Raw genomic sequence first — 72,089 nt, forward strand, 5'->3', positions numbered from 1 at the left:
ACCTGCACATCCTTGTCTATTGCTGCTACCTTTCTTGAGTAATCGTTACCTATCTTAACTTCCAAGATTCCCAAGAAAGTCATCAGATATTCCTACCACTTGAGCATATGTCTGACTTACTAAATATCCGACTGCTTACATATCCGACTTACTACATTCCGACTTCTTACATATCCGACTTACTACAAAATATCCGACTGAGCAACATTCTGACTTAAGGGAACTATGCATTCAACAGTCTTCTTGAGTTGGGGGCTCTCTTTCAAGCTCAGATTGGCAATTCTTAAATTCTTCAAGAAATAGATCAAGATAATTTAGTAAAAAGGTAGAAATCCCCAGACCTTTTTGTATATGTATATATATGTAGATGTATATGTATCTATGTATATGTATATTAGTGTATGTATGTAGGTATATATTTATGTATGCATATGTATATGTACATATATGTTTACATATGTATTTGTATATGTATATATCTATATGTGTATGTATCTAATATGTATATGTATCTAATATGTATATGCATATGGATAGTTTATATATATTTATATGTATGTATAGGTATGTATTTGTATAGGTAGGAAGGTTTACATATACATTTACATGCATATAATTCAGTAGAAAGCAAAAAAGTACCTTTTTCTAGGAGCTCCTCACTTGGAGGCACATGATTTAGAGGATAGTCCAACCACCAAGGACATCTCTTATATTCCCAATCAGAAACCCCTCTCTCAACCCATTCCTTCGGGTACATTATTTCCGAGGAATTTGGATCTACCCATTCTTTGATTGCTTCTGTCTCTTCGTCCATTAGACCTTGGCCAATGAGTAGCTGCACCCACCTACATATCCAAAATAAAACAAACAGCGTTAAAATATTTTTTTTAATGCGTATATGTATTTTCTGCAAAAATAGAATGGCATTAGAAGATATATACCTGTAGACAACCCTCTTTGCGGCATTCTCCACCTCAGGTTGCTTTTGGCCTTCCTTCCCTTTTCCAATCTTTGCCCACACCTCATGGAAGGCCCATGGTATGTGTTTCGATCACTCCTCTTGCACCCATTGCATAAATGGTGGGACATAGATAACATCATCATATACCAATAAACCCTCCAAAATAAAGTCCGCCTTCCCTATTAGCTCTTCCCAATACAACTCTTTCTTCATATGCAGCAACGTCTTTTTGTTATCCCCAAACATCTCCAAAATTACCTTGTCCTTTGCCCTCCCAGTCATAAGCATTTGAAGCAATTCAGTCTTCCTATTTCAGCATCATACCAAAGCCATAAGAGATTAGATGTTAAGGTTAGTTTATGTTAAGGGAGGTTTATTGACATGTGACATACCTTTGAGTTGAAATCCGAGATATGGCGACTGTGTAGAGCTTTTCTTTGGTCAGAACAACCAATCCCTTCTTAGACCAATCATAGTTATATACGAGTTGAAAGAATGCATCACCATTGTGGATGGGTTTGCAATTATGAGCATCTTGTACGCTCTATCTCGAAATGTTTGCTCTACACCACGTCTGGCTTTCTCACATTTTGTCTTGTATTCTTGCAACCCCATGGCATGTCTATCAATGCATGATATAGCTTGCTTCACTGCATTTTCAAATGATGTCTACGTATAACGAAAAGGACTCATTATCACTCACACGATTAAAAAACATTGATAATCCATTTATTAATAAAAGATGGGAAATGCAAACACTACCTTCCACACAAGTTGTGCCAAGATTGTAGCTGGAGCATTGTACCATTGCTCTCCACTTCGTCGCTCCAAACTAAGCTCCATTAAAGCCCACCTCCTTACATCTTCACCAAGGTAGTCCAATATAGATGATTTGTCCACCTCCATTCCAAATCGTTGAAACATGAAGATCTTATATGACAATGTGGGTGTAACACTAGTGCGCACCAATCTGTGTAAAGAGTCACAATGAGCCAAGAACTTAACAACGACTTCACAATGTCTGTAATTAAGTAGAGAGAGATCACTTACTCATTTTGAGATCGCAAAGCCAATAGCAATTCTCCTTCTTGCTTCTTGTCCACAACCAGAAATTGACATTTGACCCGGACATGGCGTGAGGGGCTATGAGACCAAGCTAGAGAAAACAAAATAAAGATATTACAATATATTACTTTTAATGTTGCATAAAATCACTCTATGACATTCAAAAGAACATACCTTCGCGCACTCGAGACATCCATGCCTTCACATGATGATTGCCATCCCAAACAAGAAACTTCTTACCACTGAGATTCTCCCACTCAATTCCTCTGATTTCATCCTCAAATCTGTCATGTTGTACCACCCAGTTTGGAGATGCTTCGACATAACCATGGCAGTCAAAAGAATCACGAAACACCTCAAGTTGACTAGAAACTGTACGGATGGCTTCATTTGGAATCAGCCTACATAAAGGGACCAATGGGGTAGAGGAATTCGTTGCACAAAAAACTTAGTGAATACATCACCAAGCAATCCCAATTCAATAGATTTTCCAAGAAGCCTTCTATGGGTCTCCCCTTGACCAGTACTAGATTTATGAATCTCCGTGTGAGTTGGAGGAGGTGAGCTCATTTTGTTCTCCAACACAAGCGCTTCTTCCTCACATGAACAAGAGAATTATGCGCTTCTGTTTCCTCTCGAACAGGAGATATATGTGAGGACACAGGTGTCCGTGATTGTTGAACTACAGATAGAATACCTAATAGTTACCTAATAGTTGCTTAGTCGGATATATGTATCTTTGCTCAGTCGGATTATTGCTTAGTCGGACTATTGCTCAGTCGGATTGTTGATCAGTCGGAGTTTGTTATGATCTGGATAGTCGGATATTATCTGTTAATGTCTTGTGACATTCTAGTTACAACTGTTTAAAACTGTCTGAAGGTCGCCTATTTATAGGGGCTTTGTAGTCGTCTTTTTCAAGTAGTGAGTAGTAAGTACTAAGAGAAGAAGGAGAAGGCAATGTATGACTTATCTTGATCAGTCAGATATGGTATTTCAGTTTCATTCTGTTATTCTCTATCTTGTTTAGCAAATTCCTACTCAATTTGTGTTCTCTATGTTCAGTCTATGTTTAGTCTGATAAGGTAATTGAAGCTAGTGTTACCTAATGGAGGTGTTTTGCTGTGTCAATAGTATTTAGTCTTGTTGTGTTTATGGACCCTAAACAGTGATTCAGCTTCCTCGCTACTAAGAGTCAAACAAACATGCCCAGATCTAAGTGAGTATCCCCTGTTGTTTGTAAGACACACACACTAAGCCCAAGTAAGCATATCTAAAACATTAAAACACAATCTCAGTAGAATCTTGGCTATTCACATCATATACCTTTCTTAGTCTTTGCCTGTTGTTTTCCTGCTTTTCTTGGAGCCATCTCCCTCTCTTTTGCCATGAATATGAGCCGTTCTGCCCCCGTTGCTCTCCAGCCTCTCCAGGCCCCCGCCGGTGTGGCAGAGCTGGGGGATGGTCTAGCGCGCAGACCATCCCCCGACTCTGCCGGGGGCCTAGAGAGGCTGGAGCAACGGGGGCAAGGCATGCTCTACATGGGGCCATCTTTAGTGCAAACCACTGATTGCAAGGCCATCTTCTCCACCAAAGCCACCTCCTCGACCTCCTGCTCTATGGATATAAACTTGTGTATGCCAGGGATCAGGGGTGCAGCATGTCGTTTTTTCGATTGGGGTGACTGGCAGTGATGGATACGTGGATAAGTTGGTGGGAAGTACGAATAGCACATTGGGGCAACCTCATGTCAAGGGTGAGAAATTTTATGGAGAAATGATATGTTGTATGGATGTATTTGCATTGGAGTCAATTTTGTGAATTCATGTATGAAACCTCTTGTGTGCAGGTGGTCTTAAGCTTGGTGGATTTAGCACAAACCCCTCGAACAAACTTATCTGAAAGTGTACATGGGAGTCGGCTTGCTGGTGAAGGATACAAGGAAAAGGTTAGCTTGTATGATTCCTACATTTCAGATATGGCAAACGCTTTACTACAAAGTGCAAAGCAATATGCATATCAGATGAGGAAGCACAAAGGTGAGGGACCAAGCTTGAGCAAGTTGCTGGACAGGGTGGCAGCAAGGTCAAGACAGACACCACCACAAGTGGCTCGCATGGTCCATGAAACAGTAGCTAATACTCCTATGTATGAGGAATCAAGGCCTCTACATGGAGATGAGGAGACTATTCAACGGAAGAGGGTGAGGACAACGGAAGTAGACCAATGCTCACATCATCCAGGTTGTCAAGACATCATCAAAACCGGGGAATAGCAAGAAGAGTAAGTTTTGGAGATAGATCTAGAACAAACAGTGCAACAAGTCACGCTTCAAGGGGAGGACCAAAAAGTCCAATGACTGGAAGAAACAAAGATGTTGGACATGAAGAGCCTAAACAACATTATGGCACAATGAGCGGAGGACAAATGCATGTAAAGGAAGAGGCCGTTGGACGCACAATGTGGGCCATTAGACGAACCCCATTGAACTCAAAAGTCAAATGTTTGGGAGGTATTGATGGAAGACTTAAGTGCAACTCATACATATAGGGAAGCTCTATTGGAGTTGTTGCCCCTAGCTTCTACTCAGAGCGACGACATCCTGGTCGAGGAATCCTAGTCGAGGAGGGCCAAAGGCTCAAATGATGTGGTTTTGTCCTTCAGATGTTTCACACACATGGCATGTAGATCCAAACATAATATATAAGCCATCATACCCAGATATGTGGAAAGTGGATGTTGGGACCAACATAACCAGCCAAGAGGTAGAGAAATTAGTAAAGGCAGGGTTCAAGTTAGATGTTACTCATGAAGAACCTTTTGTGTCAGGGGTGGGAGAAACGTCTACACAAGCAGCGGGCAACAAAGAAAGTGACAAGAGGCCACATGATGCTACACAGAATACAAAGAGATCAACCAAGTGGAGGCATTGTATTTCCAAAGAAGCAGAAAAGAGGATTGGTAGTGCTAAGGCCATGACAGTGATAGTCCTTAATGAGAGTGCAATGCAGCAGTCCCCTTACTCTATTTTTCATTTGGCATGTGAGAGTAGAGAGGACTATTTTATACGCATCAAGCTACAACCTTGGTGTACATGTCCTGATTTCATGCAAAGAGAATCTAGAGGAAAGTCTTACATTGCATGTAAGCATATCTATTTTGTCTTCTTGCAAGTTTTGGGATTACATAAGAATGAGGATATGGTAATGCATCAACCGACACTATCACCAGAGGAAGTGGACAATATACTATCACGTCCTTGAAGCAAGGATATTTGTTCCTATACTTAAGCTTTAATCAAGCCTCTCATGTTTGTGCCTACTTAAGCTTTAATCAAGCCTCTCATGTTTGTGCCTACTTAAGCTTGTAAGGAAATATGAAGTCAATCTTTTTGTAAGAAAATTTGAACCAATATTATTTGTATGTTAGTATCAACATATGGCATGAATCAGCAGGGTGCAAAGAGGGTTGACCCGTGAAGTGCAGACCCGTGAAATGGTTGGGCCGTGAAATGCTTAGGTCGTGAAACAGTTGCATTGTGAAATGGTTGGGCTGTGAAAATGCAAACCCGTGAAATGGTTTGGGTCGTGAAATGGTTGGGCCATGAAAATGTAGACTCATGAAATGGGTAGGTTGTGAAATGATGGGCTGTGAAATGGTTAGGTTGTGAAGTGGTGGGCTGTGAAATGGTTGGGCCGTGAAAACGTAGACCCGTGAAATGGGTAGGGTCATGAAATGGTTGGGCCGTGAAAATGCAGACCCGTGAAATGGTTGGGCATGAAATGGTTGGGTTGTGAAACGGTTTTGGGCCGTGAAAATATAGACCCGTGAAATGGGTTAGGCCGTGAAATGGTTGGGCCGTGAAAACGCAAAATCGTGAAATGGGTAGGCCTTGAAATGGTAGGCGGTGAAAACACAGACCCGTGAAATGGTAGGCGGTGAAAACACAAACCCATGAAATGGTTTAAGTCGTGATAGCGCAGACCCATGAAATGGTTTAAGTCGTGATAGCGCAGACCCGTAAAAAGGGTTCATAACTATTGTGTAACTAAGATTCCGTGTTTGTGAATCTACATATAACATTTTTATACTTGTATGATTTTTTTTGGTACATATGTGATGCGTTCGTAAATGACTGAGAAAGGATTAATGATGATTTTTGCAATATAATTGATGCCTATGATTCCTTATACCAAACAGCAACAAAAACAACAAAAAGAAAAGAAAAAAAAATAAAAGTCAAGCTCCCACCTTGAAGGGAATGGTCGAGAATATCATAAAGGAGGATGGAAGCTCAGAGATTAGCACGCAATCGAATGCAAAAGATTGATAATCACAAACGATGAAATGACAAAAGAAGAAAGAGAATTCGATTTTATAACACAGCCATCGAACAGGGCAGCTACCTTAATGAAAGGAAGCCACGTGGCATTGTGTGAGTGGCTACATGAAAATTATTGTTTCATGACATGAATTGTTTTAGACTTTTTCACGACGTGAAACCATTTTCTGTAGTTTCACAAGTAGACCTTTTTCACGGTGTGAAACCATTTTTCTGCAGTTTCATGTCGAAGTGCATAAGATCGAATTTTTCTCATTTTTTCGTTGTGCTCAAGCAATCAATCATGCACATGATGAGTGAATGATATAGAGCTTACCCCTTATACCCATTTGTGCAAACATTGGATACCTGTTTGTTTATTGCCATGAGAACCAAGGGTTCACCTAGGCTCTGTGTTGGGCATTCGTTTGATGCAGTCTTTTTAGTTCCATGTGGGAGTTTTTTATTGTTCCTTCCACCCAACTGAACAATGTTGTCATTGTTTTTGGTTGTGGAGGGCTTCTGTCTGCATCTCCCTATTGAACTTCTGGGCTTCTATCTGCATCTCCCTCTGCTGAACTTCCTTGCCTTTATCTTTGGATTCCTTGTTCGGCTTTGTAGAGCTAGGGTGGTACTTCTGTTGCTTTGGCCCTCATCATCCCAATTGGCTGATTTTTCTTCTTCCTCCACACAAGAGTTGGCATGGTGCTAGCTTGGGCTGGGAGTTGATGTTGCACACCCTTACCATCCTCTCGTTGATGATTTGAATTATTTATGGTATTGACCACTGGATTGGGTTTAAGTACCCATATTGCTGCATTGCCTCGATAGTAGCCTTGTGCTTGCAATAAGTCCTTCAGGACCCATTGCTTACGGAATCCTTGGATTTTCTTCGCGTGCTTGGAGTCCTTCCACTTGGTTTGTGTCAGCAAGGTGAGACTTTTGAATTGTGTGCAAGTTCTTCTTTGGGTTTTTATACTATTTATGGTGTCCTTCTTGACTGGCTGACCCCTAAGTAGGTTCTTAGGCACCCACTTCTACATACCCTTAGATGTTGGGTATTGTGTGGGTGAGCTTCTTAGAACGGGTGCTGGTGTTGTTTTCTGAGGTATTGCCTCTTTACTCACTATTTGTTTATCAGTAGGACGTGCTTCCCTTTGTTTGTCAAGTTCCATAAGGGTATGAACATGACCTTCTCGCCTGTGCTTAGTAATGTTGTTATCTCTTCCCATTGGATATTGCATTTACTGGCACAGATCCAAGATCGTCCTAGAATCATCTCTTCTTCCATGGAACCTGCAGGCAGCAGCAGAGGCATGACAAACACCTTTCAACCAAGGAATTATTTTTGATGGAAATATTAACACTAAAACACCCTTCGGCCTTTGTGGTTGTTAAATGAACACTACGAACTTGTGCATCAGTGGGTTCAAGATTTGGTTTATCTAATGCTACCCAAGTCTCATAGGCGATCAAGTTATGACTTGACCGTGTATCGATTATTGCAATACTTATTGCATGGCTCTTAGCTACAATGAATCCCACCTTGAGTTACACTGGTTCAATATTTAGTTCCCCTTCATCCAAAAGGGTCACAGATGCCATGCTGACATGTATCAGTCTTTTGTGCGTTAATTGTTTGGCCTTGGCCTCCCTAGCCTTAGCCTCTTATTGCGCTTGTTGCTGGATTTTTTCTTTTGCAAGCTATTTCTGTTGTTTTAAGAGATGTTCTTGCAAGGGCATCTCTTGGGTCAGTGGTCCAAAATATTTTTTTAGCTTACTTCCATTGACAAAGCCCTCCATTTGGATGTCGTTAATTGTTTCAATTCGAACAGATCCCTGAAGTGTGATTTTTAACACTCGGAATGGTCCCAGACCTTGGTATTTAAGTTTATTTTTCCTGGTACTACTAATACCATACATGAGAACAAGATCCCCCTTTTCTAGTTCTTTTTACTTAAGGTTTTTGTCAAACCAATGTTTCCTGCGTAGTTTTTCAACCATGTGATGAGTCCATGTGATGCCATCAACCTGGTCGCATCCGACTTTTCCAAGTCAATTAGTCTTTCGGCTAATGCATTCTCCGCCGTTAGACGCTCTTGTACACAGAAATCCTTAAGCTTGGGACTAGGTATTCCATGTTCATAACTACTTCAACCCCATAAGCTAGACGAAAGGGAGTATATCCCATCGCTACCTTATATGATGTGCGATAGACCCAGAGGGCTGCTATCAGTTTATGCTCCCAGTCTGTTTGATTTGCTTCCAATGTCTTTGTTAAGATAGTACACAAAATCTTGTTTGTACTCTCTGCTTGACCATTGGCCTGTGGGGTAATAAGATGATGATTTTTGATGGATTACTAGGAACCCTGCAAGTAAATGATCAATCACCTCATTGATAAAATTTGAGCCGCGATCACTGACTAATTCTAACGGACATCCGAACCTCAAGATGATTTGCTCATATATAAATCTTGATGTTGTTCGTGCATCAGCTCTCTTTAAGCCTCTAGCTTCTGCCCACTTTGTGAAATAGTTAGTGACTACAATTACATATCGGGCTTGGGATGGATGTGCCGTTGGACTAATAGGTCCCACAAAATCTATCCCCCATTTCTCAAATGGTTGTCTTACAAAATGATGGGGGTTAGTGGCATCTTGTCCCTTTGTTGTGGGATAGCGAAACGTTGACATTCTTCGCATCTTTTGACAAATTCTGTGGCGTCTCCGAATAACATAGACCACCATAGTCCTTCTTGAAGAACTTTTCAAGCTGTGATTTCTCCAGCAAAATGCTCGCTAGCTATCCTTGAATGAGCTTCCTCCAATATGGTGATGAACTCATCCTCTCTAATGCATCTTCTGAGTATGTTATCTTTTCCTAGCTTATATAGCTCACCTCCTGTAATTAGTTGATAAGATATAGCAAGCTTGATAAGCCGCGGATGCATTTTGTCTTTGTTCAAAGGTATTCATGTGGAAACCCATAAGCTAGATACTCTGAGATTTCTTCACTCCATTCGAGTACCATGTCTAACTTAAATAAACAGGCATTAGGAAGATCATCATCAACACCGGTTGGTGGTTCCCCATTTGGAATTCTTGACATGTGATCGGCTAACACATGTTGTGTTCCCTTTCTCACCGTGACTATAAAGTCGAGTTCCAACAACAATAGCAACCATCGTGTGTTTCTCCCCGTGGTGCAAGGTTTATTTACTAGGTATAGTAAGGCTTGATGGTCCACAAAAAATATAAAGTTGTTGGCCAAGAGGTAATGTCAGTATTTCTTGATGGCGTAAACCATGGCCAATCCTTCTCTCTCTGTGGTGGTGGTGTAATTCACCTCTGCATCGTTTAACTGACGACTAGCGAAGAGAACTGGATAGTCCAATTTAAACTCACCAAGCTAGGCTAATACTCAACCAATTACCAAATTTGATGCATCTATATGCGCATGAAATACGAGATCCCAATTGGGGGGTCGTAGAATTGTTGCGCTAGCCAATGCTTGCTTTAGATGATCATCATCAAATTTCATGCTTCTGGGCTTGAATCATAACTAGCCATACTACTATACTGCTATACTACATCCAAATCAATAATTAATTTTCACTAATCAAAGATTAATCAGTCCTAATACCAACCATTCGGCATAATTGATGGTTAAATCTTGCCATTAGGGACCTGCCCACACAACTCCCTATCGCTTCATATTGTAAAAGCCCCTTATTTATTTATCATTATGCTTAATCCACCATGTTAATCCTCTTTTGGGATCCACCTTAAATCCTTCAATCACACACACATGTACACCTCTCTCTCTCTCTCTCTCTCTCTCTCTCTCTCTCTCTCTCTCTCTCTCTCTCTCTCTCTCTCTCTCTCTCTCTCTCACACACACACACACACAACATCCCTCTATTTATAGGTGAGGGATGCCACTAACCAAGTCTAACTAGGTTCTAGAATTTTGCAGGTTCAGCTTGACTCAATTTGGACAAGATTTAGACTAGTTTGGCTTCCTTTTTTATTTGGTTTGATCCAGGAGAGAGGAGAGATAAAAATATCATAATTTTTTTGAATTAAAAACCCTTCCACACATGTGAAAAAGGTACCTGCCTCAAGAGTCCCCCTCTCCTTACCAAGGTGTCAAAAATACATCATATTCTAAAATATCTCATTTTTTTAGTAATATCTCATAATTTTTTACTAATAAACCTTGTACTGAGTCAACTCTTCATCTTATGTGAGCATTTACTCATTTTTGGATATTTTCTTTTATTCTTTTGGATTTATCTCATCCCAACACTTGGATTAATCCAATTGGCCCATTGGAACCTTCATTGGACCATAATCCAAAAATTTTTGAAGATTTAGACCCTTAGGCTAAGGTCCCTTATACACATTTTCAATTAATTCCTAATGCTCCTTGAAAAGTTCATTTTGAACTTCTATTTCAAGGGAATCTATTTTAGACACTAGGAGGATTTTTATATCCAAAGATATCTCAATTTTGGATTATCTCTCTCTAGACATTTTCTCTCTCTAAGCCAAAATAGGGTAAAACAAGATCTTTCGGAGAGGGGAATAATTACAAGAACAGAAGGAGAGGTTCTTATACCTTTACTCCTGAAAAGCTAGAGAGATGAATCTAACATGCTATGCACAATGTTCACTAAGTATAGCAACCAATCAACTTAAACACTCATACGTACATGTGCTTGATCACCAATGATGTCCACAAATTCCATAATTTTTATGGCGATAGAATCCAGGACTCAAAAGCACTAATTTCATAAGCTAAAAATCACATTTCCATACACGAATTCTAAGAAACACATCCAAAATATTCCTTCACTTTTCGGAATACTCCAATGTACTCACACACAGGCTCAATGTTGATGCTTTACATCCATTTATTCACATACATCCACTATCTGGTGCTGCAAACAGTCCAATATAGCTTACAATGCCACATAATACTGAGCTTTTTAATGTACCAAATCACCAGGAAATAATCCAATCAAGTGTATACCATGTGCCTTTACATCCATACATACTCCATGTTGCATATAATCATCATCCAAGGTCACCAAGTGTCAAATACATGCTAACAATAGCTCTCTATTTTGGTCAAGAACCTATATAATACTGGCACTAATGAGCTTCCAATTCATTCAAATCGCATCCAATCTGAGGCACAAGCATTCATTGGCTTTGTATCAAGTTGCTCTAGCTATGTATAGGCTCAATTGCACTAATTTGACCAAATGAGTGAGTAATTAGTGTTGGAATTAGGGTTGCAGAAAAGCACACAAAGCTTGGAGAAGAAGAAGCAAGAATGCACACAACACAAAGTGTATTAGATTGTGTCAATGTACAAAAGATAAGTTAGCCCTAGAAGAATGGGCATATATACAAGCCGGGGGAAAAAACCTCCTAAAGAGGAAAAAAGTGCCCCGGCAGTCCTAAGTGTGTTCACACATCACTGCTTATATTATATATATAGCAACAAATCCCCCCTGGGAGTGATGGTGTGAACGAGAGCTGGCACTCATGTATAGGGGAGTGCCATGCCCGAAGTAGATCAATCCACAAAGGGGAGCAAGCCCAAAGCTTTGCGGAAAGCTTCGAACTTCTCACGAGAAAGCGCCTTTGTGAAAAGATCGACGAGGTTGTCCTGTGTTGGCACATAGGCCAAGCTGATCTCTCCTGCTGAGAGTCTCTCCCTGACATAGTGATAATGCACCTCAATGTGCTTTGTGCGAGCATGAAAAACTGGGTTTCTCGCAACTGCCAATGCGCTCTGACTGTCAGTGAAGATAGAGGTGGCAGTCCTGTCCAACACCCAAGTCAGCCCCATAAGCCGTCTGAGCCACACACACTCAACCGTAGCTGTGAAAGCTGCCCTATACTCAGCTTCACAACTCGAAGTGGCCACAGTAGGTTGCTTCTTGCTCAACCAAGATATGCATGAGCTACCGAGCATGAAACAAAAACCACTTGTGAACACTCTTGTGTCATAGCAACCAGCCCAATCTGAGTCCGAAAAAGCATGCAAATCTGGCGCCAACGATCCCCCTTGGGATAAAACAACCCAAGATGTATGGTGCCACTCAAGTAGCGAAAGATGCGTTTAACTGCCTTCCAATGCTGAGACCCTGGGCTATGCATAAACCTGCTCACCTGTGAGACTGCAAACTGAATGTCTGGCCTCGTAATGCATACATAAATGAGGCAGCCAACAGCTGTCTGATAGAGTGTGACATCAAAGTGATCTCCAGCATCATGAAGACTCAACTTCAAACCTGTCTCCATTGGAGTAGCAATAGGCTTGCAGTCTTCAAGGCCAAATCTCCGCAACAATGTCTCAATATACTTTGTCTCTGACACAAAGCAATACCTCCATCACACTACTTAAATTGTATCCCCAAATAATGATGCAAATGTCCCAAATCTGACATTTCAAAAGAGACATTCAAATCAGCCTTAAAATCAGCAATATGACTCTCATTTGGTCCTGTGAGCAGCATGTCATCGACATAGAGAGCAATGATTAGATGTACATCATCCACATGTTTAACATACAAAGTGCTTTCTGTTGGACTATTCTGAAAACCATGTGCAGTCAAATATGCATGTATCTTTTCATACCAAGCTCGTGGAGCTTACTTTAAACCATATAAAGCCTTTTTCAACCTACACACTTTGTTTTCCTGCCCTCTTTGAACAAAACCACGAGGCTGCGATACATACACCTCCTCATGCAAATCTCCATTCAAGAACGCAGTCTTTATGTCCAACTGATGTACATTCCAACCATTATGAGCTGCCAATGCACAAATGCTACGAATGGTAGTCATACGATAAGTGGGAGCAAAGGTCTCATCAAAATCAATGCCCTTTTCTTGAGCATAACCCTTTGCAACAAGTCTAGCCTTATAGCGATCAACACTGCCATCTGGCTTTCGTTTCAACTTAAAAATCCACTTACATCCAATGGCCTTTTTACCAATAGGCAAATCACACAAAGACCATGTACCATTCTTCATTATAGCATCATATTCACCAATTTTCTGAATTTTGTGCCTCATCAAATGAAAGAGGTTCTTCCTCTTCACACATACTAGACACAGCCAAAGCATAACAATCTAATGTATAAGAGGTATGCTGAAAACCTGAACGAGTACGACTAGTCATAGGTGCATCAATCTTACTATCACGCAAGGTTTGCACTAGCCATTTAGGCATACCTCTAGCCTGCTCATTTTCAGCCCTATCCTCATGAATTACATCCTGTAAATCTGCATCAGAAATAGGCTGATCTATGATGTCATTTGAAATCTGCATAGGCTGAATATTTACCTCATTAGGACTTACATTTGAATTCCCACCTGTAATAAACAGAGGCAACAATGTATCAAATACATCCCGTGAGCTCACACCTGTCTCTTTGGTACATGATAACAAGGGCTGCACAGCATCTTCCACAAAAACAACATTTCGACTAATCAAGATACGCTTTGACTGCGGATGATACAACCTGTAACCCTTGCTCTCAGCACTGTAACCAACAAAAATGCATTTGACAGCCTTATCATCCAATTTTCTACGTTGTTGCACAGGCACTAAAGCATAGGCCAAGCAACCAAAGACACGCAAGTGACCAATAGAAGGTTTCCTGCCATGCCAAGCTTCGTAAGGAGTAATAGATTGCAAGGCCTTAGTGGGACACCTGTTGAGTACATATGCAGCACACATGACAGCCTCAAGCCAAAACGCATGTGGCAAAGCTTGGCTCTTGAGTGACCATACATCGTGCCATCTCCATAAGTGACCTGTTTTTCCTCTCAGCAACACCATTTTGCTAAGGGGTATACGGCACTGTACATTGGTGTTTTATCCCACGACTAGCCAGAAATGCATCAAACTCTTTAGACAAGTACTCCCCCCCTCGATCAGAACGGAGGGTGCCCACATTACAATTGGATACATTTTCAACCATAAGCAAAAACTGTTTGAAGCACAAAAACACTTCGGACTTTGCCTTTAGTGGATATACCCATGCATGCCTTGAGTAATCATCAATGAAAGTCACGAAGTACAAGTGTTTACCAAATGACGGAGTTTGCATAGGCCCACATACATCACTATGTACAAGCTGCAATTTGCGAGTGGCCCGCACAGAACCATCCTTTGGAAACGCAGAACGCTGCATTTTGCCCAAAATACAGCCTTCATAAACATGTTTCAATGGTGCCTCAAGAGGGGGCAATGAAGCAACCATATCAAATTTCTGTAAACGCAGTAAACTAGCAAAGTTCAGATGACCAAAACGAGCATGCCATAGTTTTGCATCTGAAACTACCTTTTCATCAGAAACTGCATTTGCTGAATCTTCCACACACTTGTCATAAGAATTGGGCCTATACAGCCCACGAAACAAGGTGCCAGATACAATAATCGTATCACCAGAAGTCAAATCATGAACAGTACATCTGTCATCCACAAATTTGACTACAAGTCCAAGTCTAGCAAGCGGCGCGCAGAGACAGACAATAGATTCTTCTTTATCCCTGGCACATACAAAGCATCTGAAAGTGTGAAAGCGCTGCCATTTGCAGCCGTAAGCATAATTTTACCAATGCTCTTCACTGGGTAAGAAGCATTATTAGCACATGTGACAGTATTCCCATTAGGGACAGCCTCAAGAGAAGTGAACATATCACGATGCGAGGTAATGTGCTTTGTAGCACCACTGTCAAAATACTAAACATGAGAGTCAACAGAAACTGCCAAACATGCATCATGTACAGATGGGTCATACTGGCAATACACGCTAAATGCCCATTCTGTATCCTGCACAACATTTGCAGAATCTGCATTTGTAAAAGCATGCGCTATTATGGCTGCATTTGACTCTTTCTTCTTTGCCTCTTTAGCCTTTAGCTTAGGGCAATTCTTAATGACATGATCATTTGCCTTACAACAGTTACACCTGGTCTTTTTCTTGCCTTTATCAAGAGCCTTCTCAGGCTTATTGTTGCTACCTGTGTGTGGAAGGAGAAGAAGTTGCAGACCTACTAATAGGAGAAGAAACAGTGGAAGGGGCTGCCTTACCACTTCTTCTCTGCTGCTGGGCAGCAATAAATGCTTAATCAACTGCACGCTGCCTGGCCCTATTTTGCCTGGACTGCGCTTCTTGCAAGAGCTTGTTGACTAAAGTATCATACTTGACAGCATCAGGTCTGTCCTCATCAGTAAGAAGTCTCCACGTGGAAGCAAAAGTCTGATATATCTCAGGTAAAGTATCAAGAACAGTCTGCACAAGAGAATGATCAGGAATAATCTCACCTGCAGAAATCAACTGTTCTTTGAGATCTTTAATCTCAGCAAGAAAAACATTCATGTCATCATCTTCTTGCATAATCTTCAATTCTAGCTCTTTACGCAGGTAAGCGATTTTTGCCTCGTTACGACCTGCATACAAACCAGCTAGAATATTCCAAGCCTGTTTTGCTGTTTTAGCTGAACGAATATGTGGGGTGATGTTCCGTTTGACAGAAAGTGCAATCAAGGCATGAGCCTGCGCATCTTTACCATCCCAAACGAGCTTGTTCAGCAGTGGGTAAAACAGCAGTAACAGTAGAGCTGCTAGAACCTGCAACATCCTCAACAGATCCTACATCCGCAGAACCTAGACGTACATCCATACCCTGCACAATGTTCCACACTCTTTTTGCAACCAAAACATGCTGCATCATGTATGCCCAAAGTGGGTAGTTGCCGTCTCCATCCAGTTTGTCTTCAGCAAGACAACATGCGAAATACATCATTGCTGTTATCAACCATGGCCACTGACTGAAACTGATGCAAAAGCTACCTGTAATGAAGCAAAGACTAAACAGAAAACAACTTGTGCTATGTAGCACGGTCCACAATAGAACACGTATGCCTGTTTTGCAGAAAACTACACTGTCGAAATTTCTGCAGAAAATGACGAAAACACCTGTGCAGAACTTGAAATGCAAAAACGGAGCCCGAAACGACCTCAGATGCAAATTCTGAGAATGCTAAGCCCTACGGGCATATTTGCAGAGTATAGGGACCTGCAAGCACTCGTGAAAGCTCACCTCAATCGGAGAACATGAGTCGGAGGGTGCTGGCGGCGTAGCCCTGAGAGCCGATGCCTGCTCTGATACCAATTGTTGGAATTAGGGCTGCAGAAAAGCACACAAAGCTTGGAGAAGAAGAAGCAAGAATGCACACAATACAAAGTGTATTAGATTGTGTCAATGTACAAAAGATAAGTTAGCCCTAGAAGAATGGGCATATATACAAGCCGAGGAAAAAAACCTCCTAAAGAGGGAAAAAGTGCCCCGGCGGTCCTAAGTGTGTTCACACACATCACTGCCTATATATATGGCAACAATAAGATGATCAAGTGCCTCTGTTTTGCTAATCACAATTAATAGCCCTATTAATCTTCTTTAATCCATATTTTTGCATCATTTCCACCTTATGAGTGCTTTTGGGTTTCATCCAAGAGTTTGTGCTTTCTCTAGGGTCAATTGCTAAGCCTTTTGTGCATTGCATTCTTCTGTTCGAGCTCTTTTATGAATTTCTACCTCCCTAGTGATTTCTACGCTGATTTTCAGGCTGCCCCACCAAATGCTATAACTCCTTCAATGATGTTGGGTTGAGCTTGGGTAATGATTAGGGTGTGATATATGTGCCTTAGCTACACACCAATCACCTCAATGATGCATAGAATCAACACTTACAAGTTCCATACATTATGAGCTTCCATAGCCTCAATGTTACTTTGCAAATCTATCTCACTTGGTCAAAAATTGTCTCAACAGCTTGCCAATGCATCTCTACGCTTGTCCAATAGAATATACATCAAATAAATCAATCCCACAAGGCTCCACAATGCCATACATTCACACAAGCCTTCTCACAGCTGCTATGGAGAGCTTAAAACAAATTGGTTTTCACTTGCTTTAGGCAGCCCACTCTTTGCTCAAACTTTGTCAAATCACCTACAACCCGCTCAAGGGTGTTTAGCTATTCTTATACCTGATAGAACAAGCTCTCAGATCTATTGGTTTGGTGTGCTCCATAGCTTCTCTTTTCTCCACAGCTTCAATGGAAAGCTCATAAAACTAGAATTTTCCCTTTCTTATTCACTCAAGAAATCCTAATGAGGATTTATCGTTGAAATTTGTTTGTTGGATTTAATATTATCTATAAGGGGATCTATGAGGTGATTGACTACCAGGGATAATCTTAATGGTATGATCTTTTGGGGCGAGATATAGGTAGTCCTAGTGGGGACCTACCATTTTTCAAGCGAAAACCCACAAGCTCCCAAGCTAAGGTATCACAAAAGAGGAGAAATTACTAACTTTTTGAGAAAAAGCACATGATCTCACTAGCATGTTTATCCAAGAAATATGGATATATTATTAAATTATGTATTTTTTACATTCCAAGAAAGAAACATTGATATTACATGATGGCTAGAAAACAAGTATAAGTGAATATTAGGAGGTACATGTGAGGGTGGCATGGAGAGAGGCTGGTGGATTTAAGACACGTGAATGTAGGCATATGTAAAGGAGATCATGCCCATGTAAGAGACTCCTCTCCATGCACTTAATCAACAAAAGTAGAAAGGACAAGGAGTTCATAGGCCTATAGAGGAGACCATCCCTAGATACATAGTAGGATAGACTTAAGTAATGTCGCTGAAGATCTAGACCAATTGTTTTTTTCAAATTCATAGTAAATCATGCTTTTTGTAATATTTAACCCATTGAATGCACTCAAATGGCATTTTCCCTTCGATTTGAGTGGCTAGATGACTATATTTGGACATTAGATGTGAGAGTTATGGCAATTTTGAAAAGTTGTTTTAAGTACTTTTGCCAACGAAAGTACTTGGGATTGCCTTCTTTCACAAGCTATCCCAAGTACTTTCTCTAGAGAAGTACTTGGGCTTGCTTTCTTTTACACCAAGTTATCCTAGTTCATGTGCATGTGGAGGAGATCTTGCTATCTAAGGGGGAATAGAGAGAAAAAGGAGGTCATGGTAATGTAATGGAGAACATAACCCTGCTAGGGACTCTTCCCTATGTACTTTCTACAAGTAAATAGGGAGGATATCGAGGTCATGTGTGCTTGTAGAGGAGGCCATGCCAAGAAATTCTATTGAACATGCATCCCCAACTAACCTTTTTTTCTAGTATCTTGGGAGCGTTCTTGATTAAGATGGGGACACCAGAGCCCGTTGCCCATTGCGCCTCATGACAAAGCACTACAAGGAGAAAAGAGTAAATAGAATGGGGATATACAAATAACACTTGCATAAACCCTAATTAGCTCACTCGACCATAGACAAGAATAGGAGAAGCCATTGTTTCATTCCATTCTCCTTCACACACTCTCCATCTTCCAAAATCCACACACACATAGTGTAATTGGACAATGAGGCTTGGGATGTTGAAGATTCAAGATATCCTTGTTCACCAAGGGTACGATAATCATTCCGTGAGGTAGCTCAAGTGTCGCAGTTCTTCTTCACCAATTGACTACACAATCAGTGGGTGGGATCCATCCCTTCTAAGGCTAATCCATCCCCTCCTAAGTGTGATGCATTCTTTCATTGTACCAACAGTGAGACGAGAGTCACATAAAACTTGCAAGACGTAGGTTTAGATCCAATGAAAAACTCTACATTAAAACAATCAACGGGAATTTTGTTTACTATGGTGATAGTCATTTGCAAAGGGTGAGGGGTGGGTTGCCTAACAAGGTCCACATTCCCCAAGATAAGACATTGTGACTAGCCTCAGTGTTGATCAAGGCTAGCCATGCAGCTACCTAGTATTTATGGAAGAACTCTAGCCCAAGGCGAGTAGGTTTCATCGTTGTTTCTATCTCAACCGCATCATTTTTTTTTGTCTCAGCCGCATCGTAAAGGTCGAGTGCATGTATAGAGATATGTAAAGTTGGGGACCTACGACCTCTTTGGTTCTTTTTTTGTCGAGCGTTTGCCTCAAGGTGTGCCCTTCATTTTTCGTTATCAGCCTCTCATTTCTCCTTGTTCTTGTGAATTTAATTGGTCATGTCTTTAGTGAGAGGTCCATTGTAGTGTTTCAGCATACTACCATTAAAATATTCTTCCACCTCAATCCCATCTAGGGTCTCTATCTTTATTGCACCTTGAGGGACCAAGTTCGGTGACTCAGTGGAGATCTTGGCCTCGGTACTTGAGTTTCTGTTTGGTGTTCTTGACACTATACATAAGTACCATGTCTCCTACCTTCATGCTTTTGTCCTTGAGTTGGTCATCAAACCACGGCCTACCTCGTAGTATTTCAATCATCAAATCCATATGCGGATCACAATCTTTGCTCGCATAGTTACTCTAAGGCAACTAACCTCTCTGTGAGAGAGCTTTCCCTCAAGGTTATGTCTTGTTACAATTCGAAGGCTTGGTTCCATTGGCATAACTACATCAAGCCCAAATGTAAGGTAAAAAGGTGTGTGATGCTAGCAACCACCTTGAGGTAGTGCGGTAGGCCCATAGAGCAAAGTGCAACTTGTACTCCTAATCGTTTCTCGATGCCTCTACTGCTTTGGTGAGAATAGTGCACAAAGTCTTGTTTGTGATTTCGTCTTGGCCATTCGCTTATGGGTAGTAAGGTGTCAACTTTCTGTGTGCACAACAAGGAGTTCTTTGAGAAAGAACTTCACCACTTTGTTTATAAAATGCGTGCTATGATCGCTCACTATTTCTAGTGGGCAACCAAAACAAGAAATCACATTCTCATATAGGAACTTGGCAATAGATCTTGTGTCAGCATTTTGTGTAGCTTTGGCCTTAGCCCACTTCGTGATGTAATCGGTGATGAGTATTATAAACTACGCATGGATTCCCTTAGTAGATGAGACTAATGGGACCCACGAAACCTAAACCCAATTCTTCAAATCATCAAAATCACAGAGATTAGAGGTATATGATCCTTCTCTTGGACCATGACAAACCTTTGACATTCAGTGTAGTGCGTTTGAAAACTCTGATGTATCTCCAAAGAGTGTAGGCCACCATAGTCTGGCCTAGAGAACCTTGCGAGCTATCGTGTAAGATTAGAGGCATATGATCCTTCTCTTGGACCATGGCGAACCTTTGACATTCCTCACAATGCGTTTGAAAACTCTAATGTGTCTCCAAAGTGTATAGGCCACCATAGTCCAACCTAGAGAACCTTGTGAGCTATCATGTCCATGCAAGTGTCATCCACCACCAATGCCAAAATGGACTTGCTCAAGAACAACAAGAAAGTCATCTTCATGAACACAATTCCTTATTGTGCTCTCTCGATCCTTCTTGTAAAGCATTCCCTTTACCAATCGATAGGGGACCACCTTTCTAATGAGACAACTGGTTTTGTTCTTCTTGATAGGACAACCCATTGGACAAGAAGTGAACTATGTCTATTCTGGTACATGGTCAATATGGAGCAATGGAACGCTAAGAAGATCATCTTCCAATCTTAGAGGGTTTTTTCTTTGGAATTATAGAAAGGTGATTGCATGTACATGCACAAATCTCTTTTGTACGATAATAGTGAAGTCAAATTCCAAAAGAATAAGCAACACCCATGGTGCGAGGCTTGTTCACAAAAGCTCGATGGACAAAAAAGAATTTTTTGTTGCTAGGAGATAATTAATGCCTATACTTCTTCACAACATATACCATGGCTAACCCCTCTCTTTCAATGCTTGTGTAGTTGTTCAGTGTCATTCAGTTGGTTGCTAGCAAAGGTCACAAAGAAGTCCATGTTTTGCTCTCCTAATTATGTTACATGGTTTAGTAATCATCATAATCAAACTCATCACTAATCATGGACAGGCAACGAAGCCGGTTCACAACTGTATAAAATGCCCTTGTAATTTTAAAGTTCAAGCTGTAAAAAATGCTTCTATTGGTGTCACCCTTCTCCAAGGCTTTGATACTGGTCATAACTAACCAACTGTACATCCAAATGATATCCCATGGTCAGTGGGCTCTAGCCCGAGTGGTCTAGCCCAGGCCATTCTACCCTACCTAAACAAATGGACCCAGGTTCAAACCATGACATCCGTGGTGTGTGTGAGTGGTGCAATGCTTGCATTGCATCCCCCGAACGGAACTTCCAAAAAAAATGATATCCCATGGATTTAATGTTGATAATATGTTAGCTTGGTACACAAGCATTTACATCCAACAAGCATGAGCTGAAAAACAATCCAGAATTCAGAGTGATCTAAGTCTTTGAATCATAATTATGACATCTCGGACACCAGAAAAAATCCCCCCTCTAAAGTTCAAACCTGCTCTTCGTGCAAATTAATGTACAGTGGGACCATTTTTGCCCTGGTATGACTACATCACTCTTAACACAATCCAATTAAAGCCACACACACAAAAAACAAAAAAAAACAAAACAAAAAAAAACAAAAAGAGAGAGATTTCTGGTTAACTTTAACCACAGCGGCAGCCATTTTACAAAACTTAAATTGTTTCCCGCCAACAGCAGGAATTTGAATTTTTCAAGTGCTGTTGCCGGGCTTCTTGCTCAGACAACACCAAAACGGTTGACAAATTGAACCACACCAGCAGCCATGTTTCACAACTTGAGTTGTTTCCTGCCAACATCAGGAATTTCAATATTTCAAGTGCTGTTGCCGGGCTTCTTGCTCAGATAGCAGATCCATCACTTCATTTAATAAACGCTGAATGCTTCTGTTAGAAGCCATTGCAGGTAGTACTTGTGACTTGAGCAGCTCCTGCTTCTTTAATCCCTGCAAAGGATAAGTTTGAATAACATGGCCAAAATCAAAAGTTTAACACATGGGGATGAACAGACGGGTAATGATTGTAGACTGTCCTTAAGCTTAGTAAAGGAGTCTGCGATATATATATATATAGCAGTGGAAAATTCAAGTTCTTTCCCAAATTTAACGAAATCCAAAGAGTAACATGAGAACCTACTCTCTAAGTATCAAATCATCAAACTTCATCATCCATGGCATCGCATAGACTACATACTATGACATCCCCCCTCACCTCCCAAGAGTAGTTGCATGTTCATGCATAAGGACAAAGATAAACCACCATACTGAGTTTCTATCAGTTTTTCACAGGTGAGGGCACAAACGCACACACACCATATAGCTGGCCAGGCAATTGGAGTTACATTCAGTTAGCGAGGGGATCTTACCAATATATTTGGTTCCCAGTTGTCCACATTTTTCGACGACACATTGCTTCCATCCAAACCTATCTCAATGGGAAAAGGAGGACCCAGAAGCTCCATACAAAGCTCTCTTAGCCGAACCTCATCTGCCTCCCTGCAATGAGAGCATCAAAAAAAATGTAAATAAATGACAGCTTCACTGTGAAGTAAAGAACATCTAGGGGTGCCAAGGAGAACTTAGTTTCAATACAAACACATACCCATGGCATAAAATGCTCCCCTGCAATATGATATCAACGAATGATCTAAATCCATTACCTTGCAAGAACCCTGGCATATGCCAGCAAAAAATTTTGATAATCTTGTGGAGACTTCAGTGCAACTGCAGAGGCCATTTGCGACTCTAGATGGGCCCGGGTAGTGCTCTTGTCTTCAATCATGACCCTGCTACACATCCAAAAGTGAATCGGCTTATTGGCAGGATCGCCTTAGTAAGAGGAGAGGCTTGTTCAACTCTTGAAACGTCGAAATATTCAATGTTCTTGAAATCACTTGGAAAAGCAGAAGAAATGCATTTGCAGCAGACAAAGCCGTGATCATACAAATGAGGATGGAAGCACAATTGAGAATTTATTACGTCCACGAGTAGAAGGCTGCCTTGGGCATCAGCCCCTTGACCCCGCACCTTCCAATAGAAGGCCACTATAGAGAAATTGTGTTCCCCATTCAAGTTGTCCACGTGGTCCCTTCCCCCGACCGACCCACCCACCCACCTTTTGGCAATAGAATATTGCCAAAGAAGAATAAAAACAAAATCTTTACAATCAAGTTCAAGGGCTTCTTTTCAGTGTGTGAAAGTCAAAGAACCACCCCAACCTGACCAAACACAATCAAGGTTTTTTTTCAGAAAAGAGACTTCTATTAAGTAAAATAAAATCATACAAAGGGAGATATAAACCAATAGGGGACACTATGCCGCCATAAAATCCCCATAGGAGTGGAGGAGAAGAAAATACCATGGTTCCACTCTCTCATAAATCTGCTGCATTTTGCTTGTGCAGCTCTAGAAGATCCCTGTATGCGAGCCCATGTGGCCAAAAGAGTGTGAACAATGTCACTCCATATACTGCAAATACACTCGGTGTGAATACCCTCAAGCATCTGGTCTTCCAGATATGCCATGCCACCGCGATACTAGCAATAATCTCACAGGTTGGTGTTAATACTCAGCGGAGGTGGGGTGTATCATAATCAGGGGATATCCTGAAGTAAACATATCTGAGCTGTGTGCCTCTTTCTTCTTCTCCTTCTCTAGTTTTTTTTGCATTCATTGATGTAATGACATGGCTTCCTTAGGCTTATCACTCCCCTTCTCGACATCCTTTCCAGAAGACTAGGTTGATTCAGCCTTTGGCTTATAGCTGCCCTCAGAAAAGGCTTTGTCTTTACCTTTTTGACTGGAAGCAAATGCTTGATCTCCCACACACATACTAGTTTGGTTTTGCCGAGATTGTTCTCCTTGCGAGAGCACGGCAACCAACTCATCAAAAGTAAGGGCATCGGGTTTACCCTTCATGGTTGTGCCTGATGCATCAGCACCAAGTGCTGGAAAAAAGGAGTCAAACTATGCACAAGATAATAAGACATTCATTGTGCACTACAATTATGATCCTTCTATCCATGATGTATGCATGGCAGTGACAGATCAGTATGTCTGGTACTTCGATAGTGGTGCTACCAAGCACATTACTTCTCAGCGTGATTTATTTTCCTCACTTGAGTCTAGTCCTCAAGGAGGAACATCACATTTGCAAAAAACTCCTCGTATCCAGTAAAAGGAGTTGGTAAGGTTGTTCTCACTCACCGCTACAAATGGTGGGATAATCACTCTCTCAAAAGTCTTATTTGTGCAAGGCATTAAAAAGAACTTGCTGTCAATCTCTTCCATTGGTAGGGAAGGCCTAGCGATCACTTTTGTTGATAACAAGTGTACAGTTCATGACCGCCGGAGTAATGGAGACATCATTGTGGCATCCCGTACTCTAAGCCATGGACTTTACAGGTTGGACAGGTATGAGAGATTGGCACATAATTCTTGTTCAGTTTACTGCCACACGTGCTATGAGTGATGCACTGCTATGGCATGCCCACTTTGATCACTTGAATTTCGGTAATTTGTTGTTGAGCCTTAAAAGGCAAGAGATAGTGTCAGAGTTGCCAAAGCTTGAGGCTCCTATCAAACATATATATGAGGGATGCATTTTGGGCAAGATGCAACGAGCATCATTCTTGAAAGATGGATCAGTTAGGGCTGTCCAAAAATTACAACTTCTACATGGTGATATATGTGGTTCCATGAGGACACCATCGACCGAGGGATATCTCTACTTTGTGACTTTTATTGACGACTATTGCAAGCACATCTGGGTGTATTCATTGAAGGCAAAGTCAGAGGTTTTTACATGCTTTAGACACTTTGTTTCTATTGCTGAAAATGTGTCTGCATGTAAAGTTGGCACCCTACGTACATATCGAGAGGGAAAGTATATGTCCAAAGAGTTTCATCTATATATGGCTGAAAGAGACATAAAACACCAATGCACAGTACCTTATACACCTCAATAAAATGGTATGGCTGAGAGAAAGAATGGAAATGGCACACTGCATGGTTAAAGGTTAGAATTTGCCTCATGTTTTTTAGTTAAGAGGCCACATCAAGAAACTCCTGGAAGAACTGTCATCATGGCTTGAGCTCAAACACATATACCACTCATGCAAGCAGACGATGCTATAAGGATACAAAATGTAATGATGCAAAACCAAGACACATCCAACTGACAAAGGAAACATGCCATAACACCTACTCTAGATACAAGACATGTGCAAGTTCTCATTATATGCCTTATTCTTTTGTAGATCATACATTCATTGAGCTAATATATGCAATGAAGAGGAACCTGTTTCCTTTGAGGAAGCACAAGAAAATGATCATTGGATGCAAACCGTGCAAGATGAGTACGACTCAATCCTCAAAAATGACACTTGGTATTTAGCAAATTCACCTTATGGTAAAAAGGCCATTGGTACAAAAATAGTTTATAATATTAAGCGTAAAGCTGATGGTAGCGTTGATCGCTATACAAGACAAGGCTTGTTGCAAACAATTATACTCAAGAGAAGGACATAGATTATGATGAGACTTTTGCACCCACGTCTCGTATGACTACAATCAGGTATATTATTGCATTGGGGCAACACATAATATACCTGATCGTATGACTACGATCAGGTATATTATTGCATTGGGGCAGCACATCATGGTTGGAATGTACATCAGTTGGATATCAAGATTGCCTTCTTGAATGGTGACTTGCATGAGAGGGTTTATGTATCTCAGCCTCATGGTTTTATTGAGAAGGGACAAGATTATAAAGTATGCACGTTAAGAAAACAATTATATGTCCTTAAGCAAGCTCCCAAAGCATGGTATGAGAAACACCCTCATTAAGGTCTAGGTCAAAAGATAAGGCTTATGCCTCTAAAAGCATATACTTGGGAGGTTCTTATTACAATAAGAATATCATTTGAGTTGTGCAACATCTCTCTTGTGATCTATCACATCCCTCTCTCTCTCTCTCTCTCTCCCTCTCTCCCACCACCCGATCCTTGTCCCACCACCTCCACCTTCTTCACAAAGGACACGGTCCTCAAGGCCATTCGTAGACTACGCAATGGGCGAGCCCAGGATCATGAAGGACTCACTGCCGAGTATATCTCGCATGCCGATGATACCTTGGCGCCCCTACAAGCCTACATGTTCAATAGAGCCCTTTGTGAAGGATTTCCACCCTCTTGGTCCACCAACACCATCACCCCCATCCTCAAAGCTGCAGATCCACTTGATCCTAATAGTTATAGGACGATCATGATTGGCCACACATTGGCCAAACTCTCTAGATCAATGCTAGAGGCGGAGCTCAGTTCATTCGCAGAGAGCCAAGGATGCAGAGCCTCATGACAGGCTAGCTTTCAGAGGAGCTACTCTACCCTTGACCACATCTTCACCCTCTGTGCCATCATCGAGAAGGGTAGAGCACATCATCAAAGGATTTGCTGTTGCTTTGTGGATTTCCGCAAAGCTTTTGATACTATGCCCCGAGCCCGCCTCCTACACAGTCTACAGGAGATAGGAGTCCCATTTGACATGGTTTGGAGCATCATCGCCCTCTATGAGTTCGTCATCGGACAAGTGAGAGCCCCAAGAGGTACATCACAGGAGATTTCCAGCACTATTGGGGTGAAAACAGCTGCCCTCGAGACTGGGAGTCCTCTACGTGTGCTGAAGTGTCGTGAACCTGCGCTGCTGCCCCCGCCTGCCCTCTGTTGCCTCCGCCTATTTCTTTGCTGCTCCCGCCTACCGCTGCTGCCTTCGCCTGCCCATCTGCTGCCTTCGCACCCCCCTTCACCTGCCCAACTTCTGCCCTTCGCTAGCTTTTCAGTCCCCGCCTGCCCTTCAGCTACCCCCGCTAGCCCCTCTGCTGCCCACCGCCTGCCTTCGCCTGCCCCTTTTGCTGCCCCCACCAGCCCCCCTTTTGCTGCCCCGCCTGCCCTTCAGCTGCCCCCGTCAGCCCCTCTGCTGCCCCCCGCCTGCCTTCGCCTGCCCCCTTTTGCTGCCCCGCCTCCCCTTTGCTGCCCGCCCCCTGCCTTCTTCAGTCCCCGCCTACCCCTCTGCTGCCCCCACCTGCCCCTTTGCCTTTGCTTCCCCAGCTGCTCCCCGCCTTTGCCCCCCTTCCTCTCCTCCCGTTTTCCCAGCAGCTATTTTATTTGGATTCAAGTCGGAGGCCCACTTTTCTTGATTGGTCTTATGGCTTTTTCTGCCGCAGCCAATCGCTCATCACCCCCACTGGCCGGGAGAATCATCAATTTTTCACAAGACGAGCTCACCTCTCTTCAGCACGGCATTGACCTTGAGGTCCAGACTACCCTTGTTGCGAGAGTTTATGGTTCCCACCCCAGTGTCGGATTTGTCGTCGAGACAGGGTCACATTGCTAGAGATTGTCCTAGATCGAGGGGCCATGCTAGGAGGCGGCGTGGTCCTGCCCATCAGAGGCCTTCTGCAGATGCCGAGACTCTAGCTGCTCCTTTGACACAGCAGACCACACAGCGTTGGGTTGTGGTTAGGGATGGCAGGCACCCTCGGACCCCCGTACATGCCCCTTCACCCACACTCCTTGTGGAGCACCCTGGAGGATGAGGCCTTGCAGGCACATGATCTGGATCCCTCACAGGAGGATGCTGCATTACAGTTACAGGATGATTGCACCCTTGAGGATGATGTTGCACATTCGCATTGTCATGGTACCTCTCCAATTCTGAGGACTAGCCCTGGCTTTTCCCCGGAGTGGGAGAGAGAGGTAAGGTTTACATCGTCAGATTTTCCCTCCCTTACCTATGCGAGACGTACTTCCGCCTCTAAAGGGGGTCCTTCGTCGACCACGAGATCTAGTCGTTCCTACTCTAAGTCTTTATGAGGATTGTCTCTTGGAACATTCAGGGTCTTGGGGGTTTTTGTCCACGTCGACGGAAACAAATTGTAAAAACCCAGCTTCATTGTGCAGTCTCACAGGTGGACCTATGGATATACTGCTCTTGCAAGAGCATAAACTGGATGCTAGTCAGTGTGGGAGATCAGGCAAGCTTCTCTTGGGACACACCTTTTGGTCACCGGCTGTCGGTACCAAGGGTGGTGTTTGTATCTCTATTTCAACTTTGATCTTGCCTTGCATCATTGGACATGGTGTCATTTTGCCTGCGAGAGCGCAGTGGATCCTTCTTATGCAGGGTACTACACACATTGGTATTCTCAATCTCTATGCTCCTAACCATAGAGGTGAGGGGATTGCCTTTTGGAAATCTCTCACTACATTGATGCCTCTTGCCGACCATTGGATTATTGGTGGGGATTTTTAACATGGTTGAGATGCCAACGGATAAAAGAGGTGGACATGAGGGCTTGGTGCATCCTCTTGAAAGAGCGTCTTGGGAGAGGTTTATACTCTCCATTCATGGTAGAGATTGTTGGCATGAGGATGACATTTTGAGGAGTCCATCCACTCTTCTTTATTCATGGTCTAACAGGAGAAGAGATGTAGGATGTATCTATGCACGGTTAGATAGATTTTATGTGGATGATTGGGTGCTTGACAGAGGTGGACATACTTTGATTGCTACAGGCACCTCCAAATCGGATCATTGCCCAGTGGTTTTATGTATTAGAGATCCGCATTACCATGGATCAGCACCCCATGTACGCATCCCTGATCATTTGTTTTCAGATGCAGAACTATGGCGTCATATGCTTGATATTTGGAGATCTCATGACTTCGTGCAGGCCTCTCAAAGCCTAGCCTCTGCTCTCTGTGATATTAGTGACTTTTATCACACATGTGCCCTGTCTAAGAGGCAAGAGGTCTTGGACTTAGAAAGGGCTATTAGACGTAGATCGGCTGCCTTGCAGAAAGAGCACGAGAAACATCCTCATGCTCAATGGGTTGCAGATTCTTTATGTACTATTAGAGCAGAACTTCATCACTCTCTTGAGCAGCACCCGGAGTATCGTTTCCATGTCCAGGAATCCTTTTGGACACAGATGGGTGGCAGATGTAACAAACATTTCTTTACTTCTCACGGCCCATCTCAGGCCAGAGATAGTGTCAGGCAGTTGCAGGATTCACATGGCACTCTTCACTCACATCCTCTCATGGTTAGACAGATAGCCACCGATTTCTATTGCCAGCTTCTTAGTGCTGAGCCGCATTCTGATCTGAGACACAGGGCACAGAGGAAGGTTTGGAACGCATTGCCACATTTGATCACCGAGGAGATGTGTGCCACTCTGGATGCCCCTTTTTCTATGCAGGAGTTCAGTCATGCTCTTCATGCCTTACCTCATGGTAAGTGTCCAGGGGAGGATGGCCTCTCCCCTGTTTTTTTCACTACTTTTTGGGATGAGATTGGAGCTGAGATAACATCGGCTTTGGAGGAGATGTGGGACACAGGTTCTATGCCTTCTTCTCTCACTAAGGGGCTTATTTATCTTATTCCTAAGAGCGGGGATAAGACATTGATTGGCCAGTGGAGACCTATCACCTTACTTGGGACTGCCTATAAGATTCTTGCTAAGGCAGTGAGCATCAGATTGCAGCCAATTTTGCAGGATGTTATTCATGATACCCAGAATGGATTCTTACACGGCAGGAGCATGTTTGATAACATTTTCTCATTTTGGGAGGCCGTCGAATGGGCTAAAGCGAGCAATCAGCCCTTAGCCATTCTGCTCTTGGATTTTGAGAAGGCCTATGATAGAGTGGATTGGGACTTTCTTGAGGGTACTCTTAGTCATATGGGCTTCTCTCAGAGATGGATCAAGGGAGTTTCATGCATGTATCGTGATGCCCATAGTAGAGTTCTTGCTTGCGGTGATAGAGGAGAGCGGTTTCAGATTTCTCGCTCAGTACGACAGGGCTACCCATTAGCCCCTTTATTATATATCATAGTTGCAGAGGCCATGAGCATCTTTCTCCGCTCCACTACTGGTATTTCAGGATTGAGGTTGCCTCTTCGTAGTCATGAGGAGTTGGTTGACTCTGAGTTAGCTGATGACACAGCCCTGTTTTTGGAGGCTTCACATATGTGCTTATGTTCCTTCCGGGTGGCACTAGAGGACTTCTGTTTGGCAGCAGGGGCACTCATTAATTGGCACAAATCTGTTGGTTTTTGGGTTAGTGATTCACCGAGAGTTGATTGGGGTGCAGAGCTTGGTTTTACTTGGATCAGCAGAGGATGTACTACTAGATATTTGGGATGCCAAGTTGTCAGAGACAGTTGGATGCCTTACAGGACTTTTGCACTCAGCGGGACCTCTTTGTTAACCTTGGTGAAACCAAGGTAATGGTCTTCAATACCTCTTGCCCCTTCACATCCAGATTGAACTTCACATATAGAGGGGATGCTGTGGAGATTGTCTCATCCTATGTCTACCTTGGTGTCACTTTCACTGGCCCACGCTTCACCATGCTTCCCGAAACACATGCCAGAGTGACACGAGGATATGCAACCTTGAGCTTACTTGAGTGGCAGTGCTTCCAAGCACATTTCCACGAGCCCAGGACGAAGGGCTGGCTTTTTGACACCCTCGTCACACCAGCCTTGATGTATCGAGTAGCCTTCTAGGGCCAGATTTATCCGATGAGGATTGGCAACGGGTTGAGAGGCCTCAAGTCATGATGTTCTCCCGTATGATCCGCAACAAACCATCAGTCCCACACTAGATTATCCAGGCAAAGTTTGATGCAGCCCCGATGGCAGTGGATGCACCCTTCCAGACAATCACATACCTCCATCGCATCAATCACATGGATCCCCACAGGTACTCGAGGCTTGCCCTAGAGTCCTCAAGATAGCTAGCACTTGAGGGCCACTCTGGAGTATGGTATGCACTGGTTTCTACTTGGTTCTCAGTATATGGGCTCCGCATGGACCGCCTAGCCCCCCTTCAGTAAAGTTTGGACTCCCCTTTTCTCAAGCTCTCTCACAAGGATACCAACCGGGTTATCCAATTAGATCTTCTAAGCCTCTACACCCATTGCACATGGATCACACCTCCAGAGCTCCCCACGAAGATGCACTTCTCCAGAGATCACTTCCTCACACTCACTGAGGATGGATTCATCCAGCACCAGGGTACTTGAGTGTTCACATGTCCCATGCCATGAGGATTGCGATTGGCCAAATACGGGTTTCATCCCACCGCCTCAGAGTATAGACAGGTAGAGCTAAGCACATCTTCAGAGCCGGGAAGCTCATACGGAGACCTAGAGAGGAGTGGATCTGCCGATTATGCCCCACAGAGGTTGAGACGGAGGAGCATTACATATGCCGCTGCTTAGTATACTATGACATCCGCGGGAGGTTTCATTGTCTATTTCGTGAGGGATTTGATCCTCTCTCCAAGATCATTGACTTCCAAGACCAGCGTTGCCTAGGCCTCTTCCTGCTTGAGCTCCGCAGACACAGGGACACCTTGAGAGAGCTTCGGCCCCAGCCACCCCGCCCCCTCCCTCGCCAGCCAACCATCACCAGTTTCTTCCAGACCCAGGAGGTGGAGGACACCGACATAGTGGATCTTGTGGACCCTCCACAAGCTACTCCAGACCTACCTCGCCCGAGAGGAGTTACCTCGGACTGAGCCTCCGCACTCCAGCAAGCCCGATGCCCCCGGCCCCCCCGCCGTCAACCACGATCACCTCATCAGCTCCAGATCCAGGACACGCTCCACCGCCATCAAGCTACCTTTCCATGTGACATAGCTAAAGGACACCTCTCAGCCACACTCATTAGCCCCATGCTTGATATTTTGGAGAGTGGTATACCATCTACTCGGAGCTAATGTTGCTCTCATGTTTCTATGTTCTTAGTATTCCATGGACAGTTTTGTATCACCCAAATGAGATAGCTATGTTTATGTTTTCTTTCTATTTTATTTTCCATTCCATGATGAGATATGCCATGGACATTATTGTATCACTTTGGTCTCATAGGCCCATTGGGTCTTTAGTAGACCCTTAATACATCTTTCTTTCTTTCTCTCTCTTCACCATTGTCATGGATTGAACTTCCTCTATCCTTGAACCCTCATCTCTCCTACACTCACATCACGGAAATCTTCCACCCTCCATAGCTTGAGCTCCATATCCTGGATATCAACATGAATGTGTTCCCTCAAGCATGCAACCACACAAGTACCAGATCACCTTCTTCAGTGGCTCCCCTCACAGCTACCACCTGAACTGTGAAGCCGTAAAATTCTCCAGGGCAGTCACAATCAATGGTACCCAGCTTTTGCTCCTTGGGCAACCAGCTGATAATGATTGTAGCATTCAAATACAGTAAAACAGCGGCATGCTTAACAACTTATTGACATGGAAAATGCAGCTATCATGGCTACTAATTACCAACAAAGTCGAATGTATGGCATCTAAATAACACAGAGAAGATGATGATGATGAGTCGTCTTGACATCATAGTCACGCCAACAGACCACATATGATGCAAATGATGGCACCCAAGCACAGAAAATGGAAGTTGAACCCATAATTTTTCAATTAGAAGCCCCAAGCATACGCCATAAACTGCTTCGCCAGCACTCCAGATATATAACACCTAACAAAATCCATCATAAACAGAAAGCCAGAGGACTGTATACTCAAAGGTGGTTGGAGTTTACCTGTTCCACTTATGATTGCGCATAGATGCATCAGTGGCTGCGGCTTGAAGTGAGGCGAGTTCACTGTCTCCGGCTGGAGAGGTACCATGCAGTGAGCTGAAAAAACTTGATGCATGAAATTGATCATCCACTACACGTTGCCAGCATCGCATATCCATATGAAAAAGGAAAGCATGTCGGTTGGCAAGAACAACTAAAGGGGCTCCAGATCTTGAGATTCTAGCTGACACAACCTTCATGGTGCCTGTTAAATTGACAAGCCGTCCCCTAAGGTCTCTGTGCCAGCTAAATGTCAAAAAACAATAGCAGCCAAAGACAACAAATTTACCTTTATCAGATGAAACATTAGCCACTGCTAGAAGAGGCAGAACCGACTCCTTTAATAAGCATCGTGATCTCCCACATTCCCACATGTATAATGCCCCATATCGTGTTAATAACAGCAGCTTTGAGCCTTCACTGCAGTCCAAAAACACTGGTGCAGACCCTACCATCATACTTGGCATAGCCCTCCTTCCTGCCTTTGTGTAAACCTATATCCAAGGTTTAAATGACCCTTAATCCAACTTAGCAAGGATATTTGATGTTTAAAGGTAAGGTAAGACAATAACTAACCTGTAAAGTTCCGTCATCGCAACCTACGGCCCACATATTTGAGTTACCTGCAGTAACAGTGGCCTTCCCTGCCAGTCTATCCCGCCACTGCACCTCACCACCTTTGGAGCAGACCACCTCAGTTTCTTGCACGTCCAATCTATTGCTGCCAGCTAATCCACCAGAGACAGGCCTTGCTTCGAAGCTAATTGGCAAGCCAAGATCAGCATCCTCCTTGCTGGAGACAGTTATCGAAAGCACACCTTTATTGGTCTGACTATCTGCGTTTACAACTACCTCTCTTTGCACAGAGGTGAGCCCTAGACCTATCTGGACAGCATCAGTTGAACAAAGTCCTGCTTCTAGAACAATAGAATTGGTAGCACTGCTCGCTCTTGCAGTACTACCAATCTGGTGATTTCCAGCTGTGTCATTACCGCCTTTGGGTAGGGGTTCCTTTCTACCATCCTTTACTGTTGTCAATGTGTCTACATTATCCAAGGCACTTGAATCTCGTTTTTGACCTGAGGTGGCAGACGGAGCCAAATGCAAACCATTCATTGCCATCCTCTCATCCCTGATTTGAGGACCTACTGGCTCCGGGATGATCCGTCTACGCCCATCAGGTCTTCTATATTCCCGTTGCTTGACAGGACTGGAGATCCTTGGCTGGCTTTCTTTCGGAGGTGCAGTTACAGGCACACCATTCCCTATGCTTAGACCTTGTCCAGGTGCCACATCAGCGGCAGCAGCATGAGGCCTGATGGGGTCTGCATTATTTGGAACCACAACTGGGTCAGACCGAACTTGATTATTTGACTGGCTTTCCCCACCCCCCCACTGCTTAGCTGCTAGAGACTCCAGCAATAACTGAGCTGGGGATTCCGCCAATGTTGTTTGCCGACCCCGGGTGTCTCCATACCGATTCTTCTTTAGGTCTTCCATCTCACTGTCTGAGAATTTGTAGCCCAGCTCCTTGACCTCAAAATGAAAAGCAGCCACCGAACCATCAAGCGAGCAACAGAAGAGAGAGTAACCATCTGGACTCCTGTACCCGCCACCACCATAAAAGTTGCAAAATTACAGTGCAAAAACCATAGTTTTTTCAGTTCCCAAGAAACAAAGAAATGCCATGCCATATGATCAAAAGTGAGAGATATCACGGACATACACACCATGATAAATCAACCACACTTTGGGTGAAGAAATGCTTCCCAACAAACACTGGTCGAGCACTAGTGGTCGTCCAGACAGTGATAGAGCAATCCTGGCTCCCCATTGCAATCACATTATAGGGCAACGTATCTTTAGCAGTGGACTTCACAATGCCATTGGCTAGACCAGCCTGACCGCCAGGCCCCGCACTTCCATTCTCTGTATCTGATCCACCCATTTGAGGCTGTTTCCGAAACAAAGAATTGTTGAACCGCACTGCAACAATAGGCGCATTATGTCCCAAAAAGTCATAACTAGCCGTCCAATCACCCCGTTCTAATACAGGGGCAGAGTGCCTTGGCTTCTGGAAGCCATTAGTGGTAGTTATGAAATGCCCACAAGGAGACCAGTCAAGCCGCCTAAAAAAGGTAGAACCCACCTGTCAACATAGAGCCCACATAGGCACATAGAATTGAGTTACAGAAGAAAGCAAATCCAAAAACACACTAAAAACTAAGGTATTTGCTTTGTTTACCCTTGAAATTTCTTAAGTAATTAAGGGTAATTTCCCTCCAAAATCCCTTTAGAAAACTCATAATTATAAGTAAATCAAAAATCAATTCTGCTAAGGATATGAGAAAAAGCACTTACAGTTTTTTCCCAATGTCCTTCGATTCTTTGTGCAAGACTCCAATCACTAGTCCGCCAAATAATGACCGTCTTATCATCTGACTGACTAGCTACGAAAGAGCCAACTGGATCCCAAGCAACACCCTTGACAAGGCTGGCATGACCTTTCAGCACAGCAATATGCGAACCATTTGACATATTCCAGATATGTATGGTATTATCCAGACTACAGCTAGCAAGTAAGGAATCATCCGAACACCAACCAAGATCCACCTACTTCAATTTACACACAAAAAGCCGAGAGGGCAGTCAGCCTATAACTTGACACTTTCATGCCTTGCAAAATATACATACATACATGATGTATGTATGATGCAAGGGTATATATGGGGGGGGAGAGTGGGAAACCTCTAAGTGGAGGAGAAAAACCACAATCAAAATACAGAAAACATGAGGTAAGTTACACGAGTGATATAACGTATTACAAAAAAAAAAAAGTGTAAGAGTGTGTGTGTGTGTGTGTGTGTGTGTGTGTGTGTGTGTGTGTGTGTACATATGCACGCATGTATGTGCAGACATATGAACTAGTGTATTGTGCATACATATGAATTTGTGTGTACATATAAATGAGTGTAGGCTGTATCTATGTGTGTGCTAGTGTGCATCTACCACACAAATAACAAACAAGAGGTAAAATATGCAGAGAAGGCCAGAAGGAAGAGAATGATCTACTTTACCACATCTGCAGTGTGCCCTCTTAAGGTCATTAAGACCTTCCAATTCTCAACATCCGGAGGCTCCCCACTTCCAAACTCAGTTGTGCCAGAACCTGGCCTCCTTTCATGGATCAGCACTATCTGATCATCAGATCCTGAGGCTATGAGACGACCTTGCTTCGCCCATCGGACACAATTGACTGATCCAAAGTGGTCACGAAGAGTAGCCAATAATTTTGAAGCAGTTGGGTCTCCATCTGCCTCTGTATGTGAGAGATATTTCATGTCCCAAATCCGTACCTTAAGTCCAAAAAGCTCAAAAGTGTCACCAACATGGCGTGAGCATATACATAGATCACAGCGAAGCATATAAGCCATAAAAGCATGAAAAAAAACAGGATATGCATAAGCATCAACCTGCGTACCATGTGTCTAAATATATTCATCGATCACAGACACATACACTTGATGCCTGAAAGATTGAAAGAGTTTAACAACAAAACCCCTAATTGTAATCACCTTAAACTCATAAACAGCATGTCCTATCCTCCTAAGGTTAATAGCTGACATGTGCACCCATTGTACTAGGGTGCCACAAGGACATGTTCAATAGAGTAACACCATCAAGTTAGCTTTTGGGATGTGCAATGAACATGTTGTAAGCCCCAAGTCCTCAATTACCATCCAGTGTGAATAAAGTGGTAATTTCAATCATGGAGATATGAGTTCATACTGGCGGCTCCATAGGTCCAGTGGTGGACAGAAGGCTAGACACATAGGATTGGATGGGACTAGGCTGAGCCTATGAATCTAGTCGAAGTAGAAAAAGGATTAAATACAGAAAGTGGGTGGCCAGTGTGTGAAAATGGCATTTTTCCAGCCCTAAAAAGGGGTTTTTATCTTATTTATTTGGTTATTTCTTGGTTTTTTATGTCTTGTGCCACTGGCCAACAGCCCCTTTACTGGGCCAACCAGCAGCCCACCTCATATATATAGATTCACTTCATCATTCAGCAGTTGTACCACATTGGTGATCACATCAGTCACCACCACATCATACACCTGCTGCTGCTGCTGCTGCTGCTGCTGCTGCTGCCGGCGCCTGCACTACATCAGATCATCATCTTTGCCATTCAGCACCAGTGTTTCTCTTGCAGCATATCTTGGGACAGCAGCTCTCTCTGCTACAGTAGAGCACTTCAGCGTTTTACATCAGCTCATATCTTGGGACATCAGCCCTCTCTGCTATAGTAGAGCACTTCAGCATTTTACATCAGCTCACACCTTGGGACAGCAGCCCACTCTGCTATGCTACAGTAGAGCACTTCAGTGTTTTACATCAGCTCATACCTTGGGACAGCAGCCCAATCTCTGCTACAGTACAGCACATCAGCGTTTTATCATCAGTTCATATCTTGGGACAGCAGCCCACTCTCTGCTACAGCACATCTGCGTTTTTCTTCTACAGTTCACCTCGGGACAGCAGCCCCCTCTGCACACCATCTCACATCATCGGGACGGCAGCCCTCTCTGCTCCTCAGCACCACTCAGGTATTGCAACACCCTCATCACCACAGCCTGCACCACTCGCGACGGCAGCCCTCTCTGCTCCTCACCTTCACTCAAGTATTGCATAGTCACCAAAGCCTACACCACTCGAACGGCAGCCCTCTCTGCTCTTCATCACACCTCAGGTACCGCAGCACCCTTGTCACCAGAGCCTGCATCACTTCACCTTCCACTGCCGGGGTGCCTCTGCATCCACCGACACAAGCATTCGACACCGACCACCTCTCGAAGTGCCTTTGCCTCACATCAACGCAAGCCTTCATCACCGACTGTGCTTCAGTTCCAACATCGTCTTTGCTTCTGCACCAATCTTCTTCACAGAGTATCAGGACCTCTTGTACATATTTTCACTCACCATCATATATACACTCACTCACCCATTTCATGTTGTGTTGTTTTGCTCTGATCTCTCGTACAGCTGGTCCTTTCGTCCTTTTGCCCTCACATGGTATCAGAGCTATCCTGAGAAAAGGGTTTGAAGACTTCGAGAGCGCACAGCATGGATCGTCTACCCACACTTCTGTCATATCTCTGAATTACACACGTGGAGGAACACCATGGAAGGGTAGGTATAGACCCTAGTGTGTGTTCCAGTACATATGGAAGGACTCCATGGAAGGATTGAGATCCTAGGGTGAGCTCCTGGCATGGTTTGTTACATGTGGAAGGGCTCCATGGAAGGATTGATATCCTGGTGTGAATTCCTAGCATGGCTCAGTGCATGTGGGCTTCATGGAAAGATAGATACTCTTGTGACAGTTCATGGCATGTTGATGTAGTCTCATGGAAGGGTGGACACCCTAGTGAGCATTCTTTATACCTGTATGGGCGGTGCCCAAGACGGGTTCGGTACAAGATGAATAAGTTGGGAGATGGAATCCAGAATATTATGCATAAAGCATTTGTGTGTGTTTTGACATGCATGAATGACTTATCTTGGCTGCCTAGACAATGCCTAGTTCTGCCTGTGACTATCCATGGGCTCCGAGGACGCCTGGAACCCCGTGGACGCATGTGTGCACACCTATTTGGGACCAAGGCAATGGTCTTATGTGTTTTGCAGGTGGTAAGTGACCCCAAACTCAATTTACAGCTTATATTTTATTATACTAAGGTTTATGAGTGCAGGTGTTCACATACACTTAAATTCGGGCGGACAAATTATAAAGTGTTCACATACACTTAAGTTTGGGCAGACAGCTTATAAAGTGTTCACATCAAGTGGACCAGTTTTTAATGAAACTTGGCCATTACTCAAGGAGGGCAGCCCATCAAGCCATAATAGATCCACGAGTTGCTATTTTGGGAGGGGGAAGCCAAAATCAGCTAGGCGCCCCCCTTTCCAGCTGTTTTTGGAGGTGGAACACCCTCGGCTTCACACAAGTGTCAGTTTGGCATGCACAACAGCTCGAGGGCTGGCCGACTCCTTGCATGGCTACCATACATCTGATGGTTTCCCTCCATAGTGGCCACAGATAAAAGCGATTCTTCTCCCCGCCTTGAAGCAGGCGACCCCTTCTCGCTTCTCTACAAGGCTGGATGACTGCTGTACAGCAGGTTTCACGGCTGAGATTTGATACTCCAAAGGCTCTGGGTTCAACGCAAACAACAATTCAGCCACGTTCTTCATGGTAGATTCGAAGGCAAACAATATCTAAACCTACATGAAGCCTGTGGCTCTAAGGGTGGAACCTTCAGGTGGCTAGAGCCAAGGTTTTCATGGCTGGTTATTCGGGACAGCACCATTGCTAGAGGGTGTGATCACATACTAGAGTGTGGCTGTACCCAAGGAACTCTTGGAAGGCTGATACTGTAGTCTCACGTTTTGGATGTATCTAGTGCCAGTCTGAAGAGTATATACTCTCTGGCACCCGTTCTCTTGTACTGGAACACTCTGTTGGTAATAAAGATACCTCGGGGGGGGGGGAAGAGGGGGGGGAGGGGGCTGGCCGAACTTCAGCCCCTAGTGTGATTCAGTGGTTTCAAAGTATGATTATGTATTGTCAGATGCTATGTATTATGCCATGATGTTATGTATGGGATAAGGTTTTCTATGCACACGCTTCCACATTTGTGACAGTGGTATCAAAGCTCCGGGGTTCTCTAGTCTGTGGTAAATCCCCTTGTTGAGGGTAGCAGATAGAGCGTTCCGGGCGCAGAAGATTACTGTGTTGGCAGAAATTTTGATCTGCAATCATGGTTGAACATGTGAGTGATGATGAGCATGTGATGAATACACCCGACAAACAGATGCAGGATGAGGTGCCCAAGGATGTACAAAACAACCCACTTGCCGCACCACTTACGGATGTATTGTCTGAGTTGAAAACTCGAAGATGCCAACTTAGGCGATATCGTCATGAGACTGCAGCACTGAGGGCCATACAGCATGATCCTAATGTACAGAGGGTTTTGCAGTCTAAGAAAAAGAGCAATACAAATGGCGAGGTTTTCGAAGCCATAACTGCCCAGTTGGGATATCCAAATCCTAGGGAATTGGCCAAGTCTTACTTGCAGGAAAAAGGAGAGATGAAGAAGGATGTGTCTCAACATGACACTCATGCTATAATATGCAGCGTAAGTATTCATAATTCAGGATCCTATCACACAAATGCTCACACCGTCTTCTGTATCCTGAGTTTCACGAGTTTAGCAATCCACTTTAAGACTTCAAACTTTAAGAGATTTGAGAGAGAGTGAGATGGAAATTGTACACCGTATGGGGTCCTGAATTACCCACTGAAGGGCCCCCTATCCCGTTACCAAAATAGTATTTGCTTTATTACTTTGAAGAGACTGATGGTGGACTGACGATAAGCCAAACGCAAGATCTCGGAATACTAAGAGTGGGGCTGAACTATGCACGGCCGTAGAAGCACCAATGATGTCCAGTCTTGAGCCTATGCACTCTTCCCAATGGAATAAGGGAAGGCTGCAAATCTGAGGCTAAGATAGGGACTGTTTGGGACTGTTCTAGGCTATGTATGAATGTTGTAAATGAATATGAATGCTGAGTTTTACATTCACCAATTGGCTGTACCAAAACGATGAAGAAATGAATGCTAAAAACTGGTTGTATGCAGAAAACGCAAGGTTTACTGATCGCTGAATGCTGTAGACTGTTGCGTTTTGCTGATCAAGGGCTGGATGCTCATGCGTTGATTGTCCTATGGCTGTAGGATGAAACGCTTCTCCAAAAAGCTGAAAGCTGATGTAGTCTATCGGCTGAATACCGAAACACTGAAGGCTGATGTTGTCTATGGGCTGAATACTAAAACAATGCAGCGCTTGAGGCTGATTGCTGAGACGGTATGATATGAATGAACAAAGCAAGCCTATTTATACTATACTGAGGGCTGATCGGTTGGCAGTAAATGCTGGCCAATTGGATATTAAATGCTAAACGACTGCATATGATGGATAAATGCTGTTAAATGCTGAAAATTATGGGAAGATGGCCAAATAAATACTAATAAATATTCTAAGGCTACTAGATGCTATTTCAAGGCTTCTGCAATGATCTATATGCAATGGATGAATGATATGCAATATGCAGAGTGCTTTCTAATGCAAACTCTAAGGTTTCTACTGACTCTACATGCATGAATGAATCTCTTCAAGTGGGTTAAGGGACTTGACTGACTGACTGACTCGCTAAGGCTGATAATGACCTACGTAGCTCGTGCCTGACTTATCTTGGACTGAGGATTACAATGGAGTCACGACGTACGACAATTATCATCCTAAAAGGTACTAATATTGTACAATGTTGCACTGATGATGATGAGCCAGCTTGTCACCATGCACTACAGTGCAAAGTGCATGTGACATTCCCCCCAGCTTAGCTTGGCGCGGCAGGTTCATGGTTTCCAAGTAGTCCACCAACAACTAGGAGTACTCTTGAAAGAACTCCTCGTCTAGCCAAACGGCTTCGTGGGTACCTCGATCTCGGAACTTCGTATAGAACAGACGTATCCGTCGACCGGAACCATGCTTCCAACGATGAAGAAGCATCTGCTCAGACTCGATGACTTCGGCTTCGTCTACCACGTCTGGTTGTTGTTCATCTGAAACATCAAAAACTTCTGGTCCAACGTATGGTTTTAGCCAAGAAACGTGAAAAACATCATGCATCGTCCAACTGTTAGGCAATTTCAACTTCATGGAGACATCACTTAACTTTTTAACTATTGGGAAAGGTCCAAAACTAAGGAATGAAAGCTTGGGACAACGTTTACCCACTTGTTTCAATCTTTGTTTCATGATGCGCAGATAGACCCATCTCATGTCTTTATCAGACACCAGGGCCTCTATTGTGGGTGTGTCCCACCCTTTATAGGTGTTTTCTCATTTTTCCTCACTCCTCGTATTTTTTCTCCATTTTTCCATGGTGTGGGTGACTGCCCTATGCTAGCAGGATCACACACAAGCTGGCCGACCGCACTCATACGCATATAGAGCTGGCCGACTTGTTCTGTTGGGGTCGTGGAGGATTTTTTGGCTAGCCGCCGATTGGAGGGATCCAGTCGTGAGGCTGGTGGCCTGCTTCTCCACTGGCCGACTGCATTTATGGGGCCATATATAATGGCCCCATGGCCCCCACATCATTGTATCATCTTTTCATTGCAAGATCTTGTGTATAGAGAAGAGTTACACACCTCTCTCTCTCCTTCTCTTGTGCTGTCTATTTTTCTGCACTCTACTTACTCTCGTGGTCTCAGATTTGGTTATCATCTCCGCTGCGTATTTTGACAACCCAATCCCCTTGCTTGAAGTGGACATCTCGTCTAGACTTATTTGCCTGTCTGCTATAAGCTTCATGTGCTTTGGTCAAGCGGTTTTTGACTGAATCAATGATTTCGAAAAATACTTCTGTGATTTTATTAGCCTCTAGAGATGGAGACACCAATCTCGTCAAAAGAGAAGAGACGGAGGCCAAAAGCTGCTTCATATGGAGTCCGTCCGACATTGGATGAATGAGTATCGTTCAAGATGGCTTGGACCAATGGAAGGTAATGTTCCCATTTGGACTGCTAGTCATGACAATATGACTTGAGAACATCAAAGGCCAACTAGTTATAAATTTATGTCTGGCCGTCTGTCTGTGGATGGAATGCAGTAGACAATTGTAACTTAGTTCCAAAAATTTCCGACTCCGATGGAAATTCTGTTCGCGTCATTACATCTGGAATTGAGCAGATACCAAAGAGTTGGCAAAGTGCCTATGACAAAATGTCTACTAGTTGGGATATTTTTAGAGGCAAAGATTATGGAAGGACCCATCTTTTAGATTGGAACAAGTGGCAAGAAAGTGGACCAAAGTGAGACAAGTGGCCTCACACTTGTCACTTCAGCTATTGTGTGGCTCTCCACTTGTCATTGTAGCCTTCTCTTGCCATTTTAGCTCATGGGAGGCCCAAATCTATAGATTGAAGCCCTCTCTCTTCATTAAGAGAGGCTCTCTTGCTACACACTAGTCTCTACCACCGTTACAGGCTTCCCTAATGATGGCTACTCTCTTTCTCTCTCACTTGAAGGCTGCCCATGAAGAATACCGGCTGTTGGGGATTGTTTTGGAGGCTTCCATCGCGAAGAAATACTGAAGGCAAGGGTATTTAATCATTTATTATGGTTTCTTGCCATTGTACTTGTTGTACCAGTCTTTGTACTTGCTATACCAACCATTGTATTGGCTGTACCAATCCTTGTACTTATTGTACTTATTGTACCACCCATTGTACCGGCTGTACCAACCACTGTACCTGCTGTACCCGCTGTACCAACCATTGTACCTACTGTACCGGCTAAATGGAGAGTTGTACTTCCTATACCAGCTCTATTGCATGAAGACCCGTGGTTTTTGGGAAAGAATCAGTGCCCACACTGAGGTATATCTTTCCATAAGTTGAAAGCTTGTATCGTATCAAGACCCGTATTGATTATTCCGGATTTACATAAACCTTTCTCAATTGAATGTGATGCATGTGGAGACAGCATTGTAGCTGTTTTGAATCAGGAAGGTCACGCCATAGCTTTTGAAAACAGGCGTCTTCAACATGCAGAGCTTCACTTACAGGTTTATGAAAAAGAATTATTGGCAGTGATTCATGCCCTTATTGTATGGAAGCATTATCTTCTTGGGGCTGAATTTGTTGTCAAAACAAATCACCAGAGTTTGCGGTACTTTTTGACACAAACTAAATTATTAGAGAAGCATATGAGATGGGAAAATTTTCTCTCTATGTTTCATTTTCAGATTTTGTATACACCTTGTAAAAAGAATGTAGTGGCAGATGCTCTTTCTAGAAGACCACAAGTACATGCTATCATTGTTGCCTATCATTAGAATCTTTCCGATATGTAAAATTCGTATGATTCGGATGTTGATTTTCAGCTTGTATGGGCTGATTTACAGCAGGGCATTTCAGCCCCGAACTATTGCATACGGGATGTATATTTGATGATGCAAAATCGCTTATGTGTGCATAAGGATTTACGAATGAAGGTTATGGATAAATGCCATGCACCGCCGTATGCAAGGCATAGAGGAATTCTTGCCACTACGCAAGCTCCTTTGGAGAGGTAATTTTCTGGCCAAACATGTGCAAAGACATAGATGTTTATGTGCGCAGATGTATGGTTTGCCCAAAAGTGAAGTTTGACAGGCATAAGGTACCCCCGGTTTGCTTCAACCGTTGCCTATTCCGGATCAGCCATGGGAGTCCATAGCCATGGATTTTATTATGGATTTGCCTAAAACGTAGTAGAGGAATGATGCCATATGGACCATCGTTGACAGGTTTGGCAAGTAGGCTCATTTCATTCCTGTGCGAAAGAATATTAAGCCTGAGCACATGATTCTTGGCCCAGATTTTCAAGCATCATGGTATGCCTAAGACTATTGTAGGAGATCGGGATCCGAGAACCACAAGTTTGTTTTGGCGGGCTTTATTTGATAATATGGGCACAAAGCTGAATTTTTTATCAGCTTATCATCCTCAAACGGATGGGCAGAGTGAAATTGCAAATTCAATTGTACTTGATTTGCTCAAAAGCTATGTGGCTGAGTGAAAATCACATTGGAAAAAGTACTTGCCTCTTGTGGAGTTTGCTTATGATTTGCTCAAATGCTATGTGGCTGAGCGATAATCAGATTGGGAGAAGTACATGGAGAAGTACTTGCCTCTTGTGGAGTTTGCTTAGCCTCTTGTGCAGTTTGCGTATGATTTGCTCAAATGCTATGTGGTTGAGCGATAATCAGATTGGGAGAAGTACATGCCTCTTGTGGAGTTTGATTGTAATAATACGGTGCACACCTCCACTAGGAAAGTACCCTTTGAGATTGTTTATGGCAGGGTGGTGCTTCCACCTATCCTTCGCACGAAGGATGAAATCTTTGCTACGGATAAGTATGTTAGAGATCTCGACAGAGCTTTCTCACAGGTACGGACAGCGGCCAGCCATACAAAGAACTCAAGACAAGCATAAGAAAGCTGCAGATAAATATCACAGACAAGTGGATTTCAAAGAGGGTGATTGGGTGCTTCTCAAGTTTGAGAAGGCACACCTTCAGAAGCAACCTGGCAAGGAAGGCAAGCGCCCAAAGTTGTCTCCCACGTACTATGGGCCATTCCAAGTGTTGGAACAGATTAATGAGGTGGCTTTCATGCTTGCTTTGCTTGAGCACCGGCACATACATAATGCTTTTTATGTTAGCCTCCTCAAGAAATATGTGGGTCCTCAGCCGCTTGAGACAGTTATTGAGGACCAAGCCGAAATTGATGAGCTTGAAGAAGTGCTTGAACCGGAACAAATTGTGTTTCATAAGAAACAGAGAGCTATTGGTGGCAGGCTTGTCCGAAGGTTCCTTGTGAAGTTTAAGAACTACCCCACTCTGGATGCGAAATGGGTAGATGAAGACTACTTCAAGAATTATCGGGATCTTCTACAGGTTTATTTGGCCGCTTTTCAGCTGCGGACAATTAATTAGAAGCCAAGGAGAATGTCATATCTCTAACTTACACATGTGGAGGAACATCATGGAAGGATAGGTATAGACCCTAGTGTGTGTTCCAGGCATGGGTTAGTACATGTGGAAGGACTCCATGGAAGGATTGAGATCCTAGTGTGAGCTCCTGGCATGGTTTGTTACATGTGGAAGGACTCCATGGAAGGATTGAGATCCTGGTGTGAGCTCCTCACATGGTTTGTTACATGTGGAAAGGTTCCATGGAAGGATTGATATCCTGGTGTGAGTTTCTCGCATGGTTCAGTGCATGTGGAAGTGCTTCATGGAAGGATAGATACCCTTGTGAGAGTTCATGGCATGCTGATGAAGTCTCATGGTAGGGTGGACACCCTCGTGAGCATTCTTTATACCTGTATGGGCGGTGCCCAAGACAGGTTCGGTACAAGATGAATAAATTGGAAGATGGAATCCAAAATATTATGCATAAAGCATTTGTGTGTGTTTTGACATGCATGAATGACTTATCTTGGCGACAATGCCTGGTTCTGCCTGCGACTGTCCATGGGCTCCGAGGACGCCTGGAACCCCATGGACGCATGTGTGCGCACCTATGTGGGACTGAGGCGGTGGTCTTATGTGTTTTGCAGGTGGTAAGTGACCCCAAACTCAATTTACAGCTTATATTTTATTATACTAAGGTTTATGAGTGCAGGTGTTCACATACACTTAAATTCGGGCGGACAATTTATATAATGTTCACATACACTTAAGTTTGGGCGGACATCAAGTGGACCAGTTTTTAATGAAACTTGGCCAATACTCAAGGAGGGCAGCCCATCAAGCCATAATAGATCCACGAGTTGTATTCTAGGAGGGGGAAGCCAAAATCAGCTAGGCGCCCCCATTTTCAACTGTTTTTGGAGGTGGAACACCTTGCGCTTCACACAGGTGTCAGTTTGGCATGCACAACAGCTCTTGAGGGCTGGCCGATTCCTTGCACGGCTGCCATATAGCTGATGGTTTGCCTACATAGTGGCTACAAATAAAAGCGATTCTTCTCTCCCTTGAAGCAGGTGACCCCTTCTGGCCTCTCTACAGGGCTGGACGACTGTTGTACAGCAGGTTTCAAGGCAGAGATTTGATACTCCAAAGGCTCTGGGTTCAAGGCAAACAACAGCAAGGTTCTTCGTACAGATTCGAAGGCAAGCAGTATCTAAACCTACATGAAGCCTGTGGCTCTAAGGGTGGAACCTTCAGGTGGCCAGAGACAAGGTCTTCATGGCTGATTATTCGGGACAGCACCACTGCTAGAGGGTGTGATCCATAGTCACATGGGACGCGAAATGGGGACGGGGAACGGGGACGGAAAAGACCTCAGAATGGCCATTCCTGTGACCATAGAGTGACAAGGGACGGGAATGGGAAGGGGAAGATGCTGCCATCCCCAACATTCCCTGTTCTAAAAATGCCCACTCCTTGTGAATATGGTGTGATCACATACTAGAGTGTGGCTCTGCCCGAGGAACTCTTGGAAGGTTGAGACTGTAAGTCTCAGACAATTGTTTGATTTGTTTTCATGATATTCTGGATGTATCTAGTGCCAGTCTGAAGAGTGTTTACTCTCTGGCACCCGTTCTCTTGTACTGGAACACTCTGTTGGTAAAGATACCTCGGGGGGGCTGGCCCACCAACTTCAGCCCCTACAACTATGTTTTGTGCAGGTTTGCATATTGTTGATTCAGTGGTTTCAAAGTATGATTATGTATTGTCAAATGCTTTGTATTATGCCATGATATTATGTATGGGATAAGGTTTTCTGTGCACACGCTTCCGTATTTGTGACTACTTCTCAGTCAATGGAGAGCCCTATTCAAAATCTTACATTGGGAGACGATCAACCCATGTACATCTACTACTCATCTTCACCACCTTTGCCATCACGATCTCCCTCTCTGATCTTATCAAACTTTGTTTCCAGAGGGGGATACATTCCTTCTGCCAGAGTGTCAGTATGGGACCCCGCTATCCTTCATCTTCTCTCATGGTCCCTGTTTTGGCCTTAGAGGGGGTGTGTGAAAATGGCATTTTTCCAGCCCTAAAGAGGGATTTTTATCTTATTTATTTGGTTATTTTTAAGTTTTTTATGTCTTGTGTTGCTAGCCTGACAGCCCCTTTACTAGGCCGACCAGCAGCCCAACTCATATATATAGATTCGCTTCATCAGTTCATAACTTGGGATAGCGGCCCACTCTCTGCTACAGCACATCTGCGTTTTTCTTCTACAGTTCACCTCGGGACAACAGCCCTCTCTGCTCACCATCTCACATCATCGGGATGGCAGCCCTCTCTGCTCACCATCTCACATCATCAAGATGGCAGCCCTCTGTGACCACTTAGGTATTGCAACACCCTAGAGCCTACACCACTCAGGATGGCAGCCCCCTCTGCTGCTCACCTTCACTCAAGTATTGTAGCACCCTCATCACCAGAGCCTGCACCACTCGGGACACTAGCCCTCTCTGCTCTTCATCACCGCCCTCAGGTACCGCAGTACCCTTGTCACCAGAGCTTCACCTTCCATTGCCCACTACCACCTCGGAGTGCCTTTGCATCCACCGATGCGAGCCTTCGACACCAACCACCTCTCGGAGTGCCTTTGTGTCAAAACCCCAAAGGATCTCCTCGTAGAACGCTCCCGGTTCGAGACTCGAAACCTGCAAACAAACAAATAAACAAGAAGGGGGTGCAGGCCTAACTCACCACCCAACCATGACAGCCGTGGGCAAGCCCACAATCTTGGCTGTCCCCACCGAGCCACGAGCTGAGCTAGCTAGGTTGACGTACCGACCAATCTCTACCTCGCGACGTCCCATACTGCCACGAAGCTACCCTCGCGGGCCTCGAGATTGCTGTCAACCTCGGCTGCGTAAAGAAGGTGCACGTCTGCACTAGATCCAGGCTCCAGACCATAGAGCTCTCACAAATCTCGCGAGATTCTTTATGACTAATGACTAACCTTGGCCACTCTTTTATAGGCTCTTGGCCGGTCATTGGGCGTCCACACTTGGGCGCCCGCCCGTCTATACTTGGGTGCCCACCCGTTAGTCTATCCCTAACTCAGCTTGCCAATCAGCCTGCCTAGCTCCAAGCTTCCCCAAACCTCGAAGCTAGTCTTGCGTGCGTGTAGCACACGGTAGATACACACTGTGCACATGACATACTCCCCTTCCTCTAAGAGCTCACTCCTGAGCTCACTAAAAAGCCAGGGTAATCTCTCTGGAGAGTAGTCAATGTCTCCCATGTAGCGTCCTCCTCAACACGATCCTTCCACTTGATCTTGTATTCCGTGATAAGCGTATTACGCAATCTTCTTTCACGAAATCCAAGAATCTTTTCAAGTTCATGTGAAACAAATGTCATGTCTTCGACATCTATGATTTCTTGAAGTCCTGAGAATCCTACTGTAACAGGTGATCTAGGTTGAAAACCATACATAAGCATGAAAGAACTAAAACCTGTACTCGTATGCTTAGTACTGTTATATGCAAATTCTAACATAGGAAGATAATCCTCCCATGAACTCTGTCTTTTGGATACATATGCCCGAAGCATATCCTCCAAAATCTGATTCGCTCTTTCAGTCTGGCCATCAGATTGAGAATGATCTAAGGAACTCAAATTCAAAGTTGTTTCCAACTTCTCAAAAACAAGTTTCCAAAAATCACTCGTAAACTTAGAGTCCCTATCACTAACTATGTCCTGCGGTAACCCGTACAATCTAAACAATTGCTCAATAAACTGCCGTGCTAATTGCGTAGCTATAATAGTCTTCCGGGTCAATAAAAATCTAGCCATTTTTGTCAAGCAATCTACCACAACCCAAATAAAATCGTGGCCTTGATGCGTTCTTGGCAATCCGGTAATAAAATCCATGGAAATACTTTCCCATTTATTACTTGGGATTTGCAAAGGATGCAACAACCCACCCTCTCTAAAGCGTTCAGCTTTATTTGCTTGACAAACTTGACATTTGAGAACATAATCTTCTGCATACCCTTTCATCTTTGGCCAATAAAAAGTGTGTTTCACTAACGCTAATGTCCTGTGTACCCCAGGGTGTCCAACAAAAGGAGTGTCGTGACACTCCTAAAGAATCTTGGACCGAATGTCCGGGATCTGTGGTACACAAATTTTGTCATTACGGAATAGTAAACTATTCCGAATCATCCACTGGCCTCCTGCAGCCTGAATGGTAGATTGCTCAGTCATTGAGTCTTGGTCAATCAATGAGCTCTCATCCTGGATCTTCTGCCAAAATGGACCAAAATAACTATCAGTCTTGCAAAGCCCTCTCAATGACTGAAATAAGTCAGTAGAAATCTCGGTGAACGACAAAGTATTTACCTCTCTAATTCGACTAAGCGCATCTGCAACACTATTCATGGACCCTTTCTGATAACGGATCTCAAAATCAAAATCTTGCATTAACTCAGCCCAACGAGCTTTCCTTCCTCTCAAATCATCCGCATCACACACATGCTTGATTGACTGATGATCAGTCAATACCACAAACTTGGAGCCATATAAATAATGTCTCCAAACCTTGAGAGCATGAATCACAGCATAAAGCTCTTTCTCAAGGGTTGGCCAACGAGATTGAGTGTCGTCTAGCTTTTTACTTTCAAAAGCAACAGGTCTACCATCTTGAAATCAAGCAGCCCCGATGGCATAGTCACTGGAATCAATTTCAAGAACATAAGGCCGACGGATAATACTAAGATAGGTGCTTCCTTGACTTAATCTTTCAAAAGTCTGAAGGCCATATCCAAATCGTTATTCCAAGTGATAGGCTGATTTGACTTACGTCCACGACCTTTCAACAAGTCAGTCATCGGTAGTGTGAGCTGAGAGTACTCCCGCACAGATTCCCGAAGAAAAACAACAAAACCGAGAAAAGAACGAAGTTGTTTTACTGTTCGCGGTATAGGCCAGTCCAGAACCTTCTAAACTCGGTCATTGTCAATGCTCAATCCATCTCTAGTGATCTTGTGTCCTAAGTAAATGATTTCTATCATAAAAAACTCACATTTACTTAATTTAGCATATAATCGATTCTGACTTAAAATAGATAAGACAATCGTGAGGTGTCTAACATGATCCTCAAGAGTACGACTATATATCAAAATATCATCCAGGAACACCACCACAAATTTTCCCAAATGTTCACGAAAAAGATCGTTCATCATTTGCTGGAAAGTGGCTGGAGCATTGGTTAACCCAAAAGGTAATACGAGAAACTCGTAATGGCCATACCTAGTCCGAAAGGCGATTCTTTCGACATGCCTTTCATAAATACGTATCTGGTGATAGCCAGTACGTAAATCTATCTTCGTGAAATATTTCGCTCCTGCCAACCGGTCAATCAGGTCATCTGATCTAGGAAGAGGATAACGGTTCTTAATTGTCAGCTTGTTCAATCTCTTGTAATCTATACACATTCTCCACGTGTTGTCTTTCTTTCTCCTAAGCAACACAGGTGCACCCCAAGGTGATTTACTTGGACGGATCTGGTCCATCCTCAAATAATCTTCGAGTTGTTTCACCAACTCATCTTCTTCAGCTTGGCTCATCCTGTAAGGTGGAATACTGACAGGATAAGCACCAAGGATCAAGTCAATACGATGATCTATTGCCCTTTCAGCTGGTAAACCCGATGGCAGTTTCTTAGGAAATACATCTTGAAACGAGTCAAGTATCTTCTGTAACTCTTTGCTTTCAAATACGCTTAATTCATCGACATCCATGGTAGGTATGAGAAATGAAGAAAGTGGAATCAATACACAATGGAAAGCGATATACAAAGAAGAATCCATTATATTTCCAAAATCAACTGTATTTACAAGAGGTCCCTGAGAGGGATGTATACAATCACCTAAAATACTATACTGGGTGTTCCTATGCTGAAAAGAAAAAATATGACTAGACCAATCTATCTGGACTTGAAGAGTCTTAAACCACTCAATCCCTAATAACAAGTCTACATTTTCTAGGTGCATGACATAGCATTCCAGAGTATCTTTGTAGTCCTCAATCCGGATTGGTAGCATCTCCAACTTTCGATCCCATACTTGCCTTCCCGCAGGTAGGCGTACCTCATAGGTATGATCGCTGGGTGTCGTATCAAGACTCAATTTCTACACAAGTTTATAGTTAACAAAGTTGTGTGAGCTGCCAGGGTCTAGAAGAATGTGGATTCTATGGCCATTCACTTCTCCATAAACTCGGAGAAGATCATGCAAGCCAAAAACTTTAGAGTTGAACAAACAATCAGAACATGCACTAGGACGAGAAAGTACAATAACTGACATACCTGTCAAAGACAACTGGTTAGCTGCCTTTGGCTTGGGTCCTACGTTGGTCTTTGCACCCTTTTGCTTCGTGCACTCGTTACGCATGTGTCCTTTTTCTTCGCAGATAAAACAACGGCCCTCCTTCTTGAGCTTCAAAGCCTTAAGGAGTCGTTTCTTCTTCGCTGGAGTCAAACTTGGATTCTTCGAAGGTTGGTCCGAAGACTTTCCTTCTGTCGTGTTAGACATAGGTGCGGAGAACTTTCTTTTATGCTTGTTCCCCTGCTCAGTAGTTGGTTTAGACTTGGAAGAGACCATTGTATCATCATAGATACGAGCTGAATGAATGGCTTCGTCCAATGTTTTGCATTTGTTATTTTTAACCTGTAAACGGTATGAGTCTGGTAAACCGGCTACTACGAAGAATCCCAAAAGAGTAGTGGGATCCATCTTTGTAGCTTTCATCTGCAAGTCCCTAAACTTCTGGAGGTAGACCTCATAAGTGAGGTACTGCGAGGTCAAGGTCAAAGCGGTAAACCGGGCAACATCATAATCATCCTCTTTCTTGAGGAATTCCGTCTTGAAGACGTCTTTAAATTGTGCCCAAGTCGTTGGCTTAGAGTTGAGTTCCTTCCACCACAGCAAAGCTTTGCCTGAGAGGAAACCTTCTGCTAACTGGATCTTTTTTCCATCATCATACGGATGAAACTGAAAATGGACCTACCACTTATGTAGCCAAGTGTCCACGATCTCCTTGGTACGCTGCTTTTGCTCGCCCCCGAATTGTTCTGGAGTAATGTTGGGGCCTAAAGCAGAGGCCAAGGTATCCATACCCGAAAGAGTAGATAGGGTAGTGGTCAAGAGAGAGATGGAGTTCTGCAAAGCTTGCATCTGAGCGGCAATTTGTGCCTGACGTTCTGAAGAAGAAGCTTCGAGAGCTACTTTGAACTCTTGGAAATCAGATTTTGACACATAATCGTCAAAAAGATTGGCATCGATATCTTCCGTAGCCGGCAAGCCTTCGCGTTCGACAAGGGGCTCCAACTCCGATTCTTGGGTCGACATCTTGAAGAGGGCAAGTGGAGAGAAATTTCGATCTTTGCACAATAAAAGTGCTAAGGAACTTGAGAGCTTGAGAGCTTGAAAACTCGAGAGATGTGTGGCAAGAAGCCCACTTAAGGGGTTTATATAACCTTCCCCAAAAGCAACTTGAGCTTTTGCTTTTGTTTATATATATATATATATATATATATATATATATATATATATATATATATATTCTGTTTTCTTTTTAAAAAAAACACCTTTAACCTTAGGGATCTTTAAACTCTTTTAGAAAAAAAAAAATCTAAAATACCAAAAGCACCCAAATCGGCGAATGCTTTTCTGGACTTTTTTTCCCCCCCCCTGGAATTAGAGCCGCCGCCGGTATGCTGCCGCGTGTCCATGGCCGCCTGTGCCATCCTACCTGCGTAGGCGTGGCCCCTGCGTAGGCCTGGCCACAAGCTGTAGGCTTGGGCGCCTGCCAGCCTGGCCTAGGCGCCTGCCTGCGTAGGCGTGGGCGCCTGCCTACGTAGGCGTGGGCGGCTGCCTTCCCGCCTGCCAGACTGCATACTTGCGCCTGCAACATCCGGTAGCCCACGTCCAGCACGCCAACGATCCCCAGTGTTCACACCTCTCGCTCGCTCTCTCTCGCGTCCAACCAAAAGCAAACATGCTCTTTCTTTTTTCTGTTTTCTCGCCCGACTTGTTCATGCAATTGCACAAGCATCTTCAGCCTTCTTCTTGCAAAGAAAAACAACCCTACCATCTACCTACACCCTCATCACGGGTTTCTTTGATGAAAAAACACATACTATCTGAAAAAACAGCAGCATGCCTAAACAAAACAGCAAGCTTCTTGAACACGTACCTTTCTTCGACCTCATCTTCTCTACCTACTGACTTGCTCGTTCACGAGGCACGCTCTGATACCACTGTCAAAACCCGAAGGATCTCCTCGTAGAACGCTCCCGGTTCGAGACTCGAAACCGGCAAACAAACAAATAAACAAGAAGGGGGTGCAAGCCTGACTGACCACCCAACCATGACAGCCGTGGGCAAGCCCACAATCTTGGTTGTCCCCACCGAGCCATGAGCTGAGCTAACTAGGTTGACGTACCGACCAATCTTTACCTCGCGACGTCCCATACCGCCACGAAGCTACCCTCGCGGGCCTCGAGATTGCTGTCAGCCTCGGCTGCGTAAAGCAGGTGCACGTCTGCACTAGATCCAGGCTCATACCATAGAGTCTCACAAATCTTGCGAGACTCTATATGACTAATGACTAACCTTGGCCACCCTTTTATAAGCTCTTGGCCGGTCATCGGGCGTCCACACTTGGGTGCCCGCCCGTTAGCTCCAAGCTTCCCCAAACCTCGAAGCTAGTCTTGCGTACGTGTAGCACACAGTAGATACACACTGTGCACATGACACTTTGCCTCACATCGACGCGAGCCTTCGTCACCGATCGTGCTTCAACTCCGACATCGTCTTTGCTTCTACACCGGTCTTCTTCACAGAGTCTCCTCACATCAGAGGACCTCTTGTACATATTTTCACTCACCATCATATATACACTCACTCACCCATTTCATGCTGTGTTGTTTTGCTTTGATCTCTAGTACATCTAGTCCTTTCGTCCTTTTGCCCTAGTAGTCTTCCAAGGTACGAGAGCCCACGGAGCTTCAAGGTACCCGTACTATGAGGCCAACACTCATGTCACCTACGAGAGGCCAAGCCTTGTGTCACCCGTAGTGTGGTCAAGACGTGGAACCCACTGTCAGGGATCTCAGTTTAGGCTTCCCACCGAGCCAATTCCGTGCTCGAAAAGACTTGTTATTTATAGGTTCCAAAAACGAAAGATATATGATATATCCATTACATAATGCATATGCATGCATCTCTGCTTGCTTCACGTGACTTGTTTTCGTGTGATTGCCTGCTATGACATGTCTGTCAGGTTCACAGGCAGGGAACGCCCACCCGTGAACCGTGCAAATACCCTGTATTCTGACATGGTTCATAGCATGTGAACACATGGTAAGTATTCATTTAAACCTTTGTTTATTTCTCTAAGACTTTATAACCTTAGCAATTCACATTCTTTTAAGTTTTTGTTGAAGGGCAACGCATGGATGCCTCTCAAGAAAAGCACAAGTTCTGAGCAAAGAGAGTAATATGCCAAGGAAGGTAAATGCTTCTCATGTCGTAGCTAAAATCACATGTTTCGTGAGCGCCCCAGGCATATGAGTTAGGATAATGAGAAGCAACAAAAGGCAAATCTCCCAATGTGCAAGTTCATTCAAGAAAAGAAGACAAAGAGAGGATGGTTTGCAAAGCTTGGGGATAGCACAAGGTTCAGCCCGTACTCTTTATGTTTCATGGTTGTGCCACAAATAACTTCATTTATGTGGACATGGCATCTGCATTGAACATTGATGTAGGGGTTATGGCACCCCATATAGAGGCAGAGGCCGCTTTGTGGGCAAGCAAGTGCAAGTAACCCCAATCTTTGGAAAATTACGCATACACATCCATAGGTACCTTGACCATGAGAATTTCTTGGTTGTACCATTGCAGGGATGTGATGTATTGCTGGGAAAGCCGTGACATCACCGCATTGTCCCACGCAAGGAGTATAAAACTAACAGGATTACTTTTATGCATAAGGGCTGCATGCATGTTATTGATGATGGCCAAGAGGGGAACTCCATCCCAATTGTATCTCATGTTCAAATTAATAAAGAGTGTTTCTACGTATTGGTTTTTGTACATGAAAATGATGTATAGTTACACACTCTTAGGAGTGAGGCTGAAATTTTTGGATGCATACAAAGATTGTTTTGCAGGAGAGTTACCTCCTGAGAGACTTGAGAATCACCACATTCATTTGGTATTGAGTAGCCCCCCACCAAATGGACCCGCATATAGGGTACTCAGAGCTCAGCAAGAGGAGATAATGAAATAGGTGACAGGCTATTAGACCGAAGTTTGGTTCAGCCAAGCTCTTCGCTATATTGCTCATTGGTCTTGATAGTACAGAAGAAGGATAGTTCCTTTCGTATGTGTGCATTACCAAGCTTAAGGATGATTTTATGGTCAAGACAAATCATCAAAGCCTCAGGTACTTCTTGATGCAAACAAAGCTTTCGGAGAAGCATATGGATTTAGTGGCTAGTTACCTAGATGTCAATAATGAGATCGTGGGTGTTGCCATTTAAGCACAACCTCTTGCTCACAATCCAACCTTGCACATTCATTAATTTAAACTTGCTCACGCCTATGTGTCAATCGATGGAACACAACTAGCATAAATGACATGGCTGTGGGATCTGTTTTTGTTTTCATCTTTGCCATTTTTAAAATGTTTTTGGGGTTGCCATCCTCATTCCATTGCAACCCTCTGACAGCTATGGGGTGAGGAAACTTTCACAAGAGCCAGCATATAGCCATGGTGCACTCTATGTAAAGATATATACATCTTTCAACAAAAAAAGGTCAAAAACCAAATTCTGACTTCCTCAGGAAGCTACTCATTCAAACTCTCTGAGCATTTTTTTTAGCTAAGAGTTGTACTAACAATGTCGGTAGGCTCTTGCCCAAGTGGGTCACTCCCTTCACTCCACCCCACAGAAGCAAGGTCGCAAGTCCGAAACTCAGACACCACTTGAAACTCTGCACAGTTTGTAGGCTTGATTTGTAGCCTAAATGTTGCTTAGAATCTGTATATCTTTTAGATTGCAAGTTTTTGGTTGATGATTGTAACTTTTCAGCTTGCAAAAAAGATTTCTAAAAGTCGAATATCCTGGAAATTTTTGGTACTGAAAGCAAACTAGAAGGGTTTTCTGTTACTACATTACTGCTCCTGGTTCAACTACATTATTGCTGTGGTTCAATTCTTCCTTTTGTAACGGAAGCGAGGAAGCAAAACTATAAACGAAGAGAACAGAGTACCTTGTGGTCCCCTCCTGCTGTTGCGAATCGATGGCCGCTCGGTTGAATGTCGATGGAGAAGATCTGCAGGCCCTCGTGACGGAGCCATGTCGGCTTCTCCACGATCATCTCCCCTTCAGTGTAATCCCCCTCCAGAACAATCAAAAAACCCAACACAGTGACCAAAAACCCTGCACTCTATGGCCCCTAACAACACTGCCCATCAAAATCAGTGACGAGAGTTTAAAAAAAGCAGTTTCCACCGTCCAAAAGGACCCATCTCACAAAAACAGCTTAACACGCCATAACGCAGGCAAATCATGAGAAACCATCTCATTTAAACCGTTCAGAATGTCTTATTACTCCCAATCATGAGGACCCAACTCGCTTAGCCCTTCATGATCTCGTAAGGGTAGTGTTAATTCCTGCAAATCATGAGGACCAAGTTAACTTGACAGTTCATAATGTCTTAAGAGGAAGGTAAGCCCTGGACCCATCTTGCTAAAGAGATCATAGTGCCTAACAAGAGGTCGATTCCTACAAATCATGAGGACCCATGTCACTGTGCATGACTGTAGGGTTACCCTTCTCAAAGTGACATGCAGGGACCAAGAGCCAGTGTGGGTAAGAGTGTGTGTGTGAAGCTGTTGTAGGGTAGCTTTAGTTAGAAGGACAGCAAAATCTTGGCGGGTAAGGGGCACACAAATACTTCTCTCTCTCTCTGTCTCTTGGCAAATATAGGGTAGGGTAATTAACATGAACAAAGTATGCAACATTTAGGTATAGTGAGAGATTAGTTGTTGAATCATAAGGGCAAGTTGCAAAAATGTTGAATGGTAAAGGGCAAGTTGCAAAAACAAAGCCTAAGATGTTCATCATGGCCCATAAGGCAATCTTGACCATCCATTAGTAGCTTCTTCCATCATTTAAGAAGATCATCATCATCCATTAAATGGTTACTAGGCAATCTTGACCAGCCATCAACAATATGGATCACATCCAAGTGTGTAAAGACCTTAGGGGACTCCTTTACACTTTAGATGACAAACATGACCCTTTATGCTAAAGAAAGTGCACATCTTTGAGGGTTCTCTCTCTCTCTCTCTCTCTCTCTCTCTCTCTCTCTCTCTCTCTCACACACACATATATATATATATATATATATATAACACCTAAGATTAAGAGAGATGACCATAAGTTTTTGTCTTATTGTTTTCAATGCTCAGACCAATTATTATCCTTCTTGATGTAAAAGAAAATTCAAAGAGAGGCTACAACAAGGTGAAGAGTAGTTAAGAAGGATTTATGGGGGCTCGACAAACAAAAGAAAGGGTGTTGCAATTTGCACCATGCAAGCCATCATGAACAATATAAAGATGAATGCAAGGAGACTCATAAACACCCAATTCACCGTTTTGTTTATTTCTTTGCACAACCCTTTCTAATCAGAAACATCATAAATTTGAAGAAATTGAAGGTAGCTTTTCTACAGGGAGTTTTACTCATAATGTGTGTGCCCATCATCCCTTCCATATGGTTGACCTTTTTGTGGACTTGCACAACCCTTTTTAATCAGAAACATCATCAATTTAAAGAAATTGAAGCTAGCTTTTCTACATGGAGTTTTACTAATAATGTGTGTGAAATTTATCTACCCGTCATCCCTTCCATATGGTTGACCTTTTGTGGTCTTGAATTTAATTTGGCATACAAATCTAAAATTAATTTCTAATTTGTCAATGCATGCTGCACACAATTGGGTAGGTCTTCTTTTGTATACATGATCCCTCTTTATCAAGTAAAGCTAGGAGTTTCTTTTTGGGTTGAGATATACAAAGTGAATGAATAGTCACATGCTTCTTCAAACGTCATTTAATGGTTTATCATGTTCATATATGGTTCCTTCAACGTTCTAAAGGAAAAGATATAGAAAGAGTATACTAATAAGGGCTACTTTTTTGTAAATTTGTAGCTCATAATTTGTACAAATTGGGTCCTACTAATATTCCAAAAAAAAACTTAATATGTAGTTTTTTGTAAGTTTGTAGCTCATAGTTTGTACAGAGTGGGTCTTACTAATATTCCAAAAAAAAAAACTTAATAAGTAGTTAGGCACAAGCTACATGTTAATGATTAATTTCTCCTGATTAACATTTCCATGCCTTTCCATTCACCCATTACATAGGTTCCATCACATCGCAAATATCCATACATCTTTGAGCAAGCATGTCTCTTTCTTGGACTTTCTATTGAGTTGAATACTTCTATAAAGACACTAGCATAAGCATAAAGTATGTTTTTTTTTTTTGCATGTGATTTCACACTTATGAAATTAGCTATTTTGTAATCTTCCTTGAGAGCACCTTTACAAAGGCTTATATCATACATTCAAAAAAATACAATGGTGTCATGGAATAGTTGAGCAAGGTTGATCCTTAAGACCATTATACGTAAGGATGTACTGCTAAAATAATCCTTCAAGGTGTAATCGATATTGGTCCTTCCAAATCATTGGTAACACTGGCTCACATATTTTCTTATCTAAGATAGTAATTAGGGAGGAAACACATTTGTAGACGTTGGATTTAGTGTGCTCAGATGTGTGTTAGGCATCTCCATGTTGTGAGCTCCTTAAAAAGATTTTTCAACGTTTTGCGTGTTTGCTTGGGTTATGGTCTTGTATACATTGGCAAAGCTTAGGCATGTGAACACAAGCTTGTGTGGAACCAATTATGGGGGACATGGCAAATCGGTGAGGGAACTATAAATAGGGTCTTATATTCACATATCACTCATGAGAGTCATCTAAGGCACATTGTGAGTGAGGAGCTCATCCTCCAAATGAAGGGCTTAAATGCACAAGTGAAAAGACAGAAGATCTTTGTAATCGCATGATTATTTCACAATATATTCTTGGTGTTCACCTTGTTGTTTGCCATTCACTCCATCATCTATTTTCTAACTCATATCATAGCCAAGGCTTTGATTGGATCCATTGTGGGAAAGATTGCTAGTGGATCTACAAGGACGAATATCTACTTGACCTATAGTAAAGCAATAGATGGATCTTGGGTTTTCTCTCTTCTCTACATTAGAAGGTCATGAGTTCGATTCCTGTCTCTTTATTAAGATGGTACAAAGGTAACATCATCTCACGATAAGCAAATATAGAGCATGTTGGGGCTTTTAATGATTTGCTTGGAGTCGACTTATGGTGTTGTTGCTCCCCAATGAACTTTTTGTTGTCCCTTATCTAGGAAAAATTTACATTTTACTAGATACTTTCCTAGGTATAAATGAACATATTTTGAATAAGTCTAGACTAGGGAAAATAGAACATTTCCTATATAGACAAAAAAAGCTTTGATTAGATACTTTCGTAGGTATAAATGAATATATTTTGAATAAGTCCAGACTAGGGAAAATAGAACATTTCCTATATAAACAGACTATGAAAACAAGACCAATTAGTTTCCTATGTACAAAATTTTTCGTACATAGCAAATTTTTTCTGTGGGTAAATTTTTCAATATAGTAATTTCTTTAGTATAGTAATTTTCCTTTGTTGGCGTTCCTACATAGCAAAATTTTCTAAGTATAACATTTTCCTTCTATAGCAAATATTTTCTATGATCATTTATCTAAAACTTTATATGTAGCAAATTTTCCCTATATAGCAAATATTTTTATAGAACCGTTTATCTTGAAAAATCCCATATATATATATATATACATATATATATATATATATATATATATATATATATATATATATATGTATGTATGTATGTATGTATGTATGTATGTATATATTTCTTTTTCTATACATGGTTATTAATTTACCTAGTTAATTATATGATTCTTTGTAATTTGTTTTATAAACTTAGAGTACATATCTTGTGTTCTCTACATCTCTTTCTCTTATTAAGTTGTTTGTACTTTCCAATCCATCATTCGTAGAATAATTGTAACAAGATATCTATGCATATAGAAACATGATTAGTGTCTATCAAGATAGCATATTTAAAAGCTAAATGATTATATAAAAACCTCTACATTTGTTGGTTGTAATGGAGCTTCAAGGAGAGGATTTTGAATGGCTTTAACTCTCTTTGAAGTACCATGCTCCAAGAGCTCCATAAAACATGGAAATTATGTCCCATTGATTACATCATCGTAAAAATTATTATATCTAAAAAAATGTACACATTAACAAAATGGAGCTATATATCCTTGACTAGGCTATGCCACATTATCTTGCACATACAGCAACACTATCAAGCCACCCTACATAATCCATTCCAAATGAGGCCATACAAGCCGCGGGCTTAGTCATGTGGGTTGGGGTTTGGTATGTCGGTGCAAGCTGAGCTTATGTATGTTGGTCCAAGAATGGACATGTCTATCCATGCCACCCTCCTACATAAGCTAAACTGGGAGTTTGGGCCACACAATTGCATACTTGAGTCTTGCCTTTGGCATGCCGCCTCAGCTAAACTGGAAGCCTGGGCCACACAATTGCATACTTGAGTCTTGCCTTAGGCATGCCACCTTTGTGCCACGCATTGAGGGAATACATGATACTAGATATTTGCAAAGCAAAACCAAACTAGGGACTATGTTGTTGAGATCATTCCCATGGTGGGGGTGGTTGGGCAAACACATCTGTATAACTACCCAGGAGATGTAGGAGATTAAGAGCATTCCAAGGGTTATCGTTGAGGATATAACCAAATGTTTGAAGGTGTGGAAGAGGTTCTACAGGCTAACTATGGGGAGTAGCTAGATTTAAAAATGGGAAACCATAATTATACTTGAACGGTGATAGATGAAACCTTTGAGGAGTCTTAGGGAACTACAGATTGGAGTGTCCTATATCCCCAATATGTCTGAATGTAGACTCCATATGTCATAATTATACGTGAAAGGTGATAGGTAAAACCTTTACGGGGTCTCAAGGAACTATAGATTAGAGTGTCCTATGTCCGCCATATGTCTAAATGTAGACTCCATGTAGATGCTACTGATGGAAACTTCTTGGTATCATGGCCATGCACAAAAGCATATGGGGATGACATAGCCATGTCAAGGCTATGGTAAGAGGATATACCTATACCCAAGAAAGGGACAAACGTTTACCATCTTGTACATGAAGGTGATGTTTTAAATGTCAAACATGAAGCAATTGGATGCCTCTCACCACATGCATTCACAATTCTCCCTTTGTAGTAGCACTCGGCAATGCAAAAGCAACAATTGAATTGCTTGAATCAGAGAGCTTCTCGGCTCAAAATGTAGCTCAGAAATGGCTTATTGTTTTCTATTCTACAAGATGCAATAAGGGACCTTGAGAGTGTATGGATAGGACCCTTTAGATTCTATGAATAGTGTACTACACGTCAAGATCACATACATATGGTTGGAATTTAGTAGTGACATCGATTTAATGTATATTGTTCTTACATTCATTTAGTTCATCCTCATATTCAAATTTAGAAGTTGTCAATAAGGTTCTCTCCATCAAAGTCACCTAACAAGAAGAAGATGAAGTCTAAGTAAACTTCTCACAAGAAGAACCATCAAGGTATAAGTATCTCTCATGTGGCAAATGAAAGTGAATAAAGAAGATGAAGAAGCATCCCTTTGAAAACAAAGCACTGCAATCACGAAAAAACACACGCTATCAAAGGAGTCAATAATAAAAACATATAAATCACTTTATTGTGAGAAGAATTATTTAAGAAAGTTAGGATAGTCAAAAGTTAGAGAGGTAAGGTAAACATTTTTTTCTTTAAGTAAAGCTCAACAAAATATGTTGTTAAAAATATCCATATTATATGGTAGCTCCACCAAAATATGTTGTTAAAAGTATCCATATTACATGGTAGCTCCTCAGCAAAGTATACTATTTCTACCATCTCTACACATAAGGAGCTTAATACTTATGTTTTCAAAGTGGACTCCACTTCTAATCACAGTTTAAGACATTTCTTGATTCAATGCAATGAAATCTAAGCCTTGTGAGCGGTAAAATGATGTAAATTGCCAAGAAACCAAAGTTTTCCCTTCTAAGATATAAAACTAGAATGCCCCAATGTAAATAAGCTTTAAAACCAAATTAAAAACAAAAAACTAACCATCCAAAGCTCCAAAATTGTATGCCTTTCAAAGTGTGACCTCCTAATCAACATTGGACAATATTTGGTGATCCCAATAGCTTGGAATGGATGGAACAACGGATCAAAGCCACCCTAGGCTAGTCTTCGTCTCAATGTGCTTATTATGCTTACTTACCTACCAAGTCATGTGTCCCTAGGTTTTACCTTTGAGCCGTAATGTAACTCCCCCTAATGTGGGTGTACTAGCTGGTCTGTCGTCACGTCCTCACTTTGTTATCATATTGTAATTCTCCTTTGCTAAGGGGGTGAAGGAAGGGCTCTCTTTCCCTAGATGAGGGCAAATAGAGGTTGGCCTTTGCAGTGGTTCTCTCTCACAAAAGGTGAGGGAAGAAGAAGCTAATGAGAGGGAGTAACATACAAGCAAACCTATATAAGTGGGCAAGGTTGACTAGTGTTCACATTAGGTTGGCAACTTAAAAATGGTCCAATCACTATTACTACTCTTAATCAAGTATGCACATGAAGTCCTTAGAAATTCCCTATTTGAAATTAATCTCTAAGGCCGCTTTATATGTTCCAATGCTACCTTTACAAAAGGTAGGTGCACATTTGAGTGGGTAAGATGACAAGGCATCTCACGATAGGTCGGGCAGGTGAAAACATGTTAACTTATGAAGTGGTTAACACTTCCCTACATAAAAATACAAAATTTGAAAAAAACAATCTCTCGAAGAAGGTCTTTTACCCAATGGATGCTATAGAGAAGCCACAATATGAACCAATGGGTCATAGCCAAGGTAAGTTGCATATCCAAGGTTTATAAACCATTCAAAATCTTCAAATTTTCTCACAAGCTTTACAACCAAAAAAAAATTGTAATCTTTTGATTATATAGTATTTTAATGTAGAACACCATATACACACTATTATCCCATTTAATAATCTAACATTTTGCAACCATACTCAAATACAAACCCAAAACCTCTTTCTCTACCATTCAAAAATGCATTAAATGGTTACTTTTCAAAGCTGCATACAAGCAAGCAAAATTCAGTAGAATCTGATCTAATGTAGTACACATGACAAAAGAGAATCCATGCAAGTGAGATGAATTCGATCTATTGCAATACACATAACAATGTGGTAGATCTTTTCACCAAGCCTTATCACGTGAAAAGTTTGAGGCCTTTCATAAAGCTTTGGGCCTCATCCCTTTTAGAGACTAATCTACAATCTCTATAAACCTTAACATTTGTACTATAGGGAGGTTTGTGAAATATTTATGGTAGTACTATATTGAGGCTATGTACTTATGCCATGGACACTTTTATCTCACTTGGCCATCCATGTGTGTGAACGGATACCTTAGGGTTAGGTAGTATATAAGCAACCTCAACCATTATTTAGGGTTGTTGCTCATTTGTACTTTCTCCTTTGTACTTATAGAGAGCTTTACCTCTCTCCCCTTTAAGCTAGCCATTATCTCTCACACTCTACACCCTTGTGTTATTGTCATTGAGGATTATGTGTTTGTGAGCTTGTAGAGAGCCTCTTCTCTCTCCCCTTTAAGCTAGCCATTCTCTCTCACACTCTACACCCTTGCATTGAGCATTGTGTGTGTGTGAGCTCTACTCCATTGTGAGCTAACAATTCACTCAAAAGTAAAAGTTAAAAAAATATAGTTTTAAAGATGTCATACCTAACAAATTTGTTTCCCATTTCATTAAGGGAAATTTCACCATACTTAAAAAATGGGCCGATCACTATTACTATTCTCATGCAAGTATGTACATGAAGTCCTTATAATTTCCCTATTTGACATTAATCTCTAACTCTCAACTACCACCGATTCCACCCCCCACTGGTGCCCATGAATGCTCCCTTAAACCCCTCACCTTCCTTGGCAAAATCCTCTCGAGCACTAGCTTCCCCCCCCAGCCTCTTCCCCCGCCACCCTCACCCTTTTTCCCTCACCCCATCCCACATCTCCTCCTTGTGTTCCCTCGCCACCCCCTTCATCAACACCACCCTCACCACCTTCCTCCCTCCATCTCGGATTGGGCCCACCACTACTCCCCACAGACATCCCTTCTTCATCAGCGTGCCCACATCCACTCTTAGATGCCTCACTCGGCACCACCCCATCTACCTCAAAAATGCCTCTGCCATTCTCTAGAAGATGATCGCCTCACCAAGGTTCTCAATGCAGTTTTTGAAGCCCAAAGCACACGTAAGGAATCATATAAGTCATTGCATGCACTGTTCTTTCATGGGCTAAGTCAATTGGATGATTACTATGCTGATGAAAGCTTCTCTGAAAGAGACAAAATTAAATGAGCCACTAAACACATAGTTGATAAAGCATCTCTATGGTGGAATATACTATGCAGTGCTGCTGACAAGCCAACCACTTGGCTTAAGTTCCAAGGCAAAGTCAAAGAGTCTTTCCTTCCACCTTAGTTCATTTGCAGGCACACTCAGCATGGAGAAAATTCTCTTGGAATGATCGTGACTTTATATGCTCCAACGTCGCCTTTATAAAAGATAGGTGCCCATTTGAGTGGGTGAGATGGCAAGGCATCTCACAATAGGTCGGGAAGATGAAACCATGTTAACTTATAAAATGGTTAACACTTCCCTACCTAGAAATACAAATTTTGAAAAGAGCATCTCCCGAAGAAGGTCTTTTACCCAATGGATGCTGGTAGAGAAGCCACAATATGGACTAATGTGTCATAGAGCTAAGGTAAATTGCATATCCAATGTGTTTTTCTTGACAATGACTACTAAATTAGCAATCCCAAAGCCTTATAAGTGTTGAAAAGCCCACACCTTCCTTCTATGCAATATTCTAGGATCCAAAACACCCAAAATACGTAAACAATAAGCTAATTTATACTTTAATTCCTTGGTTTTCATACCATGAACCATGAATGGTTTTGAAACTATTAATTATGAATGCTTTTAGAAACCATTCAAAATCTTCAAATTTACCCAATTTTCTCACAAATTTTATAATCTTTTGATTATATAGTCTATTAATGAAGAACACCATATACACACTATTATCCCATTTAGTCATCTGAGATTTTGCAACCATACCATACTCAAATACAAACCCAAGACCTCTTTCTCTACGATTCAAAAATGCATTAAATGGTTACTTTTCAAAGTTGCATACTCAAGCAAACGAAACTCAAATTATTCACTTGAGAACTACACACCAACATGCTCTCTTTTAATCTATTAAAAGAGAGCATGTTGGTGTGTAGTTCTCAAGTGAATAATCTGAACTACACACCAACATGCTCTCTTTTAATCCATTGAAATAAACCAATACTTAGGGCTAACACAAAGTATTAATTAATTAAAATCAATGCTATGATATCAAATGAATACTTAGGGTGTTTTATTTGTTATTAAAGCATTAATTTAATTAATTAATACTTTGTGTTAGCCCCAAGTATTGGTCTAATTTAATGGATTAAAAGAGAGCATGTTGGTGTGTAGTTCAGATTATTCACTTGAGAATTACACACCAACATGCTCTCTTTTAATGGATTAATTTGACTATCAATGAGAATTTTGAGAAATATGTACTGTTGCTATAAATATGAAAATAGAGAATAAAACAACATATATGTGTAGATAGTAGACTACAAATGATCAAGAATGTGAATATGAATGAAGGTACAACATGAGGGAGACTGGTGATTGCTGGTATGTACAAATTAGGGCTGAAATTAGAGATGAAATAATGTGGGAATGAGGCACCTATTTATATAGGACCTCATGAGCTAGCTGGCCAGGTCCTACAGGCCGACCTGGATAAAAATCCATAAAATGCCAAAAAGGCACCTAAAAATGGTGCAAAATAGTAGATAAAATATGCAGTGCAAGGCCTCATAAATGGGCCAGTGTTATGGCTCACCCAAACCCCCTTCAAAACACATTCAACAAGAAGATGACCCGGTGAACCGCAACTACCATGAAAATCTTTCCATTGGCGGAACTCGTAACCCTTAAGGACTCCAAGCTCCACAACTCCTTGAGAAGCAATTCCACCATGCCTGCCCGCGAGCGTTGTCACACCACCATGTTGCACTACGTGTACTCATCCCTCCTCTCACCTCACTTCACTCACACACACTCACTAACATGGATTAGAGAGAGATTAGCAAGAGGATTAGCAAGAGCAAGACTCTATTACACAATGGGAGAGATATTCACTTATATACATGGCCATAAGTGTTCACACTCACTTAAACTGTGGCCGATCGGGCACTTTAGACTCATAAGAGGCCTAATGCTATTACAATGACTCCTCTCATAATATATCCATGAAGTACATCACTTGGGAATTCATCCTAACCTCCTACCACACGCTCTTGAAGTAGAAATCACCATAAGTAATCCATCGGACCATTACAGGCGCCCGTCCAAGTTGTAGATTTGGACACCATTGCTTCATATCTTGAACGTATGACCTTTTCGTGTATCTACCTTGACTCCTTGATGTAAGATAATGTCAATAGGTCTTGTTAATCCTAAGAATGAGTTAACAGCCAAATACAAGCATGTAGGGAGTCCATTTGGGGATGAATAATATTTCCAACGGGAATTAGAGTAGGGGTGTGTGAAGGGACACCCCTACTAAAGGTACATGATCTTCGTGTCTAAAGGGACACAAAAATCCTCAAGAGGGCATTCCTCAAGAGGCATATATATGTAGGGTATGGAGGGCACATGGAGGTGGGTGGAGATAGAGGAGCACTATACGAGATTTGCAAGAGATCCCATTGTCTTTTCACAAGATGGATTCATTTTCTCACCGTACACATTCAACTATCATAGTGAACTCGCCTCACCTAGTTTCTGAGCAAAGGTAGCGTCTACATTTGTCTTATTGACATATGTAGGTGTGAGACCAAGCCACCTGTAGGGGGCATTTTTTAAAGTGATCTCACCCCTACATGTGCGAATAAGACAAAGTGAGCACCTGAAATCTATCCTAAATCCTTCACTACAATGTGCTTCTCCACAACCCTATGCTGCACCCATAAATGATGAATGCCTCTATTGTCCACATCCGTGTGTTGGCTATGCTATGCACCCACAAAGGGCTTTTCTGTCCATAGCCGCCGTCAAGCATCGAGCTCACCTGTAATTATTGATGCCTTACACTAAAGGCCTTAAAACCTTAATCACAAAAGCTTCCTTATACCAATGTTATAAAAAGATACACGTGGAAGCTCCATAATACTTGATGTTTATTATGAGGGCCAATAATTTATTAGCCCTTTATATACAAGTTTATAAAAATTAGTAACTCTAGAAACAAGGAAATAACTTTGCTAAAAATACCTTAGTGTGGAGAAGCTTATAGCCTTACAAAACCCACTTTCACACATACACTGAGTTAGGAACGTGCCCGTAGAACATGCTAGAGTGCTCCAATTTCGATGCATTTTGATTTTATGGGTTCGTCTTGTTCTCGCCAACATCTTTAGTTTGGTTTTTCTCAACAGGGAAGATGTGGTTTGATGCGCTGCAATTGATTGTATAGTCATTTCCAATAATTTTGCATCAAGGGTCTCCTGAGTGCTTCTATATGAGGTTTGAGAATGGTTTTAGACAAGTTTTTTTTTTTGCTATACTGGTAGTCTCACATATCCAGGTTCACATCTCTTGGCTCTCTCATATCTTGTCTCATGTGTCCAGGTTCACAGCTCTAGGCTCACGTATATAGACTCGCACCTTTTTTGTATGAACTTGACTCACGGACTTCCCTAGTGTGAAACATGCATGGAAATCTAGGAACATGGCCTCTAATAGGGGTGGTGTGCACTTATTGGGGATAATAAGTGTACTTAATTCCCCAACAATTGTGAAGGATGTTGAAATATACAAGTGAATAGGGTGTGTGTGGGAACAAGCTCTTGGATAGAGGCTGTAAAAGAGGAGATGTAATTGTGAAAGAACCTGTGAAAAGGTTAGAAGAATCTACTGGGAGAGAATAATGGGTAGCATGAGGGAATTTAGGAGTGTGGAGATATTCTGGGAGATATTCAGGGAGAAGAGAAGAGGTGGAGAGAATCAGGCAAAAGGTGGAGATATTCTGGGAGTGAATCATGGAGAAATCAATGGGATTAGATGCTTGATGTAAACTCTATAAATTGAGGCATAGCCCTAATGAGAATTTGCTGGTTTTTGAGTATCCATGCCTACATTAATCTATTTGCTAATTATTCACTAATTATGTCTTAATCATTTACTAATCACTTTGTTAATTATGTTGATTCTAGTGTTTGATCCACCATAGCTCATCATTATGCTCAAATTTCAACATGGTATCAGAGCCATGCCTAGAATCAGTTAGGTTTATGAGCCCATTAGTTAATTAATGAGGATTAGTAGATAATTAGCAAAAAAATCAATTTTTAGTGAGTTTTTCACCTTCCCCTTCACCCCCAGCCAGTGGAGGATCTCTAGCACCTTGCACACATAGAGTTAGGGCATAATCTTTTAGCACTAGCTAGGTAACATCTATGGCTTCAAGCCTATGCAAAAAACGCAGCAAACCGCCATCAAAATGCGCCGATTTTCGCTGATTGCTGGGCGCCGTTTTTCTGAGGGATTTTTGCCATTGTTGCTTCATCAAGACAAATCTTTCTAATTCCTCCTAGCCCAAGGGGTAATCAAGCATGCTCTACAAGCTGGTGAAGACAGAATTGAGTTTCATCAAGTCTACAGTGAGATCCAAGCTCTTCATCAAATCTGCAGGTGACTTTGGTAAAACAGAGATTAAGCTTTCATTATTTGGTCAAATCTTGTGTTTCTTGGCTTAATCCTCTACTAGACTCATTGCTATTGATGCCTTTGAAAGCATTTGAGCTCATTTGAAGTGGAAGGCACCAGATCTGGACTCCCCGCATACTCTGTTTTTCGCACACAAACCAGAGCATTAATTTGCTAATCAGTGATTAATCAGTGCTAATCACTGTATTTTGGTGCAATTGAGGGTTTAAATTAACCATTAGGTATCTGATACAAATCCCTATAACTTCAGATTGCAAATCGGAGTTGGTTTGATACTCCAACCATCCCGTACAAATTGGTTACCCTTGATTTAATGTAATTTCTGGTAAAATTGTGCTGATAAAATTGTGAAAATCATCATTTTGCATTTAACCCTTGGTTAATGCCTGTAAATCTCACTCAAATACAAGATTATTCACAGCCAGAGTTGCATTTGGAATGTGCATGAGAATGAATGCTATACGCATTATGTATTGGGTACATTTTATCAGTGAAAAAATGGGAACAGACACTGCCCTTGTCCAGATTAAGGCAAGAGGTAAGACCTCCCGCATAAATTTGGGTTTGCATTGCATAATGATACAAAATAAACATAAAAAGCCCAAAGAAACTGTCAGCAAAACATTGAAACATGTTGCTCACATGGAGCAAAAAGACTTGACAAACAAGCTCATGGCCCCAACCATGAAAGAAGAAGAATATCTCTTCCCAAGAAGAGGATCCACACCAAGAAGAAAAGCTGAAGGAAGACATGGACACGAGAAGAGAAGCTGCCACAAGAAGAGAAGCTGCCCCGAGAAGACTGGAAGAAGAGACGGACGCGTGGAGAGATGCTGCCATGAGAAGAAGACTGAAGAAAAGAGAAGATGTGAGGCTCCAAAGAGTGAGGAGCCATGTGAAAATCTCTGAGAGAGAGAGAGAGAGAGCCCACAACCCAATGTAACCTGCCCCAATAAAGTAAAACCACCTCTGAGCCACCGATGATATAGGCCAAGTGGTAGATGTATGTGTGAGCACTTTAGTCAAGGTCGCGGGCACTTATAATAGCCTTGGACACATAGAGAGAGAGAGTGTCAAGGACTATGGAGTTTAGGGACTTGAGGCACTGGTCGCGGACTGTCAAGTAAGAAAGAAACTTGATACAGGGTCCAGGTGTGCTGAGATAACTTGAGGGGAGGAGTAGACACTGGTCGAGACTACCAAGTAAGGGGAGGCAAACTTGGTACAGGGTCTAGGTGTACTAGGATTATTCACTTGAGGGGAGGTGTTGAAATATACAAGTGAATAGGGTGTGTGTGGGAACAAGCTCTTGGATAGAGGCTGTAAAAGAGGAGATGTAATTGTGAAAGAACCTGTGAAAAGGTTAGAAGAATCTACTGGGAGAGAATAATGGGTAGCATGAGGGAATTTAGGAGTGTGGAGATATTCTGGGAGATATTCAGGGAAAAGAGAAGAGGTGGAGAGAATCAGGCAAAAGGTGGAGATATTCTGGGAGTGAATCATGGAGAAATCAATGGGATTAGATGCTTGATGTAAACTCTATAAATTGAGGCATATCCCTAATGAGAATTTGCTGGTTTTTGAGTATCCATGCCTACATTAATCTATTTGCTAATTATTCACTAATTATATCTTAATCATTTACTAATCACTTTGTTAATTATGTTGATTCTAGTGTTTGATCCACCATAGCTCATCATTATGCTCAAATTTCAACAAAGGATACGAATTTTTCTTGGAATTTGTTGCTAGAATAGATTTGTGTATAGATTATGTGAAAGAATATCTTCCAAAGACATGGGTAGGTGTGTTCGTCAAGTCTTTTTTATGGCTATAATAATTGGTCTATACTATATTAGGTATACCTACCTCCGGGTTCACGTTTGCAAGTTTATGTGTCCAAGCTCATAGCTCATGTGTCTAAGCTCATAGGCTGACGTATCAAGGCTCATGACTTAAGTCTCCAAGCTCACGTGTCCAAGTTTACATCTTTTTTAATGCAAGACTATAGGCTCGTCCCCTACCCGAGAGTTGGTTTGAGCTGGTTTTCGTGATTTTTTAGACTTGATAAGGTGTGTATAGTATTTCTATAAATAATTATTTTTTGATGATTAAGCATGCTTCTACTCTACCAATTCCACAATATGTTAATCCCGTTTTGGATTAACAAACATGATCCTCCAATTGAGGACATTAATAAGTGTCATGAAACGACACTATAAAAGTTGTACATTATGAGATATTGGCCACCCAAGGCCTAGAAAGTAAGGTTTGGGCGCCCAATTGTGAATAAGGGCCAAATGTATATAAGG

General features: G+C 42.5%; 1 protein-coding gene across 7 annotated transcripts; it reads right to left on the reverse strand.

The window, feature by feature from the left end:
• Positions 1-21,853: 21,853 nt before the first annotated feature.
• Positions 21,854-57,840, reverse strand: LOC147603671 (protein HIRA-like). 7 transcript variants are annotated; one of them, XM_086796389.1, is made up of 11 exons: positions 56,861-57,623; positions 36,406-36,452; positions 36,002-36,280; positions 35,286-35,537; positions 34,655-35,073; positions 33,501-34,527; positions 33,214-33,418; positions 32,886-33,129; positions 22,918-23,043; positions 22,624-22,753; positions 21,854-22,204 (listed from the first exon to the last, which is right to left on the reverse strand). In XM_086796389.1, exons 2-11 carry the CDS (start codon positions 36,424-36,426, stop codon positions 22,067-22,069), a joined length of 2,841 nt encoding a protein of 946 aa, XP_086652515.1. In that variant the 5' UTR covers positions 36,427-36,452; positions 56,861-57,623; the 3' UTR covers positions 21,854-22,066. The 7 variants fall into 7 exon arrangements, with proteins under 7 accessions (XP_086652515.1, XP_086652514.1, XP_086652517.1 ...); XM_086796388.1 differs by having other exon boundaries at positions 22,918-23,046; XM_086796391.1 differs by having other exon boundaries at positions 22,918-23,046; positions 35,286-35,540.
• Between the last annotated feature and the right edge of the window lie 14,249 nt (positions 57,841-72,089).

The sequence above is a fragment of the Cibotium barometz genome, chromosome 63, assembly GCF_041138505.1.
Source record: "Cibotium barometz isolate CiBa-2024 chromosome 63, ASM4113850v1, whole genome shotgun sequence".
NCBI lineage: Eukaryota > Viridiplantae > Streptophyta > Polypodiopsida > Cyatheales > Cibotiaceae > Cibotium > Cibotium barometz.

Excerpts from the sequence above, each read along its gene's own strand:
- LOC147603671 (XM_086796386.1), bottom strand. The coding sequence starts at position 56,968 with ATGATCGTGGAGAAGCCGACATGGCTCCGTCACGAGGGCCTGCAGATC. Across the intron at positions 35,538-36,001 it reads GAGGGCACACTGCAGATGTG|GTGGATCTTGGTTGGTGTTC; the intron begins GTAAAGTAGATC and ends AAATTGAAGTAG. Across the intron at positions 22,205-22,623 it reads ACTGGGAACCAAATATATTG|GGATTAAAGAAGCAGGAGCT; the intron begins GTAAGATCCCCT and ends TATCCTTTGCAG.